This window comes from Aquarana catesbeiana, linkage group LG02 (genome assembly GCF_042186555.1).
Source record: "Aquarana catesbeiana isolate 2022-GZ linkage group LG02, ASM4218655v1, whole genome shotgun sequence".
Lineage (NCBI taxonomy): Eukaryota > Metazoa > Chordata > Amphibia > Anura > Ranidae > Aquarana > Aquarana catesbeiana.
The window spans coordinates 190601508-190668990 of NC_133325.1; the positions used below are offsets into that span (position 1 = coordinate 190601508).

Here is a 67483-nt window from a genome sequence, read left to right on the forward strand (position 1 = left end):
GTCTGACCAGTTGTTATGATGGTCAGAAATATAGCAACATAAGAATTGCTCCAAGGACTGATTGGCTCTTTCTGCGGCCCCATTAGACAGCAGGTGATACGCAGAGGAGAAAGCAAGCTGAATTCCCAACTGTGCACAAAAGGCTCGCCAGAACCGGGAGACAAACTGACTACCCCTGTCCGAGACAATCACCTTGGGTAGTCCATGTAAGCGCAAGATCTCCCGAGCAAAAATGGAAGCCAGTCCCTTAGAAGTGGGCAGCTTCTTAAGTGGAATACAATGACACATCTTTGAGAACTGGTCAACCACCATAAGGATAACAGTGTTGCCTTGGGAGTTGGGTAACTCCACAAAGAAATCCATAGACAGGTGGGTCCAGGGCCTCTCTCAATTGGGTATGGGTTGTAGGAGGCCCACTGGAAGGTGTCGTGGAGTCTTACTCTGAGCACACACGGAACAGGCAGCTATGAAGGCAGTTACATCAGCCCGTAGACTAGGCAACCAGAATTGTTGGGAAATGGCCCAAACGAGTTGATTCTTCCCAGGGTGGCCAGCTGCCTTGGGAGAATGGTAAGTCTGGAGCACGACAGTACGGAGACTCTCTGGGACAAAGCAGTGGTCACAAGGTTTCCCAGGAGGAGCATGGAACTGAGCAGCAAAAATTTTGTCACCCAAAGGAGAAGTAAGACTGGTGCCAGGATGGCAGAATACGATCAGGAGGAATCACAGGAACCAGAACTGACTCCAACTTGGAAGTGGAGGAAAACTGTCATGACAAGGCGTCAGCCCTTACATTCTTAGTACCGGGTAAGAATGAGACAATATAATTAAAACTCAACAAGAAAAGAGCCCATCGCGCCCTTCTGGGAGAGAGGCGCTTAGCCTCAGACAAGAATGTGAGATTGTTATGGTCAGTAAGAATGAGAACCGGCACAGTGGTACCTTCAAGGAGATATCTCCATTCTTTCAGGGCTAAAATGATCGCCAACAGCTATCTGTCACCAACCTCGTAATTGCACTCTGCAGGTGACGATTTCTTGGAAAAGTAGCCACACGGATGCATAGCGCTCTCAGAGTTAGGACGTTGAGACATAAGGGCGCCAACTCCAGTCTCAGAAGCATCAACTTCTAGGATAAAAGGCAACGTAGGATCAGGATGTGCCAACACAGGAGCAGAAACAAGGGCAGCCTTTCAAAGGCCTTAATGGACTCCGGAGACCAACTCTGTGGCTTACCATCCTTTCTGGTCATATCAGTCAGGGGCTTGACCAGAAACAAGAAGTTACGAATAAACTTCTGATAATAGTTGGCAAAGCCCAGGAAACGCTGCAGAGGACGTAAACCCACGGGTCGGTGCTACTGTAGGACTGCCGAAAGTTTCTCTGGGTCCATCAAAAAACCAGCAGTGGAAATGACAAAGCCCAGGAATTTAACCTGTTCACGATGGAACGTGCACTTCTCCAGTTTACAATAGAGATTGTTTTCTCTTAGTTTCTGAAGCACGTGACAGACATCTGTGTGGTGGCTCTCCAGGGACTTGGAAAATATGAGGATATCATCGAGATAAACCACCACACATAACTGCAACAAATCTTGGAGGCGTTACAAAGGCCAAAAGGCATTACAAGGTACTCATAATGGCCTGTTCTGGTATTAAACGCAGTTTTCCACTCGTCACCCTCCTTAATCTGCACGAGATTGTATGCCCCTCTCAAATCAAGGTATAAAAAGGGATACTGCGCTATAGAGTGTACAATGTGATGAGCTGCAACTATAAAGTGTTATACGACACTAAACAGATAAACAGAGCAAAAAGGCGCGCTAGATAGTGAAATAATAAATTGACATATGCTCCCAATAATAGGTGTCAAAAAGTCACACCAATGCCGCATAAACACGAGCGGATTTTACGGCAGACTTTGTCCGGCATACTTTGATGGACTTTACGAACGAACGGACTTGCCTACACACGATCAACCAAAGTCCGACGGATTAGTACGTGATGACGTACGACCGGAATAAGACAAGGAAGTTCATAGCCAGTAGCCAATAGCTGCCCTAGCATCGGTTTTGTCCATTGGACTAGCATACAGACGAGCAGACTTTTCGACCGGACTCGAGTCTGTCGGAAAAATTTGAAACGTTTCATTTCTAGGTCCGTCAAACTTTTGGGGAAAAAAAGTCCGCTGGAGCCCACACACGATCGATGGACTCCGGTCCGCCGAACCAAGTATGCCGTAAAGTACGGTCTTGTGTACGCGGCATAAGTAACACAAATTAACGTTAAAGAGACCCAAAACAAAAATGCAAAAATTAAGTGCATCAAACTATACTGTTGAACAAAATATATGGTGCATCGGACATATGAATGCAGATACGTGTATAACAAAAAATACAGATGAAATATAATAAAGGAATCTGATAATAAAAAATTGTCCAAAGACTTGATGAATGTGAAAAGACAAAAAAATCAATCCAAGTTGCAAAAAAGTGAACAAGGAAAACCATAAAAAAGTCCAATTATGATGTTAATCCAAAAGTGATGTGTCGTGAGGTCCCACACTAAAGTGACAAGTGAAAAAATATCCTCCACCACAGAAAGGACTGCCGCTTACCAGAAATCGGTGGTCCCTTATTACAGGGGACCACACTAGGCGAGTGGCTGTAACCCCAGCCCGGGATCTCACTGGCATGTACTGGGCTCCTCAGCGTCAGCGGGAATGGTCAGCGGATAGATCAGTTCTTTGATGTGACAGCCATTTTCTTACTTTCCTTTATTTTCACCTGGTGATCCTGCCAGTAAGTCTGTTGCTTTTCAACAGAACAAGCTCTCCTCCTTTAGCTGTATACAGCAGGTTTCTGTATCTGTGACATTTCATTTGCATTTTTTGTTATACACGTATCTGCATTCATAGGTCCGATGCACCATATATTTTGTTCAACATATAGTTTGATGCACTTAATTTTTGCACTTTTGTTTTGGGTCTCTTTAACTTTAATTTGTGTTACTTAGTGTGACTTTTTGACACCTATCTTTGGGAGCATATGTCAGTTTACTATTTCACTATCTGTCCCTCTCAAATCAAGCTTCATGAAAAACGTTGCTCCCTTGAGGCGGTCAAATAACTCTGTAATCAACTGAATCGGGTAGGCATTCTTAATCGTGAAATGATTGACACCCCTATAATCAATACAAGGTCTCAGTTCACCGCTCTTCTTCACAAAGAGGAAACCAGCACCAGCAGGAGACGAGGATTTGCGGATGAAACCTCGAGAAAGTGCGTCTGCAACATACTTCTCCATGGCCTTATCCTCCAAGACCGACAAAGGGTAAACCCAGCCACGAGGGGGTATGGCACCAGGTTGAAGGTCAATTGCACAATCATAAGGCCGTTGTGGAGACAAACTACAGGCTTGACCTTTGTCAAAGACATCCCTAAAATCGCGGTACTCCTCCGGCAGGGAGGAGAGTGAAGAGGTGCACAGGACCTTGGCTACCTTCTGGAAGCATGTCTCACTGAATTGTGGTGACCAGGAGAGAACCTCAGCACGGAGCCAATCAAAATAGGGGTTGTGCCTCTGTAACCAAGGATAACCAATAACCAGCAGAAAACTAGGTGAGGAAATAACTTGGAACCGGATTATCTCATGGTGAAGAGCCCCTATGGCCATGGACAACGGAACCGTCTGAGTCACATGGGCAGGCTGTAGAGGTTTCCCGTCAAGAGCCTCAATGTCAAGTGGAGTGTCACGCAGCTGCAGCGGAATCGAGTGCTGCGATACAAAGGCAGAATCAATGAACAGGCCTGCAGCCCCAGAGTCGATTAGAGCCTGTATCTTGATGGACGACTCAGCCCAAGAAAGGGTGACCGAAACCAGGGGTTTATCCTTCTGGATAACTGGGGACGAAACAACGCCCTCTAAGGTCTGTCCATGACAGGACCTCAAGGTTTGGGCGTTCCCTGGATGGGTAAGACAAGACTTCAAAAAGTGACCTGCCTGGCCACAATAAAACCACAATCTCTCCCTCCTCCTAAAGGCTCTCTCATCCGCAGAGAGACGCGTGAAACCCAAGTGCATAGGTTCATCTACACTAACCAACTACCAGGAGGCACGGGAGGTGAGGGAGGCACGGGTGGGACTGCAAAACTCGGAGGCAAACGTACAGGAGGCTTCCGCAAGCGCTCCTTAAAAGACAGTCTTTCTCTGAGTCTGGAGTCAATGAGGATGGCAAACATGATCAACCTCTCCAGCTCAGTGGGTATATCTTGGGCTACTATCTTATCCTTGATGGAATCCGAGAGACCATGAGAAAAAGCAGCCACGAGGGCCTCATTGTTCCAAGCAACCTGCTGCCAGAGTATGGAATTCAATGGCGTAGTCGGCAACAGTTCTCGTATTCTGTTTAATGGACATGAGGCACTTGGCAGCAGAAGCACAGCGTGCGGGAATGTCAAATACCCTTTTAAAGGAGGCCACAAAGTCAGGGTAACTCAAGACAATAGTTTTTTGTGTCTCCCATAGAGAGTTTGCCCAGGCCAAGGCTCTCTCAGAAAGCAAACACATCACGAAACCTACTTTGCTTCTGTCCGTGGGAAACGCCTGGGGCAGCATCTCAAAGTAAATCTCAACCTGGTTGAGAAATCCCCTGCATTGAACTGGATCGCTCCCAAATCGCTGGGGAAGCGGAGTGGAACCAGACATACCTCTTATAGAGGCAATACTCGAGGCGGGTGCCTGCACAGAGACTGGCACAGAAGCAGGGACAGCCTGCAACTCAGGTTGTACCGGAGCAGCCACAGTGGGAGTTTCCAGGTGAACCGTGTGACTCAGGAGCCTTTGTAACGCTATGGCAAACTGATCCATGCGGTGATCTTGCTCATCCCATCTGGAAAAAAATATTACCAACAAGTGGATTGACTGTATCTTCTGAATTCATGGCCTTCGCCTACTATCAGGAACCGTGAATCAGACCAAGAAAGAAGTAAAGTTAAATCACACTTGTTTAATAATAATAAGGTAAACAGATTAAGCATAGTCAAAACAAGCCAGAGTTCAGTAACCGGATCGGGTAGTCAGCCAAGCAAATGTCAGAGAGCCAGAGATAAACGTAGTAGTACAGCAAGCAGGATCAGGAGCCAGAAGGAACGTCATCCAAGCAAGTCTTCAACAGGAACGCAGGAGAAAATCTCTGTGATGTTGACAAAGGCGAAGGCAGAAATCAAGTGAGCTGGATGACTTTAAGTAGGCAGGACTGACGAGCAGAATCAACAACAGCTGGGTATCTGTGGAGAGAGATGGGATCTGGAAATTAGCCGACAGCTGAGCAGCCAGCTCAGAGAAGGAAGGGCTGAGACCAGCTCTGACATCCAGTCGGTAGACTGTCAGTAAAAATTAGGAAAAATGGTCTGGCATATACTTGACTTAGTTCCTTAAGTACCCTCGGGTGCAAGCTATCTGGTCCTGGTGATTTATTAATGTTAAGTTTATCAAGTCTAATTTGAATTTTGTCCTCTGTTAACCATGGAGGTGCTTCCTGTGATGTGTCATGAGGATAAACACTGCAGTTTTGTTTACTGAAGCCCCCCGATTCCCTCGCGAAGACTGAGGAGAAGAATAAATTCAATACTTTCGCCATCTCCCCATCCTTTGTAACCAGATGTCCTTCCTCATTCGTTATGGGGCCAATATGGTTTGTCCTCCCTTTTTTACTGTTTACATACTTAAAAAATTTCTTGGGATTTTTTTGCTCTCCTCCACTATGTGTCTTTCATGTTCTATCTTAGCCGCCCTTATTGCACCCTTACATTTCTTGTTGCATTCTTTATAAAGTCTGAATGCTGATGATGATCCCTCAACCTTGTATTTTTTGAAGGCCTTCTCCTTTGCTTTTACATGCATTTTTACATTGGATTTAAGCCATCCAGGACTTTTGATCACTCTTTTAAATGTATTACCGAATGGGATGCATTGGTTTATACCCTTATTTAATATGCTCTTAAAGCAAACCCATCTCTCCTCCGTGTTCTTTGTTCCTAAGATTTTATCCCAGTTTATGCCTTCTAGGAAGGCTCGTAGTTTAGGGAAGTTGGCTCTTTTTAAATTCAGTGTCTTTGTATCCCCCTTATGTTTCCTATTTGTGTGATTTATACTGAAGCCAATTGACCTGTGATCGCTGTTACCTAAATTGCCCCGTATTTCCACATCTGTGATCAGGTCTGTATTGTTGGTAATCAGTAGATCCAGTAACGCTTTATTTCTAGTTGGTGCGTCTACCATCTGACCCATACAATTGTCCTGCAAGACATTTAGGAACTGGCGAGCCTTAGATGAATGCGCAGTTCCCTCCGCCCAGTCTATGTCTGGATAGTTAAAATCCCCCATTATGATAACACTTCCCATCCTTGCTGCTAATCCAAATTGTGATAGGAGATCTGTCTCCCCCTCCTCCCTCAGGTTAGGGGTCCTATGGCACACTCCCAATATTGTTTTCCCCTTAGCTTCATCCCTTTGGAGCTCCATGCATAAGGATTCCACCTCCTCCCTAGCTCTCTTAGTGATGTCATCTCTCACATTCACTTGTACATTATGCTTGATATATAGGCATACCCCTCTCCCTTTTTTACCCTCTCTATCCTTGCGATAAAGGGTATAACCTTGAATGTTTGCCAGCCAATCATGAGAGATGTTGAACCAAGTCTCTGAAATTCCCTCAAAATCCAAATCCTCCTCGTACAACAGTATCTCTAGTTTACCCATTTTGTCCACAATGCTCCTGGCATTGGTGAACATGCCACGTAGTTTACACAGGTCGCATATTATCCTCTTATTGGGTGTTCCGAGAATGCAACTAGGACTTGCTACTATACTTACCTTGGGTTTATGTGCTTTGGTCAACCTACCACTAATGCCCTCAATACTACCCTCTGGAATACGTTTCTGGCTCTCCTTTAGTATGTGCATAAAAAACCTAAAAACCATGCGCTTACTCCAAAAAAATCATAACTGTAAGCAGCTAACACAACAAATAGAAAATTTGTAATAAATCATATGTAACCAGGTGTAGCGCTAAAAAATGAGAAAGAAAATATTGCTTTACCACATAAAATAGCAAAAAAATTGTGAAAGGTAGTGTTTTGTATATTTTGTGAACATTCATACATATAGAACACTTATATTATAAAGCCCTAGAGTCACCAAAAGTGACAGGATGTAATAATGGCAATAAAGTCCAAAACTGAATATGCAGGTACGATGGACATAAATGTTGCAATGGTGATAAATTCCAAAACATATACTCGTGAAAGATTTCTGAATGTAATCCAACATGTGCTGACAGACACTTGTGCGAAACCACCACCCGGAATGACTGGAGGCTTACCAGAAAGTTGGGACCCTCCTAGCATACGCTATCTGGCCCAGACGAAGTCTTGTATGACGAAACGCGTCGGGAGGACTCCACTGCCGCCATTTTTACTTGCAAGCGCTTTTTATTCTGAAATGTGTTTTTCCTTTTAATACATTTTTTATGGTTTACGGAATTACGCTATGAGCCCCTTCTTCATTACATGTGGGTAATGTCCGTTGGTGTCCGAGCTTCCATATGAAGAAGACCTCTTTGGGATAGCAATGTTACAACTTCACCATTCACCAGCCCTTGGTTCCCCACCTTCATTGCCAGTGAGCAATCCAAGCCTGTTTGACCCATATAGCGTATGCTAGGAGGGTCCCAACTTTCTGGTAAGCCTCCAGTCATTCCGGGTGGTGGTTTCGCACAAGTGTCTGTCACATAGTTGCCAACATTGGGAAAAAAAAATTAGGGACACTTTTTTTGGCTGTAGGCGGAGTCAGCCTATAATTAGGGGGCGGGGCATGCGTTAGTAGGCGTGACATATAAAAAAGGAAAAATGCGGCGCGCGAAGCGCGCCGCGCAAAAAAATGGGCGTGGTTTACGTGAAATAGTGGGCGTGGCTTACATGGGCGTGGCTAAATGGGGTGTGGTTAGAGTCTGAGGTGAATGAGGGATGCAGAGGGAAAGGGGGGTAGAGGGATGGAGGGAAAGCAGACCCAGACCCTACACCATAATAGCAATGTGTATTCCAGAGTTTAACAATCAGCAGATAAAGATACTCCAAACACCTGGTGTTAGCGCTTCAATCATCCCGGCACCATGGTTGTTATGGTGTCAGGATGATTGAAGCGCATTATTACTATTATTACATTGTAATATAAATAATGAAATCATTCAACTCACCATAATGCAGAATCAGTGGGACCCCTGAGCGTGTCACCTGCCACGTCGCCTGCCACCAGATGCCATCAGGTTCCCCCAGCAGAGTCTGTCCTTACATAAGGTGCCCCCAGCAGAGGGGGGAGAAGGGGGTGCAGGTATGTTGGTGACACAGGGGGGAGGGGGGAATCAGGTATGGTGGTGACACGGGGGGGAGAGGGGGGTGCAGGTATGTTGGTGACACAGGGGGGAGGGGGGGAATCAGGTATGGTGGTGACACAGGGGGGAGAGGGGGGTGCAGGTATGTTGGTGACACAGGGGGGAGGGGGGGAATCAGGTATGGTGGTGACACAGGGGGGGAGAGGGGGGTGCAGGTATGTTGGTGACACAGGGGGGAGGGGGGAATCAGGTATGGTGGTGACACAGGGGGGAGAGGGGGGTGCAGGTATGTTGATGACACAGGGGGGAGGGGGGAATCAGGTATGGTGGTGACACAGGGGGGAGAGGGGGGTGCAGGTATGTTGGTGACACAGGGGGGAGGGGGGGAATCAGGTATGGTGGTGACACAGGGGGGAGAGGGGGGTGCAGGTATGGTGGTGACACAGGGGGGGAGAGGGGGGTGCAGGTATGTTGGTGACACAGGGGGGAGGGGGGAATCAGGTATGGTGGTGACACAGGGGGGAGAGGGGGGTGCAGGTATGTTGGTGACACAGGGGGGAGGGGGGAATCAGGTATGGTGGTAACACAGGGGGGAGGGGGGGTGCAGGTATGTTGGTGACACAGGGGGGAGGGGGGAATCAGGTATGGTGGTGACACAGGGGGGAGAGGGGGGTGCAGGTATGTTGGTGACACAGGGGGGAGGGGGGGAATCAGGTATGGTGGTGACACAGGGGGGAGAGGGGGGTGCAGGTATGGTGGTGACACAGGGGGGGAGAGGGGGGTGCAGGTATGTTGGTGACACAGGGGGGAATCAGGTATGGTGGTGACACAGGGGGGAGAGGGGGGTGCAGGTATGTTGGTGACACAGGGGGGGAGAGGGGAATCAGGTATGGTGGTAACACAGGGGGGAGAGGGGGGTGCAGGTATGTTGGTGACACAGGGGGGGAGAGGGGGGTGCAGGTATGTTGGTGACACAGGGGGGAGGGGGGAATCAGGTATGGTGGTGACACAGGGGGGAGAGGGGGGTGCAGGTATGTTGGTGACACAGGGGGGAGGGGGGAATCAGGTATGGTGGTGACACGGGGGGGAGAGGGGGGTGCAGGTATGTTGGTGACACAGTGGGGAGGGGGGAATCAGGTATGGTGGTAACACAGGGGGGAGGGGGGGTGCAGGTATGTTGGTGACACAGGGGGGAGGGGGGAATCAGGTATGGTGGTGACACGGGGGGGAGAGGGGGGTGCAGGTATGTTGGTGACACAGGGGGGAGGGGGAATCAGGTATGGTGGTGACACGGGGGGGAGAGGGGTGCAGGTATGGTGGTGACATGGTGTGCAAGAGGGGAGCCAGGACCATCAATGTCCCCAGCCAGCGGAGCCCCAGTCCATCCATGCTGGACCTCAGCCTTTGAGAAGTGTACTGCAGGGAAAGCTCCAAGCCTCCCATACACTGAGTACACCCCCTCCCCCTATCTCTCCTCTCCCCCACTACACTGACAGGCCACTACTCACAGTGTCAGACAACTCCTGAACAGCCAGATGAAAGCCTCCCTTCTTCCCTCCCGTCACTCCCACTATTCCCTGAGCTCCGTTGGACACAGGGGGGGGGGGGGAAGGGTGATGGCAGTGGAGGCTGATCACGTCTTCCTTGTGTGCAGTGTAGAGCGGGGAGGGGTTGCCAATCCCTCCAACCAATAGGCTTCAGTGTACAATAGAATTTTCTATTTGTACACTGAAGAGAGAAGCGGATTGGCTGCCCCTCTCCCCTGCACTGAACACAAGGGGAACATTGTGACTGACTCGTGGAGGCAACGGCGGCCATTTTTGTGGAGCCGTTGCCGTTTTTTACAAAAACACTCACGATTTTCTCGGGACAAACCCCAAAAATTCGGGAAAACACCCGGGACAAAATTAAATCGGGACAAGGGTCCCAAAATCGGGATTGTCCCGGGAAAATCGGGACTGTTGGCAACTATGCTGTCAGCACATGTTGGATTACATTCAGAAATCTTTCACGAGTATATGTTTTGGAATTTATCACCATTGCAACATTTATGTCCATCGTACCTGCATATTCAGTTTTGGACTTTATTGCCATTATTACATCCTGTCATCACTTTTGGTGACTCTAGGGCTTTATAATATAAGTGTTCTATATGCATGAATGTTCACAAAATATACAAAACACTACCTTTCACAATTTATTTTGCTATTTTATGTGGTAAAGCAATATTTTCTTTCTCATTTTTTAGCGCTACACCTAGTTACATATCTCCTTTAGTATGGAGGGACTTCTCAGTGCTGACAGTTGCTTCCCCGGATTCAGAACCTGGGCTTCCAGCGAAACAATGCGCTTACATTTTGCACAGCAGTATTCACCCTAGATCGACCGCAAGATGTACGAGTCGCCTCTCCACACCCGCCGGGCATTGTTCCTATTAAATTTAATGAGGATTGGGGACTATACCCTGTCCAAATTTCCTAACTAGCTTCCTGACACTAATACTCAACAAGACACTACACAGGTACTTTTTAATAACTCCATCAGTATCACCAGCAAAGCAGCTTCATTATTATCCCATTAAAGAAGAATAGAATGTGCGCTGCATTTTGAGATTTCATAATTCGCCACGTCACGAATGTTAATTCTCCATTACGAACGCTAGTTTACAAGACCCACCGCTTCTGGATCGTCCTTGCTTTGAAGCATGCGTGTTTGTACTTTGGACTTTTGTCTGACGGTGTGTACACACTCGGACAATCCTTCAACAAATATTTGTCTGTGGAAAAATTTAAAACCTGCCATCCAACATTTGTCCGCGGAAAGTTGGCCAACAATTGTCTGATGGAGCATACAAACGGTCGGATTTTCCGCCAACAGCCTGTCATCACACAATTCCCTTTGGTAAAATCCCAATACATGCTGACACAATAGCCACCCATTGATAAGGGCTAATGATGACAATGCAATGTGTTCTTCGGTAAAGGAAACGCTGAACCATATCAGGTGACCATAGCCCCGCCCTCTCCATCTGGACGCTACAAAAAGAACCCCGCCCACGGCAAAATCCGCCGCTGCGTCTACGCCCCGCCCACCCGACGTGGGGACGGCGTATGACGCACGCTAGGTTTTTCGACGCCTTTCCGGTGTCCGTACGTGAACGTCCTCTCCCACCCAGACATGGCGCCTCCAGGCCGCTGGTATTTCACCCGGGAGCAGCTAGAACGCAGCCCGTCCCGCCGCGCCGGCGTGGATCCGGACAAGGAGCTCTCGTACCGGCAGCAGGCGGCCAACCTCATCCAAGACATGGGCCAGAGGCTCGGCGTGTATCCTTCCCTGGCCTGTAGCTGAGGCAGGCAGTGAGGCCTGGAGAGGCACATGAGGGGAGTGGGCCGCTGTGTTCTCTCTCTGAGGGGGAGATTCCGGCCTCTGTACACATCCGATGGCGGCTCTGCTGGTCACAGCTACCGGTACGGTGCGGGGGGCCCGGCTTCTTCAATAAACCTGGCTTGAGTTTGAAGGCATGACTGCTACATGGAGGCGGCAACCGGCAATTCTACCGGGCTGATCCCAGTGCGTGCTCTCCGTGTATGGGGGGGACACTGCGGGGTAGTCATGGCTTCAAACCAGCCGGACTCTGTCCTTTCCTGGCAGTCACTAATAAAGTAGATCAGTAAAATCAGCTTCAACGTGTTCATGGAAGTCCAAAAATGTTTTCATTCTTTTATAACCTGCGATGTACACAGAGGTGTGACGTGATGATGCAAGTAGGCCTGGTTTTCCTGCCACCAAATGCCTCCGATGTCCTCTATGGCCTTCACCTTCTACACCTTCTACTGTCTGCCATGTTCATGTATTTTAGCCATTGGAATACACTTGTGCAAAATATACTCATAAGCTCCTCTGAGCACAGCTTTAGTGTAGATTTTTTAAAAAAAATTTTAATACTTCTGATTCCTGGGTCACACTGATGCAGCGTGGGATTTGTAGCAGTTGCTATGCGTTTCCCACACCACAATCACATTTTGTTCATGCGAACTGCTGCAGGTTATCAATGTTGACAACACACCAAAAAACATTTGCAAAACGCAGTGCGATTGGCTGAACGTTTGCGTGCAGTGCAATTTGAGAAATACAAAATGAATGGGCTCAAATCGCACTGCAAAGGATCGCATTTGATATGAAAAGGAGTGCAGTGCGATTCCTGCACTGCATCAGTGTTTACCAGGACTAAACGCTGCTCTTAAAATACTGATCTGAATGTTTGATGTGCATGGCCATCTAGACCAGGGGTGTCCAAACTACGGTCCTCCAGCTGTTCAGGAACTACAATTCCCATCATGCCCAGTCATTTCTGTAGGTTAAAGTTTTGCAATGGCTCATGTAGTTCCGCAACAGCTGAAAGGGGCCGTAGTTTGGAGATCCCTGATTTAGACGAATATAGAACTGTGTTTACAGGCATAAAAATTACAATGCCAGATGTGTCTTAACAATGATCATGCCCATGTCATGAGGGCTTTAAGGGTTAATTCACCATTTATACTAAGATGTAGGGCCAGTGAACTGGCCCTAGTGCAGATCAACAGAAGGACATCTAAAATACAATTATTTCCAATGTGTCCTATTCACATCATAACGCTGCACATGCATAACGGATGTCAAAATAGATGTCAGCACGTGTTAAAATGCAACTGAAATGTACATGCATTTTCCATACATTTTAGCACAAGTCAGTGTGAATTAGCCCTAACTCACCATTATAATAAGATGAAAGACTCTTAAAGGGTCCGTACAGTGTTCAGAGCCTAGGTGTATGCTTTCTTGACACCCACAGCTTTTATTAGACATTTATTAGAAGATGTGGCTGTACACTAGTATATCCTGGGGTTGTGTAAAGCATAGACCTCTGCGTTCAGGGCTAGTTCAAACCAGCATGCAGTACTGGAAACCAATGTTCCAAGCACATTTCCCGTAGTGCGTTCAAAATGCAATGCAGTCGCAATCTGAGCGTGTGTCAATATTAGGTTAATGACACCCCAAACGCAGTGCGTTTGCCCGCACGGGATTGCATGGTACAGAAGTATCATGCAATGCTGTTGCAGTGAGTTTCCAAAAGTGGCGCGTGTGCTGCTTTTGGTGCGGTGCAATTTCACAATGAACGGTCTGATATCGCACTGCATGTGAATTGCACAGGAACACACAGTGCATTCCTGTGTGAGCCAGCCCTTAAGGAATATGTCCTTGCAGGTGTTTTACGCAAACCCGCAGTGTGTAGCCACGTATAAGCACAACTTCTAATAGATTTCTATGGGCTGCTTCTGGGAAAGTGTTTATGTAGGCCCTGCACACTTTATAGCTGTATGCATGTCCCAGTAGTTTCCATGTCGCTGTGCAGTGTAGATTAATTTAGCTTTGTTTAACTAAAACGCCTGGAAGCAAACTGTGGTGTGTAAGGAGTCCTCTTCATCCACAAATCGTCTGTATGTGTTTTCAACTTCCTAAATCCCAACCCCATTGAAATTTAGTTCGGGGAGATTTAAGGGGTAATTCCACTTTTCGTGAAAAAAAATCTAGCAAATAAAAATGATATAACCTTTCAGGGACAGAATCTGGGGGTTCTTTCCCCCTGTCATTTTTTTTTTAGTTTTGCATGTTTGTGCGCCAGAGTCACAAGATCTATGAATGGAGAGACAAGGGGGCTTGTGGTTCTCAGTGGAGATGTTGTCACCACAGTTGTAGTCCATTGATATTACCTCCAACCTGCTAACTGAAGGTCCCTACGTTGGTATGGACTTGTGGTAGGAATAGTCTACAGGAGGCTGAACAGTGCACTAAAAATAAATGCCTAATCTTGTTTTAATCAGTGTGGCTGAATTTACTTATTTTCAAAACGTGGACTATGTCTTTTCTGTCAGGTGTTAATTTGTCCTGGGGATTTTTCATCCCTTCCTGCCCTGTGATGTCCATGTAAGTTATGAGGGGGAGGTCTGTGGTAAATACTCAAGAGAAAAGCGGAGCCAGCAATAAAAAAATTGCCACAATTTTTTACTCCGTGGATAACATGTTTTGTCTTATCTCTGGCTTATGATAAAAGCTGCTCCAAACAAACTATTAGGCCTCATGTACACTGCTGATGGTAAACGGACGTTCAGAGGCAGTTGGCTGCTTTTTTCAGCTGTCCCTGAACTCATGTGTCTTATGTGTACATGTACACAGGTTCGTTAATGTCGTTTTTAGGCAGTTGAGTTTAGAGGCCTTTTTTGGAAAGCAAGAAAATGAGTTCAGATGCTGAGTTTAGAGGCATTTCAAGCGCTAAACACGGTAACTTGCGTTTAGCCACGTTTCGTTTACAGGCGTTTTTCATTTTTGGCTATTTTGAAAAAAAAAAAAACACTTCTAAATGCAAACGGAGCAAAACGGACGTTTTAAACTTGGGTTACTATCTCAGGAGAGGTTGTAAAATCGTCCCATGTACATTAAGCCTAACCTTCACAAACAGATGCAGTGGTTGGGAGCATTGTATAAACCGCATGTAGTCTTAGCTACATACAGTACACAGCGCTGTATTCTAGATGTGGGATGGGATCATCCATCTCCCAGAACAAAGTGGGTGTTCATCTCAGGTGTTCTTAGGTTTTTGTAGGTCATTTGTAAGTCAGTATTCACAGATTCTAAATGTCCATGTAACATTATTGCTTCTTCATCGGGTGAGCTATCACACAACCAATTCAGGAATATATCTGTTGGATGAATTCTTCTGTATGTAGCTGTTCAGTAATAACCTTTTCTAGTATGCTAAAATTAAAATTAACTGGAAAGGGAAGCGTGCTTCTGATATTGTAAACGTGAAATAGATTTGGTGCATAGTTGTTATTTGTGTTATGTAATTAAATCATTTTTAGATTTTCCTTAGTTTGACAATCTAGATCCCAACTGACTATCAACACAGCGATTGTGTATATGCATCGGTTCTATATGGTCCAGTCATTTACCAAATTCCATCGTAATGTAAGTTATATGCGATTGAAGCTCTTATTTCCACTTTTTTCTGTACTTTTATTGGTGATTGCAACTAAAACTAAATGCTCTGTATTGTAGAATTACCAAAAGCCTGTTCTTGAAACCTATTTAACAGGGTACTGACATACTGGTGGGTAGAACTTCACAAGTGGTACAGGCTGAGCTCTCTAAGGCTGTATTCACACTACAGCGTTTGGAATCGTGGGCAGATTTGCGTCGATGTGTGAATGACAAACCGCAAGACTCGCAATTCTCGGTGCGGGTCTGCCACGATAATTTGCGAGGCAATCTGAATCATGGGAAGCATGTCCCCCCAAAAAATGCAGGAGATACTTTGTGTCTATGCGACTTGCCATGCCAATTATCGCGTGACAATCGTGGCAGACCCGCACCACGATTTGAGGTGTCATTAAAATTAGTGGCATCTCAAATGCGAGTCCCGCGATTTGTCATTCACATATCGGCGCTGTCAAACCTGCTCGTGATTCAAAACGCTGTAGTGTGAACTAACCACTCTTGCTGGATATTTTTTCTTATCTTAAAGAAGCCCAACTATCTTTTTTCCAGGGGGAACGTAAGGTTAGCGTGATTGAGGGTCAAAAAGTGTTGATTGTTGCAGGACATTTCCATTTTTGGGATGTCTGACACTGGATAATTAGTATTTGGGGGCAGGATTCCATGTACTGCTGTACCCCAAGTTCTAGCACTGCTTATTGTTTGAATTGCACTTTAGGCCTCATGCACACTGGGCGTTTAGCCCCAGTGCATGAGGCTGCGGCTTGAGGACACAAGTGCACCGACCAGCATCGCTGCTGACAGGCTGTCAAACTCTGAGAGTCTGACAGCTGCTACGGCTGGGCATTGCACTTAGCGGTACTTCCACTTAGGGCAGTATACGCTCAGGGGTGAATGCCAGGAACACAAACTGTGTTCTGTGCATTCGGCTAGGTGCACTGTCCAGCTACAGCAGCTGTCAGATTCTCATAGAGTTTGATTGGCTGCCGGCAGTAGGGCTGGCCGGTGCGCCTGTGCCCTCCAGCCACGTCTAAACGCTGGAGCCTCATGCATCTGGGCTAAGCGCCCAGTGTGTATAAGGCCTTAAATGTAAGTTAGTAAACAGCTTAGCATTTTAAATGTAAATAAATTACATATGTATGTTTTCAAATATAGTTTTTATTGAATCCCAAAAAGGGCAAAACCATCCATAATGTGCAAACATTGAAACCATCAGTCATATAACTTATATGTTCAGCTAACAAACCATTTTCTGAAGTACATATGTCTCAAGTAAGTAACAATAAAGAGCATGTCAGACAGGTCTCTTCTTTTAGTTTGTTTGTCACACAATTTAACGGTTGAACTACTGAGTAAAGTATGGGGATGCCCAATTCCATTTTCCCTTTTCCAAAAACCAGAGTAGAAAAAGATAAATAGGTCAAGAGAAGAAAAGCAGAGAAGAGAAAAGATAATATAAAATAAAGAGGGGGGGGGGGGGGAGTTTGAGATAGCATTGGTTCAGGATAGCATAGGTAGTCGATCAATAGGGCTTGTTAGAGGGCTTATTATCCAAAAAGGGCCCTTCCCTCTTCAGAGAGGACAAACATACATATGTATGTTATCTAAATTGACCTCCTTATTTAGGGAAACCTGCTAAAATGACACTTATTTCAAGTTTTTTTTCACTGTACCTGTTATACTACCATGGTCCTGAAAAAAAGTCTGTTTTGTAGTTGCGTGTTTAGGTTGAATCAGAAAAAAGACATTTATCAAAAGATTGGTTAAAATATGCCACCTATTATTATGGGTTATCAAAATGCTTGTGTTTGTTCCAACAGACCATAGCACCAGCAGCTCTGTTTTTGGCAGCTAAGGTAGAAGAACAGCCCCGGAAGTTGGAACATGTGATCAAGGTTGTCCATGCTTGCCTTAACTCAAAGGAACCCATGCCGGACACCAATAGCGAGGTACATGTCAACTGCTATGTGTTGATTTTGTTGTTGTAGAAGTGAGGACAGTGAAAGAAGTCATCTGTGAGCTGATAGCAGATATTTGTTTTTAGGAGATAAAAAATTCATAAAGCTTTTAAGCCCTGGTTCACACTGAAAGCGGGAATGAAATCGTGCAAGTTCAGCTGAACTCGCACAATTTCATTCCCACATGTCAGTCCCAACTTCCGGGGTAATTTCAGAGGCATCTGTGCTGGTTGCTGCACAGATGTCAATGGAAATCGCACCCCAAAGTCGCCAACAGTAGTACAGAAACTTCTTTTGGAAATCGGTGCGGTGGCGCAAATGTGGCGTCGCACCGATTCGGAACGGTGCAATTGCCGCCAATTTGACATGTCAAATCTCTTGCCCAATCGCTCCAATGTGAACCAGGGCTTAGAGATACTGCCTTAAATGAAACCTATCATGAGAGAAATATAAAGGCTGTCATGTTGTTCCATTTTATTACTGTGTTTTGATTATCTGAATCAGAGCAATTATGCAAATGACTTTAGAATTTCTCTGAAATTTTTGATTTTCCTACTTGGTCTGGTTTACTGTCTCAAAATATTAAATTCAGTGGATCAGTTTAACAGCCAGGAAGCTGGTCATTGCTAAGGGGACTTTTTCTAATTATGTGGAAGAGCTTTTTTGTTTAAAATAGTAAAGCAGCTATTTGTCAATAAGGGTTGTAATCTAATAGGGTACTTTGATTCAATTCCTGTCTTGAATGTTTTCAAACACATTTATATTGTAGGTTGAACGAACTAGTTCATCTTCATTTCCAAAGACTTTCTGTGGAAATGTGGCCATACATATTAAATAAACCTTAGTTCTTTCTCCTCCATTAAGGGACACAGGAATTCAGAGACTATCAAGTTATACTGCCGCCTGCAGGAGGATTGGATGCTGACAAACCAAAAAATTGTGGGCCTGTGCAGTATAACCCCTCCTTCTCCCAGCATGCTTTAGTATTTTTGCTAGTGTCCTGTGAGATAGAAGTTGCAGAGAAAAGTCTAACCTTTTTTGCTAGCTACAGTATCTTTTTTTTTTTTTTTTATGCTTCTATCTGAATCAGCATTTCCTCAGCTTGATTTTGGACTTGTCTTGACTAGGACCTCTGAGCGTTATTTAAAATTCCCACTTTCTTTTGCTATTACTATGGTAAGTGGTAATACTGAGGGCTAATGTTATCTGCTGGGTGAATTATTGCACTCTCTTTCTTGAGATTCCGCATTGAGGAAGCACCTTCCTGCTTCTGCTTCTGAAAGTGACATGTGGAACTCTTAGTTTGTCTTTGCTGCCCACCCACAGGGACTTAGTCCCCTTTGGCTGCCTAACTCTCTCCTGCTACCCAGCAGCCAAGCCGGAGAATATTTGAAGTCTTGCATTGTACACCAAGCTATGCTGTCCTCACCTTGTGGTACAACATGTTGGATCCTGGACACAGAAACGGTCCTTCTGTCCTGGGTACCTCCAGCTTATACTCCAATAATGGTTCTGACGTTGCCTGCAGTGTGCTCCTTGAGATGCCTTAGACTGATGGCCTGGAATTTTGCCCTCTGCTTGAGTCTATGCCATCTTTAGAATCATTGCTGTCTTCGTTAAGCTGGCCTCCTTCTCGACTCTATCTGGGGGAATTTATTGGTAAATAGCATCAGTAAAGGTACCAAGCATGCTTCCACGCCTTTCCCTGTAGAATCCTCATTTGATCTGCCAATGGCATTAGTGGCATGTGAGCCTTTAGCTACCAGACTTGTTATTTCCTTCTCACACCTGAGGAGTTGCAGGCTTCTGCCATCAATCCCAGACTTGGAAACTCAGCTGTTATGGGCATCGTATGTACCACCTTAAATCTGGAGAATCAGCCTGCAGTATCTACAAGTGCTGCCCCCAGTCTAGGCTTCTTAGGGTTCCCAAGACTGCCAGGACTTTTCCAGTGAAACTGCTGTTCGCTGTTGTCCTTTTTGGAGACTGGGGGAACCCTGACAAGCTGTTTAAAAAATGCCTGGGGCATAGTCTGGGAAGGCTAACTTCTTAGAGGCCAAGAAGAGTTACTTTTGTTAGTCCCAGGCCTCAACCTCCAAAGCCAAGCCCAAGCCTTGCTCCACATCTGCTCGCAAGCCCTTGATTACCAAGTACCCCATACTCTCACACTAAATCTTCGGCATGAGGGGGCGACCCCACTTTCCAAAGTTGGGTAACATCTGTCAGCCCTTGCTTGGGTGAAGAAATTAGTTTCTAGGAGTTGTAAGCCCCCTCCCTTCATTTCTTACAACCCTCCTGTGTCGTCGCACAGGTTAGCAGATCTCCATGCAACCTTAGCAGGTCTTCTGGAGCAGGATGTCATTGTGGCAGACTAATTTTAATGATTCTTTTCTAATCTGCTAAGTTTCAAAACTAAAAATAAGGGCATTCAGCTCTTCTTGATTCTCAAGAATCTAAATGTCTTCATTTGGGTCCAAAAATTGTGCATGGAACCCACAGGTCTGTAATAGTCTCCCTTCTTCAGGGAGACTTTCAGGGCTCTGTAGACATTAAATGCGTACCTCCATGTCCCGTTTTTCCAGAACATCAGAATTTCCTTCTCTTTACTGTGGGTACTTTAGGTTAGCACTTTAGGTTTGTGGTATTGCTATTCAACCTATCTTCTGCACCTTGGGTATTCACTAAGGTAATGTTGAATCCTGTGCTAGCCATGAATGTGGGATATCTGGACAACCTCCTGTTGAGTAAATAGTTGACATGGGTTCTGACAACATAGCCTGCACTGTCTGGACCTTACAGAGGTTTGGCTGGGTCTGGAACCTCCAGAAGTCAGTGCTGGAACTGATTCATCACTTGGAATATGTGTTTCTTCTTTAAGAGAAACTACAAGCTTTTCACTTCCATACTCAGACTTTTAAGTCCAAGAACCACCTGATTCCTCGCTTATGCTTGAGAGTTCTGGGGCTGATGGTAGCCATCTTTGAGACATACTAATTACACTCCAAACCCCTACACACAGCATCCTGTCACCACAGGACAAATCAGTCCAGTTCTTGGGCAGAGTGATTTGCCCTACACCAAAGACCCTGTCCCTGGCTTGTTGGCTCAGGAATCCCGCTTTGTAGTTAGGGATGTCTTTTCTTTTGACATCTTGGGAGTTCCTTATTGCAGATGCCAGCTGGTCTGGCTGGGAATGGGTCCTGGTCACTTTGTTGGGACGCTGAAGCAAACTTTGTTTGGTCTGGCTGCTTTACTCATTTCTGCTCCTGAAACTCCTTCCTCATCTGCTTCGCAGGATCCAGATGGAGGTCATTTGTGGTTCTTCAAAGTTCTGGACTGGTGAAAGCGGATGTGGTACTCTGTTCTGATTAGACTTTCTGGCAGATGCGCCAAGGCTTTTTTCAGATCAGTATTGATTAAGGCCCTTAAAGCTGAAACGCATTAGTATCTCTGTCAGGCTGGTTTTTAGCCATCTATTACAATAAATCACATTGAGTGTCTTTACTGGATTTCCAGCTTGTCTTGCTTTGGAATATCTGGCTTCTTCCATATTGTCTGGACCTTCTGTCCTTAGGACCGGTTTACCCCTCCTGTTTCATGGTTGCTGGCTGTTGAAGCCAAAGTCCTGAAGAGATAGAAGCATCTTTGAATTGGTGATCCCCACAAAGCTTAAAGCCAGGAAGGCCACTTCCAGAAAAGTCTGTCACATGGAAGGCATACTTTATATGTTGTGAAGCAAGTAGCTTTCATCCCATTCTCAGTGGGACAAATCCTTGCCTTTTTGTAAATCAGCTGGAACCAGAATTTGTTCCTTAGTGCGCTATGAAGGATCAGATCTTGGTGCTTACACTCTTGTTCCAGAGATTGCTGCCCATTCTTTGATCACTTAGTTGATGGCCTTATTGTGTAAAAAAACCCTGTTTGGTCTTGCACAGGGACAAGGGGGTGTTGAGGCCCAGGCCCAGAACTTCTTCCCCTTTCCCAAGGTAGCTTTGGCTTTTCGCCTGAAAAAAGGAGATCTTTCTCTGTTATCTGGATGTAGTGTGTGTGTGTGTGTGTGTGTGTGTGTGTGTGTGTGTGTGTGTGTGTGTGTGGGGGGGGGGGGGGCAAGTTTACTTTACAGCTATTGTGTCCAGTTCTCCTGTAGGATACAGCATAACTTGACAGTCTCTGAATTCCTGTGTCCCTCAATGAACTCACAAGAAAAGGATTTTATGGTAAGTACTGAAATCCCATTTTAGTAGACTTTACATCTTGTAAGAGGTTTTTTTTCTCTGTAGGGCGGAAGGTTAGGAGGAAGACACAAATGCCTAGTTATCTCTGATAACGGAATGCATTGTTTTTCATTTAATATGTGCGAGTTGTCATTCATTTAGGATTATTTTATATCTTTAAATATGAATAAGTAATTTTCAGTTACCCTATTGCAGATTAGAGAAAGATCTATTAAGTTTGATGGAAATATCTGTGAACTTTAGTTTTTCTAATTACCATTTATTTGCACTGAAATATATGCTTTTTGGGCTACTGTCATTGAGTCCTGCTTGCTTCTCACCTACTGTGTATGGTGAATACATACCAGAGTGTAAAGCGTGAAATATCACTGGAGCAGGGGTTAGGTTTAATCAGCTACTAAGGCATATCACAAAATGTTTCTTAGATTGATTTGGGTTTGATAATGTTCCTAAGAAAAATGTCAATCTTTTTGACATATCATATGTAGTTATACTCCGTGTCTACAGACAGCAAAGTATTAATGTAGTCATATTTTGTATATACCAATTTTTAAATATTAATAAGCCCTTATTCTAGTTGTATAAGATAATTATTTATGTCCAAACTTCTCTGACAATTGTATGTAGTTTACTATGTTTTTGTAATTAGGACTTTAAGGGGATTTGTTTCATTGTATTCTGCATATTCATATCACAGCAGTCTAAACTACTGCAAACCAGCCAAGTGCCTGCAGTTGCTGGTGAAGCAAGAATTATTCTAATACAGTAGATATTTTGGGGGATTTGGCAGACATTGCCCTTGTCTTTTAAGCAGCTGGCATGCAGTTTTCCATAGCACATCAGGTTTTTAAGACATTTCGGGATATTCAGAGATGATTCTAATGTTAAAATAAATAAAATTTTACTTCACACATTAGTCATGTACAGAGTGTTTTGTATATTGCCTTGCACGTAATTAGATGTTTTAAATGCCCTTTGGCTAACTTTAGTAAATCAGGTACATGGATGCGTAAGTTGTGTCTGTGTATATTGTTTGAAAACAGAAGAGAGGGCAGATGGTTTATGTACTGGCTTTGATGTGGCAATGTCTTTCACTGGATCTTTGGACTCTGTTGTTTTGGGGTGCATATTTATCAGCTAGGCTCACCACCTGGTTTTAGTTCTGCTTGTCATGATCGATACATTTGTTTAGATCCTAGACATCACTTAAGACCCTGTAAATACCTTTTGTAGTTATCTGTGATGTAGAGCATGACCAGATGGTGACCTTGCCCTTATACCCTGGTTGTTTTGTACAGAGTGCATACCAGTGAGTAACTTGCCGTCCTCTCAATAACAGGCATATCTGCAGCAAGCCCAAGACCTGGTCATTCTAGAGAGCATTATACTGCAGACCCTGGGTAAGTCTTCCAGAATGGCTGAGAACGGGGAATCCTGGAAAGCCCTAGCAAAGGCCTGTCCGCTGCCATGGAGCAAACTGACCTGGCAGAAGAGTCTGCAGATTACTGGATACTAATCTTGCAATTGAAGACTTAAAGCATGGCAATATTACTGTGTAAAGCTTGTTAAACAAGAAGAGTTGTTTTACCTTTTAGTATTGTTTTTTTCCCTGAAAAAAAAAATAATGCCATACGTGAAATATTTTGATCTTGTGAACATGTTCATATATGTTTATAATTTTTTTTACATTATGTTAAATGCATGAAAAGAGCAGTACACTAGGAAACAGTTTGTGGTCTGTTAAGTGGAATGCTTACTGCAATGACAGCTTTGTAGCTTTGTTTCATGTTATTATACAGTTATCTTCTGTAGTATATTGTCATGTTTATTCTCTGCTGAACTGCATGCTAGACCTAAATTCCTCCAGGTGCTAACTGTACTTTATTTTTTTCAGGATTTGAGATAACTATTGATCATCCGCATACTCATGTAGTGAAGTGCACACAGCTTGTTAGAGGTAAGGCCAATGTTTGAGACCTATGATTTGTCATGTGCTTGAAGTGGGTGTCTGTGTGGTCACTTTTGTTTTGTCTCTTTTTAGCAAGCAAAGACTTGGCTCAGACATCTTACTTTATGGCAACCAACAGGTTAATATAAATATATATTGATCTTTGAAGTTATGAAGTAATGGGTGCTTTTTTTTTATATAAAGGAGCTGAATGTTTTCATGATGTGTGAGATCTAAGTCCATGTGTAATACTTTTATTATTTTGTAGTGTGTGCGAGAGAGGATGATTGGCAGTGGTGTGAGTATGATCACCTCTAATATTTAATTTGCTTTCCCTTAGCTTGCATTTAACTACATTCAGCCTCCAGTACACCCCTCCAGTAGTGGCCTGTGTCTGCATCCATTTGGCCTGTAAATGGTCAAACTGGGAGATCCCTGTATCTACAGACGGAAAACCGTGGTGGGAGTATGTGGATGCGACTGTAACGTTGAAACTTTTAGATGGTTTGTATTTGTTCTTGTGTGTGTGTGTGTTTTATACATGGTTGCTCAAAAAATGTGGATGGTAGCAAATGGATATATTTTCTGAGATGGTATTTGATTTAGGATTCTTAAGTGATTCTAAAGGCTGAAGGTTTTTTTTACCTTCAAGCATTCTATGCATGAAGGTAAAAAAAAAAAAAACTGTGTGCAGCTACCCCCCCCCCCACCCCCACCCCCCCACCCCCCAATAATTACCTAAACCTAATCTTGGTCCAGTGATGTGCACAAGAGCAGTGGCTCTCCCGGGTCTCTCCTTCCTCATTGCAGGTGTTAGAGTAACTGGATTCCAGAGGGATTTTTTTAAAGTTTAACCTAGAGACACTAATGGAAACATCTGGCTAGTTTTTCTAAGCCACAGCTGCAGTGTTTTTACCTCTCAGCTTGATAGCATCTCTGTTGGGGTGTTGATGCTACTCTCTTTATTAGAGTGCCAAGTAGATTAGCACACAGACTGAATAAATAGTACACATTTTTGCAAACAAAGCTTATTGGGAAAAGGAGGATAACTGTCTTGATATAACTCTTTTACTGCTGCCTTCGTAAATACAGTGGTGCAGCGACAAGAGGATGTAAACTAGCTCATAACCACAATAGCAGCTTGTTTTTTTATGTTAGCGCTGTGCTGTGTAATAGAAATGTAAAGCTGCCCATTCACATCTTCAGCTGACAAAAATGTGTCCCCCCCCAATTCACTCATTGGTTTCCAGACTCACCAGCTTTTCCAGGGAATTTGCAACCATAAAAACAAGTGTCAGGATGGCAAGCAAGAGCAGTTTAAGCAATCAACAGTCACCGATCTCCTGCCAGTCATTGTGACGCTGTTTTTTGTGGTCCCAGGTTATTTCTGCAAAGAGTAAACAACCTGTAATTCTCAGACATATTTTAGGCCCCCTGCAAATAATAATTAAACTTTGTCTTGCATCAAAATGGTTATTTTTACATGTATTTGTAGTTTACAGCCACTACTTTGGGGGCTTTCAGTAAGACCCCTTTCACACTGGGGCGGTTTGCAGGTGGTATTGCGCTAAAAATACCGCCTGCAAACCGCCCCTAAACAGCCTCCGCTGTTTGTTCAGTGTGAAAGCCCGAGGGCTTTCACACTGAAGCGGTGCGCAGGCAGGGCAGTGAAAAAAGTCCTGCAAACCGCTTTTTTGGAGCGGTGTATTCACTGCTCCTTCACCGCTTCTGCCCATTGAAATCAATGGGACAGCGCGGCTATACCGCGGCTATAGCCGCGCTGTACGAGGGATTTTAACCCTTTTTCGGCCGCCAGCGGGGGTTAAAACTGCACCGCTAGCGGCCAAATACCGCTGCAAGAACGACGGTACAGCAGCGCTAAAAATAGCGCTGTTGTACCGCCGACGCCCCCACAGCCCCAGTGTGAAAGGGGCCTAAGTAAAGCAGGCTGTCCACTGGTAGATTTTTCTTATGAAAAATCTTGTCAGTCCATTCGATAATACCATTAGAGACTTAACCAATGTAGTTTGAAAATGTCAAAATTTCATTTGCTTTTAACATTTGATTTTGAAATGAATGAATGGAATTTCCTGAATTAACCACTTCCATACCGGGCCTATTCTGGCACTCCTCTCCTACATGTAAAAATCATATTTTTTTTTTTTTGCTAGAAAATTACTCAGAACCCCCAAACATTAATTTTTTTATTATCAGACAACCTAGGGAATAAAATGGCGGTCATTGCAACTTTTTATCTTGCGCTGTATTTGCGCAACAAAATTTCAAACATGTTTTTTTTGGAAAAAAAACAGTTTCATCATTTAAAAAATAACAAAACAGTAAAGTTAGCCCAATTTTTTATATAATGTGAAAGATGATGTTACGCCGAGTAAATAGATACCCAACATGTCACGCTTTAAAATTGCGCACACTCATGGAATGACGCCAAACTTCAGTACTTAAAAATCTCCATAGGCGACACTTTAAAATGTTTTACAGGTTACATGTTTAGAGTTACAGAGGAGGTCTAGTGCTAGAATTGTTGCTTGCGCTCTAACGCACGCGGCGATACCTCACATGTGAGGTTTGAAAGGCGATTACATATGTGGGCGGGACTAACATGTGCGTTCGCTTCGGAGCGCGAGCTACCGGGGACAGGGGCGTTTTACATGATCTTATTTTTTATTTTACTTAATTTTTTTTATTTTTACTTTCTTTTGCAACATTTTTTTTGATCACTTTTATTTCTATTACAAGGAACGAATTGCAGTAAAATCGCACAAACAGAATCTTACATTTGCATTCCATAGATATCTGCTTAGTATACTTTCTTTTTCTTTCAGATTTAACACATGAATTTCTTCAGATACTAGAGAAAACTCCAAATCGTTTAAAGCGCATAAGGAACTGGAGAGTAAGTTAATTATTTTTATTATATATTGAAGAAATATCTGAATTTCTATAATATAAGCAGTAGTGGTGCACCGAAAATTATCGGCCATAAACTGTGTTTTTTGGCATTATGCTGATAATGGAGTGCCGAAAAGGGGGCTTGGTCCGCCCTGGGTGCCGCCCATTGCAGGGGTGCCATCCGTCCTCTCCTCGCAGAGCCTCGATCTCCGTGAGTCACGGAGCTGAATTGCCCGGGTGGCAACAGTTACAATGTCCCGCCTCCTGTGATAGTCGTCACACTGATCCAGTGGCGGGACATTGAATCAGTGTGACGTGATGACAGGAGGTGAGACATTGTTACTGCAGCTGGAAAGTTCAAATCAAGCTACATGACACAGCGGGAGATCGCCACTCTGATCTGGGCACAGGCAGGCTGCATCTGACATGCACTGGTGAGGCTGCATCTGACATGCACTGGTGAGGCTGATTCTGACATGCACTTGTGAGGCTGCATCTGACATGCACTTGTGAGGCTGCATCTGACATGCACTTGTGAGGCTGCATCTGACGACACTGGTGAGGCTGCATCTGACAGGCACTGGTGAGGCTGCATCTGACAGGCACTGGTGAGGCTGCATCTGACAGGCACTGGTGAGGCTGCATCTGACAGGCACTGGTGAGGCTGCATCTGACAGGCACTGGTGAGGCTGCATCTGACAGGCACTGGTGAGGCTGCATCTGACAGGCACTGGTGAGGCTGCATCTGACAGGCACTGGTGAGGCTGCATCTGACAGGCACTGGTGAGGCTGCATCTGACAGGTACTGGTGAGGCTGCATGTGACAGGTAGGCTGCTTGTGACAGGCACAGGTAGGCTGCATCTGACAGCCACTGGTGAGGCTGCATTGATCTCTAGTATCAAGTCTGCAGTCCCTGACCATCTCCTGTATCATGTCTGCTAGAGGTGCACCGAATGGAAATGTTGCTAATACTGTTAGCAGTGTGTTTAAGCAAGAGATTGCAGACATGATACAAGAGATGGTTAGAGACTGATGACATGATACAAGAGATGGTTAGAGACTGATGACATGATACAAGAGATGGTATGGCATAGATGCTATGAGTAAGGCTGCAATAGCCGAAACATGTCAACATTGATCCTGTGTATATGATGTAGCCAAATAAATTACAATATCAAGGAGTTATCAAGTTGCCGGCCTAATTTCTGCTTTGGATGTTCAAACAGGGGATTGGGGATCCTCCAGCCTGAGCACCGATCCTCCGCAAGTAATTTTCAATTGTGCGGTTGAGCTTGGGTATCATATGCTTGTATCTCCCTCCGCTCCCTGTCTCTGTCTATGGCTGGATATGTGCAGTAGAACTGGTGAGATCATGAAGGGCTGGAGTATACTTGCGGCCACCATCTTAGCTATTCCCATGTGTGTAGATTACACAGCCGGCACTCCACATGTGCAGGGGCAGCAAACACAGAAGGACTACAAGTCGCAGCAAGTATTCTCAGTGCTTACAGCACAGCTGGTTCTCAAGGGAGGTGGATCACTTGCACAGGAGGCAGGAGTTCTCTCTTGGCATACACTACCACATCTTAAGGGTGCTTGTGCTATTTACACTGCGTCGTTTTGGCTGTCTTTTGATTACTTTTGCTCCCCACAAACCCTGGAATTTGAAAGCATAATGGGCTAGCATGCATCCCATACTAGCCCATTATGTGACACTTACCTGCAAATGAATCCCGCGCTGTCCCCTGTGCAGGCCGCGTCCTTCTTCACCCCTCTTCCTTCCGGGGCAGTGGACTCTGGCTCTGTGACTGGCCGGAGCCACGTGACATCACTCCCGTGCATGCGCTGTCAGACACCGCACGCGATTTGGAAAAAACGGCACGGAGGTCTGTTTCTTCACAGCGCATGCGCAACTACAAGGGAAATATCTCCTAAACGGCACACGTTTAGGAGATATTTCCACTACCTATAGGTAAGCCTTATTCTAGGCTTACCTATAGGTAAAAGTCAGGAAGGAGGGTTTACAACCACTTTAAGTATGGGTCAAATTGTAATTGTCAGCAAAGGAGGGGATCATGGCATATATATTATATTATATTATATTATTTTAGCAAGCTGGAAGAAACCTGAATGTAGCTCCCTTTGCAATGTATTCTCTGGGGGTCAGTTGGTTATATGCAATTCTGACTCCCTCCACTTGTGTGGTCTTTTCACTGTCTTCAGGGCACCTTCCTCCTTTGTGCCAAGGGAGGATTGCTTTTCTGCTATTGCTGAGCTGCAACATCAACTCTCCGGAGTCCTTTCCAGTTTAGACTGGCTTGGTCATAGGAGGGAAACGGTCTTCTTCCCTTCCTCCCTTCTTGCTAATGGAGTAGGAGCCATCCGAGGAAGGGTTTGCAAATCTTCCAGAGGATGGAAATATTGAAGTTTTCTAACCTGAGTAATATACTCCTGAGGAAACCTAGGGTCTGGTTTTATCTTAGACCCAAAATGCTGTTGTAAATTTTCTCACAGAAGGAGACCAGGACTAATTTTCAATGACCACATCCTGCGTCCTTTGCCCCAAAACATTATAGGATTGGTATTGTGGCATCTGCCGGAGCTTCCCAAATCTTTCCCTATTTATGCTCATTTAAAGAATGTTATACACTGACTGGCCTGACTCTGAAAAAGTGTTCATTCTGCCAAAACCATTTGCTGAGCAGTATCCCATGAAAAAATGAGTTCACAAATAAATGGAGTATGCCTGCGGTGGATCTGACCATTTCCTATCACAATTAGACCCTTGTGGTTCCAGTGGACAAATGTCAAGAAGCCCAATTTAAAGACTCCCTTATTCTTATGGGGGCAGTCTTACAACCTGCCATTGTGGCTGTAGGAGTGTGTCAAAGCCTCAAGGTAGGCTTATTGGATGATGAAAAATAGAGACCCTGACCAAGGGGATACTGAGTTGGGCGGATACCTGGAGGATTTTCCCTGTGCCCTTAGCTTCTTGATGGATGCCTTAAGGGATTCCATCCAATTTTCTTGTCTGGGTGTCTTGTACAGGATATTATGGCTGAAGTGTTGGTCAATAGAGTTGTCTTGTAAGAAGCAGGTTAAATGCTTACCTTTTCACTGAGAATGTTTGGTTCTGCCCTGGATGATTACATTCAACGGGTAATAGTGGACAACAGTCTAACAGAAGACAAGAGTGGAAGGCACTCTAGCCTGGCCCAGGAAAACGTGGTACACTGACATTTTAAACTTGTCGGTGAGCGAGCTGTAGATCCTTCCAGAACGACCCGACCTCCTGTCGCAAGGTCCAATTTCCATCCTTATTAAGGCCCCTTTCACACTGGGGCGGTGGGGGCGTCGGCGGTACAACAGCGCTATTTTTAGCGCTGCTGTACCGTCGTTCTTGCAGCGGTATTCGGCCGCTAGCGGTGCGGTTTTAACCCCCGCTGGCGGCCGAAAAAGGGTTAAAATCCCTCATACAGCGCGGCTATAGCCACGCTGTCCCATTGATTTCAATTATCCAGGAGCGGTGAATACACCGCTCCTTCACCGCTCAAAAAAAGCGGTTTGCAGGACTTTTTTCACCGTCCTGCCTGCGCACCGCTTCAGTGTGAAAGCCCTTGGGCTTTCACACTGAACAAACAGCGGAGGCTGTTTAGGGGTGGTTTGCAGGCGGTATTTTTAGCGCAATACCGCCTGCAAACCGCCCCAGTGTGAAAGGGGTCTTACAGTCGCTGGCTTTAATGGCATGGCTGTTGAAGTCAGGATCTTGACAGACGGGGGTATCTGATTTGGTCATTCCTACCCTGCTGAAGACTAGGAAGGCAATTTCTAGTAATATTTACAATCAGACTTAGAAGTCTTATTTTGCCTGGTATGAGGCTTGATGACTTCATCTTCATAAGTGCGAATATGTGAGTAATCCCCCGCGCAATCAATTTTCACCCAATTTTGATTACCCTTTATATGTGCTACTTAATAAACCATATGGAACACTCCTCAATGTGTATTATTGATTAATGTGTTGCTGCTCACACTGACATGCGCTTCACGCACCCTTGAAGAAGTCTTGTGGGGCAGTGATTATTTAGGGGTTTATACTTAATTGATAAAGCACCATGAGAACTTTTTTATTTATTTTGAGCTGGAGAGTTTTCCTGGTGGATGCAGCGGCTTTGAGGTGGTTAAAGGAGATTTTTTTTTTTTTTATTATTGCATTTTAGTGTAAATATGAGCTCTGAGGTCTTTTTGACCCCAGAGCTCATATTTAAGAGGTCCTGTCATGCTTTTTTTCTATTACAAGGGATATTTACATTCCTTGTAATAGGAATAAAAGTAAACCAATTTTTTTTTAAAATAAGCAGGTCAAAATAAAAAATAAATAAGAAAATGTTTTAAAGCGCCCCGTCCCGCCGAGCTCGCACGCAGAAGCGAACGCATACGTGAGTAGCACCCGAGTATGAAAACGGTGTTCAAAACAACACATGTGAGGTATTGCCGCGATCGTTAGAGCAAGAGCAATAATTCTAGCCCTAGACCTCCTCTGAAACTCAAAACTGGTAACCTGTAGAAATTTTTAAATGTCACCTATGGAGATTTTTAAGGGTAAAGGTTTGTCGCCATCCAGGAGTGGGCGCAATTTTGAAGCGTGACATGTTGGGAATCAATTTACTTGGCGTAACATTATCTTTCACAATATAAAAAAAAAATTGGGCTAACTTTTGTCTTATTTTTTAATTAAAAAAAGTGTGTTTTTTCCAAAAAAAAGTGCGCTTGTAAGTCCGCTGCGCAAATAGAGTTTGACATAAAGTATTGCAACGACCGCCATTTTATTTTCTAGGGTGTTAGAAAAATATATATATATATATAATGTTTGGGGGTTCTAAGTAATTTTCTAGCAAAAAAAAAATTATTTTAAAGCGGAGTTTCGCCTAAAATAAAAAAATTTAAAGTCAGCAGCTACAAATACTGCAGCTGCTGACTTTTAAAATAAGGACACTTATCTGTCCAGGGCACCCGCAATGTCCTCACCCGAAGCTGACCCGTCCCTCGGCTCCGGGTGGAGGCGCCGGCATGGCTAGTAAGGGAATCAGGAAGTGTGAAGCCTTGCCGCTTCACAGCCTGGTTCCCTACTGCGCATGCACAAGTCACACTGCACATTCTGAGTGGTCCCTGCTGTCTTCTGGGACCTGTGTCTCTCCCGGACATGGCGTAGATCGCCACGGATTCTGGCAAAAGATCGCCGCAGTATCCATGGCGATCTTTTGCCAGAAGTGGAAGCAAATACCTGTATTAGACAGATGTCTGCTCTTGAAAGGTGCCAAATGTGACACCGGAGGGGGGCAGGAATCCTGACAGTGGAAGTTCTATTTTTGGGTGGAACTCCGCTTTAACTTGTAAACATTGAGTCTGAAAAATAGGCCTGGTCCTTAAGTGGTTAAACAAATGTACTCTTCTAGAGGAATGATTCTGTAACGTATATGGAGATCACACATTACTGCTCTGTGGTATTATGAACAAAATGGTATCTTTACTTGTTGTATTGTTTACGCTTATATTTACGTATTGTTTATTGTTTGGACATTTATGTGAACTTTTTTTTTTTTTTTTTGCTATATAGATATATCAAGCAAACCGAAAACCCAAAGATGATGATGATGGAGAAGATGAGGATGGTAATGACAGCCTTTCTGACCAGGCATTACTTAGGATGATCTCCCGAAGTGGACCCATGAGCAAATCCCCCTTTTCAGATTCTTCTTCCCAGCCTTTCCCAGTATCAAAACATGACTCTGGATTGTCTGGAGAATCATGGGGAGCACCGCAAAATAACCAGCGGGAGCACCAGAGGACTAGTGAGCTTATCGCTTGCACAGATCAGTCACAGCTGCCAGGAAATAAACCAACACTAGCAAAAGTCTCGCTGAAGGAATATCGTGCAAAGCATGCTGACGAATTAGCAGCACAAAAGCGTCAACTAGAAAATATGGGCGCTAGCTTAAAAGAACAGTATGCCTCTGCAGCACAAAACCTGCTTATACAGCAGCAGAAAGAACGTGAAAGGGAGAGTCATGCCTCACCTATCATTTTAAAGATTCCTTTGCATGAGGTAAGCCATGAGCGGACAGAAAAAAACCCAAGCCTAAAGCTGCGTCTTCCTGTGCCCACCCGTGAGAAACCTGAGGACACAAAGATCCGCGTAAAAGTGCCAAATGAGGAGAGTAGTAGCAGCGGCAAGGTCCGGGACAAACACCGAAGCGGTTCTTCATCATCACATCACCATCACCACCACAACAGTCAGTCCCATCGTCAGCACCATCATAACTCTTCCAGCTCGAGCAGTAAACGGTCGTCTTCTAGTGTGGGAGGATCATCGCACAAAACAGCAGATCCATCAAGAAAAAGACCTTTACCTGAAGATATCACTGGTCATGATCCAGTTTCTCTAAAAGTGAGCAGGACTTCAATACCTTCCAAAACTGAATCTCCAGTTGCACAGTCAGCACACAGAGCATGGAGCAGTCATAGCATTCATAGCAAAACAGATAGGGAAACCTCTGGTTCTGATGGGCACAGCCTACCAAAAGTAATTGATTACCAAGACACTGTAAGCATGATACATTCACTGCTAAGTGCACAGGGAATGCAACCCATACCACCCCCTCAGTATTTAAATCAATATGGGGAGTACCGTAAGCATAGGCCTAGCAGCACAGAAAAAAAAAGGCCTCCCCCCCTCCCTTCTGAGCCGCCTCCTCCTCTGCCACCACTTCCAAAATGATGGGAAAGTGATTGGGGGGTGTTTATGTAGCCACTTTTAAGCACTATTACACCAGCATTCTACTTTTTCTCAGCTGTCCTTTGTATTTTATTGATCAACTTTCATGTGGAAAGTAACTTTTTAAAACTGTTCTTTTTCTTGTGATTCTTGTGTTTCTTCCCTTTAAAAAAAAAAAAAAAAAAAAATCAAGGTGTGCCTGCTGTGATTTTTGGATAACTGGTCCATTGGTCACCTCACTTACCATTTTAGTCTCACGGCTTGGCCACATAGGTGATTTTTCAATAGTGGTTCAGTGTGCCCATAATTATTAAAAGAAAAAATGTGCATTCATTACATTTTTGCATTAAAGTCTGCAGAGCATTGCAACTGTGATCAGTGCATTACTGGTGCAATACACAGGCTCCTGCATTGTTTACAGCAATGTTTCTCAACTCCAGTCCTCAAGTACCAATAACAGGTCACGGCTGTTGTGCAAAATAATGGTAGGCCTGAAAACATGACCTGTTGGGGGTACTTAAGGACTGGTGTTGAGAAACCTTGGTTTACAGGATCCCAGCCCCAAGTCTGTATGGAAGTATTGACCTATTATTGATAGCTGGTAAAAGTAATCAGTAAACTACAAATGCAGTGACGTCACTGCATTTGTGCTCCATTGAGATCTGTGAGTCCACCTGCCATGATGGCAGATGGGACTAGTAGTCTTTCTATTCATAAACCCCTCTGACTGGATAACGCACCTATGCAGGCAGAGCACAGGATGCTCTGCGGAGCAGCACCTGGCGAATCAGGTAAGTTGGGGGAGGTGGGTTGGGGAATTTAACCATGTTTCATGTTACACCCTAAATATGGTGACAAAAATGGACTATGCCTTTCATTTCATATGTACTTTTTCTGAAGTTTAAACAGTGGCAGTTTGAAAAATCCCCTTGTAGCAGAGACCTTGTGTGTGTTGTCTGTCTTTCCATCACTGCTGTCCTCTTTTAAAACGGGTTAATGGTTTGCTAAATTTACAAAGAAACGTACAAGTTAATACTAAGATTAAGAAGCTATTTTAGCAAAAATATCTTAAGCAAAAATTAGAGGTACGGAGGTCTGCTTCACCATCATGTATTCATATATGTTTATTTTCTCATCTCAGGATTTCTGTATGAAAAGCTAGCTTGCATGTAAAATGGAGTCATATGGGTAAAATTTCACAAAATCTGCACCATGCCCTAGATGTCCTGTAGCATTTTTCCTTCTTGTATAGGAAAATGCAATTGTTAAACTACTAACTGCATTTACATAGAACTTTCCAGTTTTTGATACTTTTTTAAACTTTGTAATTCTAATAGATTCCCACTTATTTTAAAATGTGTGCATACAATCATGCCCTATATTGCTTTTTGTTTCCATTGCAGAAGAGTGGAGCTGCTGTTCTGTACACAGTAACAAAGTCCTTGTGCTCATGACTGACAGTCTGAGGGGTTCATTTAAGAATGGATGAAAATATTGTCTATATCTTTCCATTTCTTCAAAAGTTTTGACTAAAAGCCATGAGAACTAGGGTTCCATTACTCCATAGAATCAATGTTCCCTGCTATGCCTCTGCTTTTCTGCAGTTCTGAAGTCAGAATAAAGAAGAGATGGAAGAAACAAGGTTGTGCGCTCCCATAACCTTTGCTACAGTTTACAGTGGTAACTGAGGACACTTCTCCGACATATCAGTGACTTGAACATATCCAATGAAAATATTTTGAGAAACCCACACACCTTGAGTTTTTCGTTTGTCATATTAAATTATCCTTGTATATGGCAGTTGGACCCTCTCTGTTCTATTATCATTACTGTTGCGGTTCTGTTCTTGCATCTATAAATGTTTATATAGCACCAGTATCTTAACAGATAATCCCAGTTTTCATTGACAACCTGAAAGTCTAATTTTTAATGGAGTATGGTGGATATGTTCACCTGCTGGCCTCATGCCTTTGTGAGGTTAGCAATGAGATTTCTCCTCTGGAGCTGGAAACTATAGCAGGAAGATTTTACTGCTGAAGGCACCTTGGGTTCTTATGTCTCATGGAATTTCCAGCTGTGAAACCTCCCCATAGTTTCCAGTTCTACTTTTAAAGCAGTAGTAAAGTCTCCTTGTGAGAGTACAAAAAATGTGCCCCTCTGCAGGGTTAAATCATAACGTACCAGTCTGCACTGCAAACTAGTACATTATGTGAGACTTTCCTAAAAAACAGGGCCACATATATGTGGCCGCTCTTCATTAAGGCCCACCCATTGAGCGGCCGAATATATATGTGTGTGGCCAGCGCCAAGGGGTTAATATGGAGACAAAACTGCATAATCCCATTAAATCATATAAAATCAGGCAGGACGCTATACTACATAGTTGATGTTAGATCTAAAGGAGAAGGTATAGTGTATGGTCAGCATTAGAATATTATTCATGTGACCACACTGGTGTTTACATTCTTCCCTGGTGTAAATTAATAAGAAAGCCAACACTGAAATTAGGAATCCCTTTTAATTGCCCTAACTTTTGTCCAATCATAGAAACAGATGCACAGATGAGCTTAATCATTTTAACTGTCAATCAGTTATTGACAGAATCCTAGAGTTATTCTCTCCTAAAGAAGATCTCCAGGCTCCCCCAAAAAAGTAAGTCAGCAGCTACAAATACTGTGTAGCTGCTGACTTATAATATAAGGAGACTTACCTGTCCAGGAATCCAGCGATGTCCTCACCTGAGCCGAATCTTTATTCAGGTTCGGGTGCAGGTGCTGGGATCTTAAGTGAGGGAAACTGGCATTGAAGCCTTGCAGCTTCACAGACAGTTTCTTACTGCACGTGTACAAGTAGCACTGCGCTTTATGAATGGTCCTGCAGTCTTCTGAGAGTCTTCTGTGTCTCGAAAAGGAAGGGGCCTAACTTACGGTTTAGATGGCCACGCTGCATCTGACCGGAAGTGGGAGCGGTTACCTACTAAAACCAGGTACCAGCTCCCCCCCAAAAAGTGGCAGTGGAAGGGGGGGATGCAAACAGGCGGAACTTCTCCTTTTGGGTAAAGTTCCACTTTTGAGTAAAATGTGGGGGCTGACTTTTTCTGAATATTCTAGTTGCCTGACTTTAATGTCGACCTACTGTCTGCAGTGTTTTCTGAGTCCTTGACTAGAATATATATGCCAAGGGGTCTTGAATTAAAATTCACAGGTGTCCAGTTTGTAAAATTTTCTTATGGCAGAGGTCCGAATCTCATGTGTGTGCTAGAACACATCGCAGCCTCCTTTTACATCACTGTCCTTAGCCCCCCTTCATATCACAGCCCCCCCTTTACATCAAAGACCCCCTTCACATTACATTCCCCCCTTTAAAGCAATCCAACGGTGTCCTCCATTCTCTTTCACATCACAGCCCCCCTTCATCACTCAGCCTCCTCTGCACAGTCCTACCAGGGCAGAGGCACATAGCGCTAATATTGGGCATCCTCACAGCGGGTGGAGGCAGGATGTCCCGCATATCAGGACACAGGGCAGGAGCTGCCCAACTTATTACATTAACAAGTGGATGATTACCGGATCGTGCCCTCTGTCCCGATATCCAGCACTCACCTTCCTTGCCTGCTATGAGGATGATAGCGGCAGCAGGGCTGATAAGAGGCATGGCCGCGGTCCAGATAGGACTATCGCTCGGTCAGGTCCGCCATATAGTGAACCCTGATGTATGCAAATCAGGAAAGTCAGAAATCCTTATCTGCATTCTTATTCCAAATGGGGTATTCAAAGTAATGTAATAAGAGGCTGAACATGACAGCCAGGCAACTACTATTTTTGGGTGATGTCAGCAGTGGTAGCCTCCATTTTTTTCTCAGGGCAGGTTCCTGTCAGCTTGAAAAAAAAGATAGTTTTATTCTAACAGCAAAGTAATATGGGTGCATTCATGTTATAAGTGTCGCCAAGAAATAACCCTTTAGCTCAGGATGAATCCGTTAATCTTTAGTATAAAGAAATGCTTACTTTGGTCTAACCATCAACTTTTTTATAAGGCTCCACTGCGCAGGAGCAGCCAGGAGATAGTGGACTTATGGTGCAGTATGTAGAGGCTGTGGCCAATGGATCATGAAGTATGCATCTGTGGAGAGTGTGAGTGGGATAGGTTAGGTCACCTTAAAGGGGCAATCAGGATAAAGGCACTTTCTTTAAATAAAATAAGTATTTATACTTGCCTGCAATGGTATTGCACAGAGCAAGCCGATCCTCCTCTACTCGGGTCCCCTGCCAGCACTTCTCTTTAGCAAGTGTCCCTCATAGAACGTGGCTTTCTATGGGGCCACTTGTGCGGGTGCCCTGTCTGCGTTTATAGATACTGACAGGGTGGCTCGTTCCCGATCCCTTGCCACAGAATTTGATTGACTGCAGCAGGAGCCAATGGCTCACACTGCTATTTATTCGACCAGCGAGAAAGGAGAGAGCCACTGCTCTTGTGCACATCGCTGGAGCAAGATCAGGCTCAGGTAATTATAAGGGGGCTGGAGGGGGATCCTCTGGAGGTTTTTTTAGAATGCATTAAGGTAAAATACCTTCAGGCTTTAAACCACTTTAATCACATAACTAAAATTGCTAGAAATGAATAATTAGTAGTTGATTATTGCACATGGAGCAAACGGCTCACTGTGTTGTAAGCTATGCAAGTAGCATATAGTACTAATGAATTGCACAAAATTGTGCAGGGCTGAAAATATGTTAATTGCTACTACATGCTGTTTGTGTACCTAACATCATAGAACACTTGTTCCAAATCTGTAGTGATCAATTGCTAGTCTTAGTGATTATGATTGAGCTTCTAAAAATCATCAGTATGCTTCTTCCCTTAAAGAATATGTAAACCCAACATTTCATATTCCTGATATGTGCCTGCTATACCATGTACTTGTACGAAAAGGTATCCTGTTCTTTGTATTGCTTTTGTTTGTGTTCCTGCCAGTCCCTCTGCTTTCTTATTAAAAACTGACCACACTAAACAGGAGAGCACAGCGTGGTCAGTTATCTAGCTATGCTGGGAACTCAGCCTGCTCTCCTTATATGATCAGATTTGTCCCGACGCACCCCCTGCACAGCCATTCACTGGGAAGCTCAGTCTGCTGCTGTTTCTCCTCCCTGAGCTCCTTATGCAGCTGAGAACAGAGGGAATGTGATCACTTATAAAAAAAAGTGTGGGGGGGGGTGTTATAATGTTTTTTTATATGTGTACATTGATGTTTTGCCTTTCATTTCTATTTGAAACTGAGTTTTTTTTTTTTTTTTTTTATGTGGTGAGGGTTTACATTTACTTTAAGCATTTTTACTTTTAACAAAAATATTTTGTACAGCTTACACCAGAAAAATCATTGCTTGCTAGTTAGAGATGTAGCTGTCATTCATTAGTAGCCACCTACAAATGCTTTGTTTTTACACAATCAAAACCCTAAAGGTTTAATTTTGAAAGTGTAATTCCAGATTAAAAATAGTTCAAAGTGATTTGAAACCTGTGCTGATAAATGGCATTGGGTAAAGTGCGGTGTGTTGAACATCACACCAAGTTGTTGACACAAAAGACTCTGGGACTTCAGAATCTGATCTTTGGGCTTCCCATTCACGGTCTCATTTGCCATAGCCATTTCTATCAGACCTGGGTGTGTGCCATAAGCAGTAGTCTGAAGAATCTCTTACACAATTTGAGGGGGGTTTGAAACTAATTGTGATTTTAATTCAACCTGATGATAGCACAGCGGCTCCATTCTACAGTGTTATGGCAAGCACTTCCTAGATCAGGCTTTTCACAGCACTGAATTTCAGGTATGGTGGGAATCCATTTTTAAAGTGTAGCTGTATTTAAAGAAACAAAAGCGAGTAGTGTACATATGTATGAACTCGTGTTTGTGTAATGCATCATCTTTAGATTTTGTGTAAAAGTACTGATATATTTTAAGCTTACTGAAATTAGGTATTACTGTTACATAGATATTTTTTCCTGTATAGGAAATCATGACAACATTTTTACTCAGGTATATAATGTTTTAATGCGAAAGGCCACATTACTTCCTATTTTGTGACAGAACATGTTACTAGGATTGCAAGTTAAAAGAATACAAAAAGTTTGTGGCACTTCATTTGGGAGCAAGTGTGTTTTTGGCAAGTAGTCATCATGGAGGTTTTGTTAGTTTGTTTTTTACTTTGCTTTATACACACACAAAAAATGAGAGAGTGGGTGACATGAGGAACAAAATCTTTTATTTCATTTGTTTTGGCAGCATAATGCTTCATAAACCTCTGATGTATAGAAGCTTAGAATTACAGCGCATAGCTGTTTTTAACATTTAGGGGAACATCTTTAAATGAAAAGCAAGAATGTATGAAATGAAATAAGGGTCATCTGAACTTGAAATATCGTGGCATTTTCAAATACACTTTAAATCTGTAACAATTATGTATATTCTTTATAGATGTATTTATTATTGTTTATTAATGTTTTCCTCCTACGTTGCAATGTCATAAAAGGGAATATATGTAATCTATTAAATATTTGTATAATATATGCATTATAGAAAATGAGATTGAAGTATGAAGATTGTACAGTAAAAAAGCTATGTCATTTTTCTACCTATGCAAATTGAGAATGGCGCTTGTAGTAAAGTGACTGGATATCTATTTTGGCTTCGTGTCTTAAAATGCTTTGGCTATTATTAATTCTGTAGGACCAATTTAGGAAACCTGCAGCAAAGGTGAGGCTTTTGTCTGAAGCAGGTATTTATGTTTCAGATCTCAAACGAAACAAGCAGTCTAGATGCTATGGGCAACAGCTCTACTTTTGCTATAGGTTTTATGAATCAGGCCTGATGTTTTACTATAGAATAGGGCCTGTCATACATCAGAGAACATTTATGTTAATTGTATTCAGTTGATTTATCTGTTCAGAGACAATTGATAAACTAGTCCAATAAAAAATAGACAAACCGAGGCAGGCAGATGTTTCACCATAACAGTGAAATTTATGTAAATGAAAAAAATTGATTCACCACACTCTCGCCCCAAGTGAACTCAAAATAGCAGCGCTAAAATAAACCCTAATCATAAAGTGACATATAATAAAGAGTGATAAAACAAACAACCAGTGATATAATTATGTCATCACTCCTCTCTATTATTGCCTCTCTCTCTGAGAGGAGCTCTGTTTGTTTGGACTGAAAACAAAGTTTTCCTTTGATAATAAAGAAAAATCAGAAGATATCCATTACCATTTACCACCAAATGAAAGCCCAATTTGTCCTGAAAAAAATGAGGGATAATCCACCTGGATGCACAAAGTAGTTGTGATGAGCTCTTTGGCATCACACTCTGGATATGTAAAGGTGTACCATTGGAGATCATTCATTTCCCCTTGCTGTGTGGGATAAAAGCTTGGTGACCCTGACACGAGAGTGTGGGCAAAAGGAGCTGGTGAGTTTATTTACCTAAGGGGAGTGGATTCACAGTCACAGAGGTGCGGGGGAAGATTTAAGTGAAGATCTGCACTGTATCACGTCACGGAACAACAATTTTTTTTGGACTTTTTGTGGACACTTCTTTATATTTGTGGACTTATTCACATTGGTTTACACATTTACATATATTTTAATTATACATTTAATTTTTTGTGTGCACAGATATGTTATTCACATAATTGGTTTTGCGCACTTTATTTGTGGATTTTTGATCATATTATTTGATGCACAATAATAGGGAGGAGTGATGATATAATTATATCACTGGTTGATTGTTTGTTTTATCACTCTTTATTATATGTCACTTTATGATTAGGGTTTATTTTAGCGCTGCTATTTTGAGTTCACTTGGGGCGAGAGTGTGGTGAATCAATTTTTTTCATTTATGCTTGTTATTATTTAAGCAGCAGCTTAGATTTAGGTTTTATTTTCCATCAGCGCAGCGTTTTTGGGTGTATGAGTGGGCGGATTTTCTATATACCTGATCTTTGACATTAGTGAAATTTATGTGTACCTTCAAACCCACTTGTACCCACTTAAAGGATCAAAGTGGCTTATGCATGGTGAAGTGCTTTCTTTGTTAGTTTCAGTAAAAATAAGGAAGGACTGACCCAAACTTACGAAGATTTTTAATCAGAATTGTTCCCAGTGTAGTACTACATGGCACCAACTTTTTAAGATTTCCGCATCAGGGTATTGATAATTGCATTGGATGTAGTAGCCCAAGCCTACAGCCTGTTGCACACAACAAATCTCGGTGGCAAAGAGTATGTGATTGCGCTCATAAAACACAATAAGTGCTAAAATTACTATACTCATATAAAAAAACAGTTCACTAAATTCACCATACGTTATGCAATAAATTTATACATAATCAGAATAAATTTAATCCAAGACACGACAAATTCCTTGGGGACCCCCAGGTCACCAGAGCTAGTATCCCCATTGGAAGATTTTCCCCCTCTTACTTTTCTGGGGACAACCCAAAATTTGTGATTTTTCCTTTACTTTCACTTTTAATGATAATGGTAAACAGGACAAATAGGGTGAATCTCCCTAATGGGGGCACAGGGAGCAAGACAAATTGACAAGTGTTCTAATCCCTCTCCACTCTATCTAAAACGTAAAAAAAAAGTTTTGCTTTTTTTAGTTATACTTTAACGCATGACTTAAAGGGCCATTCAGAGAGAGGCTCCACCACTTCACCACCAGTTTAGAGTTCCTTTCCCTTTTTTCATTTTCGTCTGGGCTGTTCGTGATGGTTGGCACCATAAAATCCACGCATCTGTTTCTTTGGTTTTGCCAAAATAAATATATTCATGTATAATATACAGTGCCTTGAAAAAGTATTCATACCCCTTGAAATTTTCCACATTATGTCATGTTACAACTAAAAACGTTAAATGTATTTTATTGGGATTTTATGTGATAGACCTACACAAAGTGGCACATGATTGTGAAGTGGAAGGAAAATAATAAATGTTTTTCAAATTTTTTTACAAATAAATATTTAAAAAATGTGGCCTGCATTTGTATTCAGCCTGCTTTACTCTGATACCCCTAACTAAAATCTAGTGGAACCAATTGCGTTCAGAAGTCGCCTAAATTGTAAATAGAGCCCACCTGTGTCTAACCGGTTCCCGACCGCTCATGCAGATATACTGCGGCAGAATGGCTCTCCTGGGCGAAATACCGTATGGGTACGTCCTTCCCCTTTTCGGCCACCTGAGGGCGTGTGCCCCGCCGGAGGTGCGTCCACTCCACAGCTCCAATGCGCACGACCGGCGGTCCTGGGCACGAGCGCTAGCACGGTGATTTGTGTGTGCAAACACACAAATCCCTGTGCTGTCAGAAGAGAAGACGTCATTTATTCCTAGTAAGTAGGAACAGCGATAGGTCTCCTCTCCTACTCAGGCCTATCCCCATACAGTTAGAGCACACATTTAACCCCTTGATCACCCCCTAGTGTTAACCCCTTCCCTGCCAGTAACATTTAGACAGTAATCAGTGCATTTTTATAGCACTGATCGCTGTATAATTGTCAATTGTCCCACAAATGTGTCAAAAGTGTCTGATCTGTCCATCGCAATACCGCAAAAAAACGCAGATCACCGCCATTACTAAAAAAAAAAATTATAAAAATGCCATAAATCTTTCCCATAGTTTGTAGACGCTATAACTTTTGCGCAAACCAATCAATATACGCTTATTGCGTTTTTGTTTTTTTTTTACCAAAAATATGTAGAAGCATATATATGGGCCTAAACTGATGAAGATTTTTTTTTATTTATTTGGGGATATTTATTACAGCAAAAAGTAAAAAATATTGTTTTGTTTTTTCAAAATTGTTGCTCTTTTTTTGTTTATAGCGCAAAAAATAAAAACTGCAGAGGTGATCAAATACCACCAAAAGAAAGCTCTATTTGTGGGGAAAAAAGTACGTAAATTTCGTTTGGGTACAGCATTGCATAACCGCGCAATTGTCAGTTAAAGCAACGCAGTGCCAAATTGTAAAAAGTGCTCTGGTCAGGAAGGGGGTAAAATCTTCCTGGGATGAAGTGGTTAATCTCAGTATAAATACAGCTGTTCTGTGAAGCCCTCAGAGGTTCTTAGTGAACAAACGGCATCATGAAGGCCAAGGAGCACACCAGACAGGTCAGGGATGAAGTTGTGGAGAAGTTTAAAGCAAGGTTGGGTTATAAAAAAAAAAAAAAAAATCCCAAGCTTTGAACAATTCACGGAGCTCTGTTCAATCCATCATCCGAAAATGGAAAGAGTATGGCACAACTGCAAACCTACAAAGACATGGTTGTCCACCAAAACTGATAGGCTGGGCTAGGAGAGCATTAATCAGAGAAGCAGCCAAGAGGCCCATGGTAACTTTGGAGGAGCTGCAGAGACCCACAGCTCAGGTGAGAGAATCTGTCCACAGGACAACTATTAGTCGTGCACTCCACAAATCTGGCATTTATGGAAGAGTGGCAAGAAAAAACCTATTGTTGAAAGAAAGCCATAGGAAGTTCTGCTTGCAGTTTGTGAGAAGCCGGGTGGGAGGACACAGCAAATATGTGGGGGAAGGTGCTCTGGTCAGATGAGACCAAACTTGAACTTTTTGACCTAAAGGTAAAACACTGTGTGTGGCGGAAAACTAACACTGCACATCACCCTGAACACACCATCCCCACTGTGAAACACAGTGGTGACAGCATCATGTGGGGATGTTTTCCTTTAGCAGGGACAGGGAAGCTGGTCAGAGTTGATGGGAAGATGGATGGAGTCAAATACAGGGCAATCTTAGAAGAAACCAAGTGCACTCACCTAAGACAGATTCCAAAAGGTAAAAAGTGGCGCTAAAGTGCATGAAGTGAATTATATAACCGTATAATGAAAACCTATGACATAAATGAAAAAATACCCAGTGATAAGTAAAGAAAAAAGTCAATATAAGCATTAAAGTGCCAAAATTTGCCACAGGTGTAATTCCATGTTCATCCAATGAAAAAAAAAATCAAATCTTCACTCCACACCACATGTGTGCATGCCATTACTTCCCCATCAGGTTTGAACTCACTGGATCTATTTGCCTCACATAGTTACATAGTCAGGTTGAAAAAAGACACAAGTCCATCCAGCTCAACCATCAAAAAAAAATATACAATCCCATATACCCAATCCCACACCCACGCTGACCCAGAGGAAGGTGAAAAAAAAAATAGAAAAGCAGGATCCAATCCACCACAGCAGGGGAAAAAATTCCCTCCTGATCCCAGAGATGCAATCAGATCTTCCCTGGATCAACTTAGTACCCAGTTATATTATGTACACTTAGGAATGAATCCAGGCCTTAAAGCAATCTACTGAGCTGGCCAGAACCACCTCTGGAGGGAGTCTATTCCACATTTTCACAGATCTTACTGTGAAGAAACCTTTCCATATTTGGAGATGAAATCTCTTTTCCTCTAGACGTAAAGAGTGCCCCCTTGTCCTCAGTGTTGACCGTAAAGTGAATACCTCAACACCAAGTTCACTATATGGACCCCTTATATATTTATACATAGTGATCATATCCCCCCTTAACCCCTTCCCGACGAGCGTACGCAGATGTGTGTACTCGGGTTCTGGGGGTTATACCGGGATGATGCCTGCAGCTGCAGGCATCATCCCGGTACTGTTTTTAGAGCCGGCGATGCGATCGGCTTTCCTGGTATAACAACCGCCGCTCTTACCGGGCCTCCCGTTCCATCGGGAGGCCCGATGACCAGCCTCCTAATCGTAAACACGGAAGCACCGTCATGACGTCACTTCCCGTTTACTCAGTTTTAAAAAAATATACAGTATTCAGAATCACCATTTTCGGCGATTTGAATACTTTGAAGTGCAAAGGAGGGATCCATAAAGAGTATCTGTCACCACCTTTTACTGTCACAAGGGATGTTTACATTCCTTGTGACAGCGATAAAAGTGATCAAAATTTTTTTTTAAAAAAAAAACACAATTTATAAATATAAAAATTCATTTTTTTTAAATCGCCCCCGTCCCCGCGAGCTCGCGCAGCAAAGAAAACGTATACGGAAGTCGCACCTGCATATGTAAACGGTGTTCAAATCACACATGTGAGGTATCGCCGCGATCGTCAGAGTGAGAGCAATAATTCTAGCACTAGACTTCCTCTTTAACTCTAACCTGGTAACCATAAAAAAAATTTAAAGCGTCGCCTATGGAGATTTTTAGGTACTGTAGTTTGTCGCTGTGACAGACCTAGCCAGAACAGAGGCTGTTGGAGAGGACTGTATGCAAGCCTGTTGCCTTTTGATTATGGGCCCTGGATTTTCAATAGAACAATACTCTTTGTGATGTGAATGAGAAATCCAGGCTGAACTGTACTAATCGGACTCAGTCGTGTATATATATATATATATATTGTATGGGGACTCCTTACTGTAGATTTGTGTCCCTGAAGAGGGAGGGGGGATTCCTCCAGAAGCCCCCTGCTGATAAGACTGATTCATTCTGTTGGGACACATCCTGTGAGGAGATGCTGGTGTCATCAATTCCAACTACCTGTGTTTATGTTAATTGAATGAGCTGATCACATTGTCCTCTATACAATGTAGGAGACAGGACGACTCCTATTGGAGCTGCTATTGTGTTGATATAACTGTGTGAGGCTCGGTGACCACAAGTCTGGGCGAAAGGTCATGTCTCAGTCACCTAGGCTGTATAAAGGATTAGATAATTAGCTCATGTTAATTAGGTTACAGTTGTATTGTTAGAGGAGGTTCCAACGGCATATAAAGTCTTGTAATTTTGATTCTAAATAAAGTGAGTTCTTGGTGGCAACAAGCAAGTGTCGCCTTGTTTCTGCTCAGAGAGGTTGGGATATCTGTATACAGACTGGGAGGAAGTGGTATATGACAGAAGCACTCAAGCGGAGTGTGGGACGTTCCGTGACAGTCGCCATTCCATGTGTGCGTGCAATTATAAAGCGTGACATGTTTAGTATCTATTTACTCGGCGTAACATCATCTTTCACATTATACAAAAAAATTGGGCTAACTTTACTGTTTGTTTTTTTTTTAATTCATGAAAGTGTCCCTTTTACAAAAAAGTTGCGTTTAAAACACCGCTGCACAAATACCGTGTGACATAAGATATTGCAACAATCGCCATTTTATTCTCTAGAATCTCTGCTAAAAACATATATATAATGTTTGGGGGCTCTAAGTAATTTTCTAGCAAAAAATATGGATTTTAACTTGTAAACACCAAATTTCAAAAATAGGCTTAGTCATGAAAGGTTTAATCTCCTCTTCTCAAGAGTGAATACATTTAGTTTCTCTAATCTTTCCTCATAGCTGAGCTCCCCATGCCTCTTATCAGTTTGGTTGCCCTTCTCTGCACTTTCTCCAGTTCCCCAATTTCCTTTTAGAGAACTGGTGCCCAAAACTGAACTGCATACTGCAGATGAGGTCTTACTAATGATTTGTACAGGGGAAAAATGATATCTCTCTCTCTGGAGTCCATACCTCTCTTAATACAAGAAAGAACTTTGCTAACTTTGGAAACCGCAGGTTGGCATTGCATGCTATTAATGAGCTTATGATCTACCAAAACCCCCAGATCCTTCTTCACCATTGATCCCCCAGTTGTACTCCCCCTAGTATGTATGATGCATACATATGCTTAGCCCCCAAGTGCATAACTTTACATTTATCAACATTAATTCTCATCTGCCACATAGTTGCCCAATTAGACAGTGCATTGACATCGGCTTGTAAATTGCAGACATCCTGTAAGGACGTTATTCCACTGCATAGCATAGTGTCATCTGCAAAGACAGAAATGTTACTTTTAATTCCAGGCCCGATATCATTTATAAAGATATCAAAAAGTAAGGGTCCCAGCACTGAACCTTGGGGTACACCACTATAACCTTAGACCATTCAGAGTAAGAATCATTAACCACTACTCTCTGAATTCTGTCTTTTAGCCAGTTTTCTATCCATTTACAAACTGATATTTCCAAGCCTGTAGACTTTACCTTACACATGAGCCGTGTGTGGGGAACTGTGTCAAACGCTTTTGCAAAATCCAAGTATACCACGTCCACCACCACCCCTCTGTCCAAGGTTTTACTTACCTCCTCATAAAAAGAAATCAGGTTTGTTTGACAACTTCTGTCTTTCATGAATCCATGCTGTCTGTTGCTTAAAATATTTTTTTCCTGGAAGAACTCGTCTGTGTGGTCTTTTATTAAACTCTCCAGTATCTTTCCGACTATAGAAGTTAAACTAACAGGTCTATAGTTACTTGGTAAAGACTTTGTTCTTCTTTTGCTCAGAGAAGTAAGGGGTGAGCCCAGTCCTGACAATTTTCTGCTTGTGTGATTGGCTTACTGATTTTCCCAGAAGTCTGCACTAAGGTACAAGTCAGATTTTTGTCATCCCCTGCAACAAAAATGTAATTTTTGATATGATACTCCCAATAGGAAATCACATCTAAAGTCATGCACACTCCGCAATTTTCCTTTGTGGGTCGTTTAAACCCTTTTTGTCCACTAGCGGGGATTAAAAGCGCCCCGCTAGCGGCCGAAAACCTCTGCAAAAATTACTAAAAATAGCTGTATTTTACCGTCAACGCCCGCCCGCTCCAGTGTGGGAGCAGCCTTAGTGAAACTGCATCTGTGTTTTTGGTGCTTTGAATAAAGCTGACTATACATACACTACACAATCTGATTTAACAACATGGTAAGTTTAGTTTGAATGGTACAAAAGTGAAAATCCATTACAAGCAAAACTATAAATAAATAGAATGAAGTTTGGCTGGGCTTCTCCTATGGATCACAGGAGTGTAATTCGTTTTGCACTCCTGTGACCCGTTTTCAGCAGAGAGCAGGCTAAAGTCCACTCTCTGCTGACGTAACAGAAATCGATCCAGGTACCGCGTCATCACGACAAAGTCTGGATCCGCCCAGTGCCTGGACTGATACCCGTCCAATAGCCTCTTAGTGAGACACTGAGAGCCTGAGATGGCCGCTTCCTCCCCCTCCACAGCTCCGCGCTCCAGTGAGCGCAAGGGGGCAGAGCGGAGAGCTGCTGACTGACAATCAGCAGCTCTCTGCTCGGGGAGCTGAGAGAACCGAGCCATCAGAGGTGTTCGATCGCTCGGTTCTCAGTGCAGAGGTGCCGGGGGACAGATGCAGCATCGGCCCGATGCTGCATCCACCTAGGTTAGTATGATTCTGGGAGAAAAAAAAAAAACACTTCTCTTTTAGAGCCGGTTCACACTGGGACGACTTGTCAGGCGACTTAGCCGCCTGACAAGTCGCGTTCCGTTCTGTACAATGGAACCATTCTAATAGGAGCAACTCAAGTCGCTCCGACTTATAAAAAGGTTCCTGTACTACTTTGGGGGCGACTTGCATTGACTTCTATATAGAAGTCGTTTTGCAAGTCGCTGCTGTTGTGTGCAGGTCGCCTGAGGCAGTCACGCTACCTCAGTGTGAACCGGCTGTTAATGAAAGATTTATATCTTTCAAAAGTGTCACCTAAAAAGTGATTTTATCACTGCACAGTTGTTTTAATTTTTTAGGAATATATTCAATCCTATAGACAAACCCAGTCAAATTGTAAAGGATTGATACTTTTTCTTGCATTAAACAATCTTTTTATTGTTACATGTATAGCAAGATTTGGATATGTGGCCAATTTACTTGGATGACAGTTATGTTAGATAAAGTATATGTAGGACAATGTTAAATATTTATATATATATATATATATATATATATATATATATATATATATATACTTTTTTTATAAGTATCATGTACTTTGCCAATAAGAGAGGTTCAGAGTACATATCTTAGAGGCCTGCTAGGCCTTATGTGGCCCTTGCACCCAGTTTTGCAGCCCGAACGTGGTGGAGCTTCATTCTGCTACCTCCACTCCCCACTGTTACTTGTAAATTTTAAAATAATAGGGGGGAGTTTGAGACTTTAACTGCTTCAGCCCCGGAAGATTTTACCCCCTTCCTGACCAGAGCACTTCTTGTGATTCGGCACTGCGTCGCTTTAACTGACAATTGTGCGGTCGGGCGACGTTGCACCCAAACAAAATTGACGTCCTTTTTTTCCCACAAATAGAGCTTTCTTTTGGTGGTATTTGATTACCTCTGCAATTTTTATTTATTGCGCTATAAACAAAAAAGAGCGACAATTTAGAAAAAACGCAATATTTTTTACTTTTTGCTATAATAAATTTCCCCCAAAAATATATAAAAATGTTTTTTTTCCTCAGTTTAGGCCAATATGTATTCTTCTACGTATTGTTGGTAAAAAAAATCGCAATAAGCGTATATTGATTGGTTTGCGCAAAAGTTATAGTGTCTACAAAATAGAGGATAGTTTAATGGCATTTTTATTATTAATTTTTTTTACTAGTAATGGCGAATTGCGATTTTTATCGGGACTGCGACATTATGGCGGACACATCAGGCAATTTTGACACATTTTTGGGACCATTGGCATTTATACAGCGATCAGTGCTATAAAAATGCATTACTGTATGGATTACTGTAAAAATGTCACTGGCAGTGAAGGGGTTAACACTAGTGGGCAATCAAGGGGTTAATTGTGTTCCCTAGTGTGTGTTTTACCTGAAGGGGGGAGGGGACTGTGCAGGGGAGATGACAGATTGCTGTTCATACTCTGTATGAACATACGATCTGTCTGTTCTCCCCTCAGAGAACCGGAAACTGTGTGTTTACACACACACATCCCTGTTCTCTGTGTGCCCTGAGCGATCACGGGAGCACGGCGGTGATCGCAACCGGGCGCTCGCATCGGCTCCGTGGGTGAGCAGGGGGCGGCGTGTGCACCCCTAGTGGCCACAGAGCGAAGTGACGTTACCATCCCTGGTTCAGGTATGAGAAAAAGGAAGCTGGAACTTTAAATGAGGCTATTGATTTTTGGGGGTGAGATAATTAAAAAGTATATTTAATTGGCATATTGATTCTGACAATACATAACAATGATGCACATAGTAAAAAAGGTTTAATAACACACACATACATGGACCTCATGAATACATTACATATACATATCAAAGGGACGGCATATAAAATTGACAAGAGATTTAGTACGGATAAAATGAATTATTGCAGATTCATATATGTACACATCATCTTAATGGCACTATGCTGTGTAATCAATGGTAAGAAACACAGTATGATCATTTGGTTGTAGATAATGAGTCTAAGTAGGTTCCTATCAGTAGGCATGAGAATGTATCCTAAAATCCCGACACGTTTCGTGGATAATACCACTCTTCAGGGGCAGATGCATGCGACTCTATAAAAAACATCAAAACATGAGGAGACCAGTATGATCAAACATTATACCCCTCAAGTGAGGATGTGTACAAGAGAAAAGGGAGAGAATTACTCATCCTCTGAGTACTTACATCATGATAAATCTGGAAAATGTGGGACGATGAATCAGAGGCTGTCCCAATTGTCTGTACCGGGAGTGAAACACAGTGGTGACAGCACCTTTCCTTTTCAATCTGCAGCTCCGTAATTTTCTGTGGAGGTGTTCTGTACACAGAATGTGTACAGAACACCCCGCCCCATCATCATTTCTGTCAGAAACCATGAATCAGACTGAGACAGATGTACAGTTAAATCTTGTTTAATAATAATAATAAAAAAAGGTAAACGGAATAAAGGTAGTCAAAACATATATCATAAGAAAAAAAGCTGCGCTGTGTAATATTGGTGATCAAAAAATTGAAATGACTTATGAAAAATTAAATCACATCTAAACGAATAGAGATAAAAAACTCCATACAATATACTATCACATGAACATTTAAATGCGATCACCAGTGATATGTGCAAAGTGTAATGAAAAATAAAATATAAAGCAGGATAAATTAACAACAGAGTCAAGTCCACTCCAATAGGCTATTATAAAGAAGCCCACTAGTAGAATGATCTTCCAAATGATGATTTTGCAATTTTCAAGATAGTGATAATGTGCAACTGCAACACCATGGGAGATGTGATGGGGTGCAACAGAGAGGTACCTCCACCCACAAAAATACTGCCGCTTACCAGCTCATTAGATCTTTTATTTAGGGAGATCATGCGTGCCTGTGGCTCTTAACCCCAGCCTCGGGTCTTTCAAACATAGATGGCTCCTCAGATTCTCCGCACAGGGTTTCCTCTGTATGGCAGATGTGCACTCATTCCCCATAGAAGGACATAAAAACTTTTTCCTAATCGATATACAGCTGTCACATGACCCAGATCTTTCCCAGCCTGTCTGTTCCCAAGCTGGCACTCACACACTCACAGGAAGGCAGGACGAAGAAGGGCAGCCATTACCATGTGCGTGTGTCAGTGCCAGCTTGGGAACAGACAGGCTGGGAAAGATCTGGGTCATGTGACAGCTGTATATCGATTAGGCGGAGAGTCTGAGGAGCCATCTATGTTTGAAAGACCCGAGGCTGGGGTTAAGAGCCACAGGCACGCATGATCTCCCTAAATAAGAGATCTAATGAGCTGGTAAGCGGCAGTATTTTTGTGGGTGGAGGTACCTCTCTGTTGCACACCATCACATCTCCCATGGTGTTGCAGTTGCACGTTATCACTATCTTGAAGATTGCAAAATCATCATTTGGAAGATCATTCTACTAGTGGCCTTCTTTCTAATAGCCTATCGGAGTGGACTTGATTCTGTTAATTTATCCTGCTTTATATTTTATTTTTCATTACTCTTTGCACATATCACTGGTGATCGCATTTAAATGTTCATGTGATAGAATATTGTATGGAGGTTTTTTATCTCTATTCGTTTAGATGTGATTTAATTTTTCATAAGTCATTTCAATTTTTTGATCACCAATATTACACAGCGCAGCTTTTTTCTTATGATATATGTAGCGTGTGTGTCTCACATTTTAGTTGCAGCTTTTTTTCACTGTATATATGGTTTATTCCTTGATATATGACTCATTGGGATAGTGCAGTAAAATATATTTTCTAATCAAAACATAGCCAGAGTTCATGAACCGGAACGGATAATCAGACAAGCCAAAACGTCAGGGAGCCATAGCAAGCAGGATCCGGAGCTAGAAGGAATGTCAGCCAAGCAAGTCTTTAACAGACTTTAGGGTTTTAGGATGCATTCTCATGCCTACTGATAGGAACCTACTTAGACTCATTATCTACAACCAAATGATCATACTGTGTTTCTTACCATTTTTTACACTGCATAGTGCCATTTAGATGACGTGTACATATATGAATCTGCAATAATTCATTTTATCCATGTTAAATCTCTTGTCAATTTTATATGCTGTCCCTTTGATATGTACTTGTATTGTATTCATGAGGTCAATACCATGTATGTGTGTGTATATATATTAAACCTTTTTTACTATGTGCATCATTGTTATGTATTGTCAGACTCAATATGCCAATTAAATATATTTTTTCATTATCTCACCCCCACAAATCAATAGCCTCATTTAAAGTCCCACCTTCCTTTTTCTCATACTTGTAAATTTAAAAGCCTTCTGTGTTTACAAGGGACAGCTTTGCTCTCAGTGGCTCCCGGATCGAACAGATTCCTGTATGCTTTCACAGTGGGGACAGGGGAATCTGAGAGACAGAACGATCTCCCTTAAAGGCGAGGCTCAGCCGCCTACACAGGGAGGTACTAGATCTAAATTTACGGTGATAGTAGAGTCGCCTACACAGGGAGGTACTAGAGCCGAATACACTGGTAGTAAAAATGCCTACATTGGGCGGTACTAGAGCTGAATACACAGGTTGCAGAGCAGCCTACACAGGGAGGTACTAGAGCTGGGCCAGCTAGGAGAGAGCAAAGATGCCAGCAAGCTTTGGGTGGAGGGGTTGGGGTTGCAAAAAAAAGACAAAGGAGGGTGCAAACGCCTAGTACATTACCTCCAACACCATTTCCAATTTATTAAAAAGCCAAAAACATACAAACATGAGAAGATCAAAAATACATCAAATCACAACTACAGCATGGTGAATGCCCAAATATCTGTTGTTGGAAAGATGATGTATTTCAGGAGACAAGCCCCCTTCCTCAGAGTTTGTACATAGTGCACCCCTAAACCCTGCACTCTGTACACAGGGTGCACCCCTGAACTCTGTACATAGCGCACTCCTGAACTGTTTACGTAGTGCACTTCTGAACTCTGTACGTAGCACACTCCTGAACTCTGCACTCTGTAATTAGCACACTCCTGAACTCTGCACTCTATATGTAGCACACTCCTGAACTCTGTATGTAGTGCACTCCTGAACTCTGCACTCTGTATGTAGCGCACTCATGAACTCTGTCCATTATGTGCTCCTGAACTCTGTACGTAGTGCACTCATGAACTTTGTACGTAGAGCACTCCTGAACTCTGTACATAGAGCACTCATGAACTTTCTATGTAGCGCACTCCTGAACTGTGCACATAGCGCACTCATTAACTCTAAACGTATCGCACTCATGAACTCTGCACGTAGCACAATTCTAAACTCTGCAAGTAGCGCACTCCTTAACTCTGCACATAGCGTACTCCTTAACTCTGCACGTAGCGTACTCCTTAACTCTGCACATAGCGCACTCCTTAACTCTGCATGTAGCGCACCCCTTAACTCTGCACGTATTGCACTCCTTAACTCTGTACGTAGCGCACTCCTGAGGTACAGCACATTCCACAAATTCACGAAAGGGGGCAGGGTCTACCAGCTGAAAAGGCAGATGTTTTTAGATGCTGAGCATATGGATGGCTGGAACCAAATTTCTTTTTACGGTTCAGCAACTGGGGTAGGGAAATTTGCCTGCTAAATCAATTGGTGGTGTACGGCTAGCAGATTGGCTGCAAGTACTTGGGACACCTATTGCTATACCTTCACTCCTAACGCACTCCTGAACTCTGCACTCGGTGCGTAGCGCACCCATGAACTCTGCACTCTGTATGTAGAGCATTCATGAACGCTGCAATCTGTATGTAGCGCACTCCTGAACTCTACACTCTGTACGTAGTGCACTGCTGAACTCTGCACTCTGTACGTAGCACACTCTGGAACTCTGCACTCTGTATGTAGCGCACTCCCGAATTATGTCTGTAATGTACTCCTGATCTCTGTACGTAGCCCACTCATGAACTTTGTACGTAGAACACTCCTGAAATCTGCATGTAGCACACTCCTGAACTCTGCACTTAGCGCACTCCTGAACTCTGCACGTAGAGCACTCCTAAGCTCTGAACTCTGTACGTAGCGTACTCTGGAACTCTGCACTCGCTACAAACAGCACTCCTGAACTCTGCAAGTAGCGCATGCAAAAATTCAGCACGTAGCGCACTCCTGAACTCTGGACGTAGCGCACTCCTTTACTCTGCTCAAAGAGCACTCCTTACAGCACATTCCACAAATTCACGAAAGGGGGCAGGGTCTACCAGCTGAAAAGGCAGATGCTTTTAGATGCTGAGCATATGGATGGCTGGAACCGAATTTCTTTTTACGGTTCAGCAACTGAGGTAGGGAAATTTGCCTGCTAAATCAATTGGTGGTGTACCGCTAGCAGATTGGCTGCAAGTACTTGGGACACCTATTGCTATACCTTCACTCCTAACGCACTCCTGAACTCTGCACTCGGTGCGTAGCGCACCCATGAACTCTGCACTCTGTATGTAGAGCATTCATGAACGCTGCAATCTGTATGTAGCGCACTCCTGAACTCTACACTCTGTACGTAGTGCACTGCTGAACTCTGCACTCTGTACGTAGCACACTCTGGAACTCTGCACTCTGTATGTAGAGCACTCCCAAATTCTGTCTGTAATGTACTCCTGATCTCTGTACGTAGCCCACTCATGAACTTTGTACGTAGAACACTTCTGAAATCTGCATGTAGCACACTCCTGAACTCTGCACTTAGCGCACTCCTGAACTCTGCACGTAGAGCACTCCTAAGCTCTGAACTCTGTACGTAGCATACTCTGGAACTCTGCACTCGCTACAAACAGCACTCCTGAACTCTGCAAGTAGCGCATGCAAAAATTCTGCACGTAGCGCACCCCTGAACTCTGGACGTAGCGCACTCCTTTACTCTGCTCAAAGAGCACTCCTTAACTCTAAGTAGCGAACTCCGGAACTCTGTAGGTAGCGCACTCCTAAACTCTGCAGGTAGTCCATGCCTGAACTCTGCACTCTGTACATAGCACACTCCTGAACACTGCACACTGTACATAGCGCACTCCTGAACTATGCACTCTGTACATAGTGCACCCATGAGCCCTGCACTCTGTATGTAGAGCACTCATGAACGCTGCAGTCTATGTAGCACACTCATGAACTCTGTCTGTAACGTACTCCTGAACTCTGCACGTAGCGCACTCCTGAACTCTGCACTTGGTACGTAGCGCACTCCTGAACTCTATACTCGGTACCTATCGCACTCCTGAACTCTGGACTCAGTATGTAGCACACTCCTGAACTCTTCACTCTGTACGTAGCGCACTCCTGATCTCTGCACTCTGTACGTAGCACACTCCAAAACACTGCACTCTGTACGTAGCGCACCCATGAATACTGCACTCTGTACGTAGCGCACTCCTGAACTCTGCACTCTGTACCTAGCACACTCATGAACTCTATCCATAACGTACTCCTGAACTCTGTATGTACCACACTCCTGAACTCTGCACATAGCGCACACCTGCACTCTGCACGTAGCGCACTCCTGAACCTTATACACCTTTTCCCGCAGATCCTTTGACAATTCTTTTGCTTCCCCTATGACTCAGAATCCAGAAACATCAGTGCAGCACTGGATGAAAGATGCAAGGGAAAGATGCAAACGGATCATAGGTGAAGATGGTTATCTTTAATAGCCATTCAAACCCCTTTGTGTCAACTTGTGTGCATGTTATCAGGCCAAAATCACCAGTGTATGTAATCTTTTTGATCAGGGTCATTTGGGTAGTTTCTGTTGCCATTATGATTTAAAAAGAGTAAACAGTGAAAGAAATGTTTTTGTGTTATCATTTATATTTTCTGAAAAATGGCCAAGAAATCATAAATTTTGTCAGGGTATGTAAACTTATGAGCACAACTGTAGCACACTCCTGAACTCTGCACTCTGTACATAGTGCACTCTGTCTGTAACATACTCCTGAACTCTGTACGTAGCGTACTCATGAACTTTGTACATAGAGCACCCCTAAACCCTGCACTCTGTACACAGGGTGCACCCCTGAACTCTGTAAGTAGTGCACTCCTGAACTCTGCACATAGGGCACTCCTGCACTCTGCACGTAGCGCACTCCTGAACTCTGCACTCACGAACTCTGCATGCAGCGCACTCACAAACTCTGCATGTAGCGCACTCCTGCACTCTGCACATAGCTCACTCCGTAACTCTGCACGTAGCGCACTCTGTAACTCTGTACGTAGCGCACTCCTTAACTCTGTACGTAGCGCACTCCGGAACGCTGCACTCTGTACGTAGCGCACTCCGAAACTCTGCACTCTGTACGTAGTGCACTCCGGAACTCTGCACCTGGTTCGTAGTGCACTCCGGAACTCTGCAGTCGGTACGTAGCACACTCCAAAACCCTGCACTCTGTATGTAACATACTCCTGATCTCTGTATGTAGCCCACTCATGAACTTTGTACATAGAGCACTCCTGAACTCTGCACATAGCGCACTACTGAACTCTGCACGTAGCGCACTCCTGCACTCTGCACATAGCTCACTCCTGCACTCTGCACGTAGCGCAGTCTTGAACTCTGCACATAGCGCACTGCTGAAGTCTGCACGTAGCGCACTCCTGAACTCTGCACATAGCGCACTCCTGCACTCTGCATGCAGCGCACTCCGGCACTCTGCACGTAGCGCACTCTGGCACTCTGCACGTAGCGCACTCCTGCACTCTGCACGTAGCGCATTCCTGCACTCTGCATGCAGCGCACTCCTGCACTCTGCACGTAGCGCACTCCTGAACTCTGCACGTAGCGCACTCCTGAACTCTGCACGTAGCACACTCCTGAACTCTGCACATAGCACACTCCTGCACTCTGCATGCAGCGCACTCCTGCACTCTGCACATAGAGCTCTCCTGCACTCTGCGCGTAGCACACTCCTTAATTCTGTACGTATCGCAATCTTGAACTCTGCACTCTTTACGTAGCGCACTCCGGAACTCTGCACTCTGTACATAGTGCACTCCAGAACTCTGCCCTTGGTACGTAGCACACTCGGGAACTCTGCACTCTGTATGTAGTGCACTCCTGAATTCTGTCTGTAACGTACTCCTGATCTCTGTACATAGCCTACTCATTAACTTTGTACGTACAACACTCCTGAACTCTGTATGAGGCACACTCCTGAACTCTGCATGTAGCACACTCCTGAACTCTGCACGTAGTGCCCTCCTGAACTCTGCACGTAGCGCACTCCTTAACTATGCACTCTGTAGGTAGCGTACTGCGGAACTCTGCACTCGGTACAAAGAGCACTCCTGAACCCTGCATGTAGCGCACTCCTGAACTCTGCAGGTAGCGCACTCACGAACTCTGCGTGCAGCGCACTCCTGAAATCTACATGTAGCGCACTCACAAGCTCTGCATGTAGTGCACTCCTACACTGTGCACGTAGCGCAATCCTGCACTCTGCACGTAGCGCAATCCTGCACTCTGCACGTAGCGCAATCCTGCTCTCTGCACGTAGCGCACTCTGCAACTCTGCACGTAGCGCACTCTGCAACTCTGCACATAGCGCATCCCGTAACTCTGTACATTGTGCACTCCTGAACTCTGCACTCTGTACGTAGCATACTCCTGAACTCTGCACTCAGTACGTAGCGCACTCCTGAACTCTGCACTCTGTACGTAGTGCACTCCTGAACACTGAACTTTGTACGTAGCACACCCATGAACACTGCATTCTGTACGTAGTGCACCCATGAACTCTCCACTCTGCAGCACTCATGAGTACTCTATATACCGAGTGCATAATTCATGGGTGCGCTATGTACAGAGTGCATTGTTTATTGGTGTGCTACGTACAGAGTACAATGTTCAGTAGTGCTCTATGTACAGAGTCCAGAATTCAGGAGTGCGCTACGTACCAATTGCAGAGTTCAGGAGTGCACTACCTATAGAGTACAGAGTTCGGGAGTGCGCTATGTACAGAGTTCTGGAGTGCGCTACGTGCAGAATTCATGAGTACGCTACCTGTAGAGTTCATGAGTGCGCTATGTGCAGAGTTCATGAGTGCACTATGTACAGAGTACATGAGTGCACTATGTGCAGAGATCAGGAGTGCACCATGTACAGAGTGCAGAAATCAGGAGTTCATAGGTGCGCTACGTATAGAGTGCAGTGTTAATGGGTGCGCTACGTACAGAGTGCAATGTTCAGGAGTGCTCTTTGTACAGATTGCAGAGTTCAGGAGTGCGCTACATATCCCGAGTGCAGAGTTCGGGAGTGCGCTACCTATAGAGTTCTGGAGTGCACTACGTGCAGAGTTCATGAGTACGCTACCTGTAGAGTTCATGAGTGCGCTACGTACAGAGTACATGAGTGCGCTATGTGCAGAGATCAGGAGTGCTCTACGTACAAAGTTCATGCGTGCGCTACGTACAGAGTTAAGGATTACATTATGGACAGAGTTCATGAGTGCGCCGAGTACAGAGTGCAGATATCAGGAGTGCAGTGTTCATGGGTGCGCTACGTACAGAGTGCAGTGTTCAGGAGTGCTCTACATACAGAGTGCAGAAGAGTTCAGGAGTGCACTACGTACAGAGTGTAGAGTTCAGGAGTGCGCTACGTACAGATTGCAGCGTTCATGAATGCTCTACATACAGAGTGCAGAGTTCATGGGTGCGCTACGTACCGAGTGCAGAGTTCAGAAGTGCGATATGTACCGAGAGCAGAGTTCAGGAGTGTGCTACGCACCGAGTGCAGAGTTCAGGAGTGTATTAGGAGTGAAGGTATAGCAATAGGTGATAGGTGTACCAAGTTCTTGCAGCCAATCTGCTAGCAGTACACCACCAAATGATTTAGCAGGCAAATTTCCCTACCCCAGTTGCTGAACCATAAAAAGAAATTCGGTCCCAGCCATCCACATGCTCAGCATCTAAATTCTAGCTTGGCCAAATTGCTAGCACTGCAACTGCTGCTTTTTCAGCTGGTAGACTCTGCCCCCTTTTGTGAATTTGTGGAATGTGCTGTACCTCAGTGGCAGGTTGCAAAACACCATTTCTTTTCACGGAAGGCCATTCTGGCTCTCTACCGGCATGTGGAAGGCAATGTTTTGGCCTCGTTGGACAGGGCGGTCAGCAGTAAGTTCATATAACCGCTGACTCATGGTCCAGCAGGCATGGGCAGGAACGTTGCCCCCTCTCCCCTCCACCCCCTCCTCTTCTTCTTCCTCTATGGCCTCTTCTGCAGATTTGTCCTCTGAACCAGCAGTGCTCTGTAAGCGTTCAAGGGGCTATGCAAGCAGTTAGGCTAAAAGATGCCATGCGGTGCTTGAGTTGGTCTGCCTAGGGGACAGGAGCCACACTGGGGCAGAGATTCTGTCAGCTTTGCAGGGGCAGTCTCAGAGGTGGTTGACGCCATGCCAGCTTCATCCAGGAATGGTTGAATGCGACAATAACACCAACCTTCTCTCCGCCCTCCGACAGGGACACTTGACCCATGTTCCATGTTTGGCACACATCCTCAATTTGGTGGTGCAGCAGATCTTGACCAGGTACCCAGGCTTACAAGATCTCCTGAGGCTGGAAAGAAAAGTCTGTGGTCATTTCCGCTGGTCATACAATGCCAGTGCTCGGGTGGCTGACATTCAAAGGGAATGCAACCTGTCCACCAACCGCCTCATTTGTGACATGCCTACCAGGTGGAACTCAATGTTGGCAATGCTGCAGCAGCTGCACACACAGCAGAGGGCCATCAATGATTCCCTGTGCAAGTATGGCACCAGGACAGGGTCAGGGGAGTTTGACTTCTTTTCGCCACGCCAGTGGCTACTGATCAAGGATGCATGCACTGTCCTATCACCATTTGAGGAAGCCACAAGGATGGTGAGCAGCGACAATGCATGCATCAGTGACACTGTCCCTCTAGTCTTCTTGCTGGAGCACACGCTTCATGGAATCATGGACAGGGCACTTGAGGCAGAACAGTGGGAAGGAAGAGGAGGACTACCTTTCCTCTCAAGGCCACCTTTATCCAGATAGAATTCCTGCGGGCCCGCCAAACACACAGGAAGAAGAGGAGGAGGATTGTGTCAGCATGTATGTAGAGGATAACACTCAGCTTCAGTCTTCAAGGGATGGTTTTCAGTCCCCAGAAACCCAAGGAGTTGTACGTGGCTGGGAGGAGGTGGTTACGGATAATGTGATCCTTAGAGACCCAGAGAACTCAGAATCTAATGCCTCTGCAAACTTACGCTGCATGACCTCCCTGATTCTGCAAAGCCTGCAAAAGGACTCTAGGATTCGTGGTATCAAGGAGAGGGATCATTACTTGCTGGCAACCCTTCTTGATCCACGTTACAAGGGTAAAGTTGCAGAACTCATCCTGCTTTTGCAGAGGGAGCAGAGGATGAAATCTTCAGGAGGCCTTGAAGATGGGTTTGTGTAATTTCCAGACCCTGGGAGGTTACTATTTCCTGGTGCTGGACAACGTGTTGCTGAGGCTTCGTTCAGTCAGAGGAAGAGCAGTGGAGAAAGTGGCCGGCTGACCGATGTCTTTAAACGATTTTTCTGTCCTCAGCGCCAAGGTCTGATCGGTTCATGCAACCATCATCTGCATTATATGGTGCAGGAATATCTAGGGGCAAGAACAGACTTGGAGACCTTTCTAATAGAGCATCCACTGGGTTGCTGGTTCTTGAAGATGGACCACTGGCCAGAACTTGCTCAATATGCAATCGAGCTACTGGACTGTCCTGCATCCAGTGTGCTTTCTGAATGCACATTCAGTGCTGCTGGAGTGTTTGTAACGGATCAAAGAGTACTCCTGTCCATAGACTTTCTTGATAGGCTCACATTCATAAAAATGAATCAGTCTTGAATCAGCAGCTATCAAACCCCTGATGCTGATGTAACTGATTGAATTTGCTATGGATCTGGGATCCCTTGAAGACTGCCTATGCTGACTATCCTAGTCCTCCTCAATCATGATGATGCTAGCTTCCCACAAAATTTTTTGTTTAGGGCACCACCACCACCACCCAAGGCCCCTTTTTTTCTGCCCCTGTTTAACAGGGGCATGTAATTAAATTTTTGATATAATATTTCACAGCAGGACCCGTTCCTGTTCCCAACAAGAGTAACTGTGAGGGCTTACAGTGTTCTGGCACCACCAAAACCAAAGGCCCATTTTTTCTGCCCCTGGTTAACAGTTACAATTTTTTAAATAATAGTTAAGCAGGGCCTGTTCCTGCGCCCAACAAGAATATCTGTGAGGGGTTACAGTGTTGTGGCACCACCACCATCCAAGGCCCAATTTTTCTGCCCCTGGTTAACAGGGGCATGTAATTACAATTTTTGATATAATATTTCAAAGCAGGGCCAGTTACTGCGCCCAACAAGTGTAACTGTGAGGGGTTACAGTGTTCTGGCACCACCAACACCTAAGGCCTAATTTTATTGCAGAGTATCTAGGGCAGACCGTATAGTATATATACTGCTGTTCAGAATATATAGTTCCCCTTAATATCCATACCAGACCTGAAGGGCCTGATATGGATTTTGGGGGGGACATCCACAACATTTTTATTTTGTATTTTTGGTGCGGGGTTCCCCTTAATATTCATACAAGACCCAAAGGGCCTGGTAATGGCCTGGGGGGGGGGACCAACGCCATTTTTTTCAATGATTTTTATCTATATTGCCGGGATCAGACAATACATTACAGCCGTGAGCAGTTTTAGATGACATTTTTTCCTTTAGAAATGTCATTTTGCTGTGGTACCATTATAAACATGGGAAAGATACGCTACTGTACAGGCAGACAATAAAGACCCCCCAGCACGATATTTAAAGGAATATTTAATTTTTATTGTTCCACTTTAAGCATTATTAAAATCATTGCTCCCGAAAAAACTTCCGTTTTTAAAACTTTTTTTTTAATTGATACATGTACCCTGGGGCAATAACTTGCATATAAGCCTTTAAAATGAGCACTTTTGATTTTTCATGTTCGTGTTCCATAGACTTTAACAGTGTTTGTGTGTTCGCACAAATTTTTTGACTGTTCGCAAGTTCTGGTGCAAGCCGAACGGGGGGGGTGTTCGGCTCATCCCTAATTCCATACTTTGAGATGCTCGTCTATAGCAAGCATGCAGCAGATGAAGTCAGATCTCCTAAAGTAATAAGGCCAGCAGCTCCTCATAACAGCCTTTCAGCCTGGGTTCACGTTATATGCGCAGACATGTACTGGCCATCAGGACTACCGGGAGTTTCCTGGTGGGCCGATTTCAGTGACAGCCAGTGGCGTCGCTAGGGGGTGGCTTTTGGGGCTATAGCCCTGAATCTGCGGACATAGCACCAAAAAGCCTCTCAGGGGTCCCCAACCACAGGGCTGCGGCCCTCTACCGCCCACTACCGAGCCTCTCTGCAGCTGTGCAGCAGGCAGCACGGGAGAGCCGGAGAGTGGGCAGGCAGCACGGGAGAACCAGGTGGGTGAAAGAGCAGAGAGATGACATCATCTCTCACCGCCTACCCTGCATCACTGCTGTTCCGCCCTCACTGTGCAGCTGCAGGCAGCAGAGAGATTACATTGTCTCTCACTGCCCGCCCTCTCTCTGGTGACCCTGATGTAAGGAGCAGCTCTCTGAGGTAAGATTGGCTCTCTGGGGAACCTGCTGTAAGGGGGGCTCTCTGGGGAACCTGATGTAATTGGGGGCTCTCTGGGGACCCTGATGTAAGGGGGAGGCTCTCTGGGGACCCTGAAGTAAGGGGGGCTCTCTGGGGACCCTGATGTAAGGGGGGCTCTCTGGGGAACCTGATGTAAGGCAGAGGCTCTCTGATGTAAGGAGGGGCTTTCTGGAGACCCTGATGTAAGGGGAGGCTCTCTGGGGACCCTGATGTAAGGAGGTGCTCTCTGGGGACCTTGAGGTAAGGAGGGGCTCTCTGGGGATCCTGATGTAAGGAGGGGCTCTCTGGGGACCCTGATGTAAGGGGGGCTCTCTAGGGACTCTGATGTAAGGGGGAGGCTTTTTTGAGCAATTGCATATAGTTTACTACCTGTTTTTGTGCATGTTTGCAAAATTAAAGTGGGCCGGTCTGGATGAAGTCCAGGGCCGAATTTTTTTCCCAGTCCAGCCCTGCATATGCGAACACAGACATCCCATGTGATTCGCACCCGCATTGATGTGCCGATCACAGTTGTATGGGTGAACTTGCATTGGATTTGCACAAAAAAGGTGCAGGAACCTTATTTTCCCGCACTGGAATCGGATTGCATGGGTGTTCACACTCATGTGATCTGATTCCTGTCCAAATTCGCAGTTCGCACTGCGATCTGTGAACCGATCTGGGGGTGTCATTAACTTTGTATTGACACCCGCAGTGGTTTGCAGAGAGCAGTGTGAACTGCCTGCGGGGGAGATGCGAAGCAGGAACCCGCACTGGTTCCCGCATCGCATATGTGTTAACACAGGCTTAAGGTGAACCTTCACCCTCCCCACCAACTTCCCTTTGCTTCACTCCTACCCCCTCCCCCTTCTCTCACAATCAAAATTTTCTTTTAACAGAAAAAGGCAAGTAAGTATTGCAAATAGTCTTGGGTTTTAACCACTTCCCAACCTTAGACTGTATATATGTGGCCTCAGGAGCAAGATCCTGGTGTTGTTTTTTAGAACTGGAAATCAGCATTCAGGTAAAAGTGATCCAAGTGGCTCTGCAATCGCCTGATCTACAGGGCTTGGAAGGGCCCCCTCCTGTTTCCGGGCTTTCCTGTCGCCCCGGGGAGACTGGGACTGCTGTAAACAGTTGGTCTGGCTGCCCACAAAAGAGAAGGAGGAATATCCGTTTCCTCATTTCCTCTGTGATGAATGAAGATGGAAGCGAGAAGGATTTTACCACTTCTGCTATCTGTGCTGTGTTTTCCTGGCTGGTATTGCCAGGGAAGCAGCCAGTCAAACAGATCTTTATTTTGGCTGTCTTTGAGGGTAGAGGAGGGATCAGGGGTCTAATAGACTCCTGATATCTTCATAGAGCGTACCTGTCACTGCCCAAAGATATCACAAAGGTTGGCTTTCATCCTCTGTTATTTGACCTGGTTACATTTATCACCAAAAGTGGGGAAAAAACCCACATTATGGGTTGTCACCAAAACAGGCAGTAAATGGAAATCTCCCTCATGGGACACAGATGGAAAAAAAAAACAAAAGGGGATTTTTATCCTCCCTTACTCCAAAACAGAAAAAAAATGTTTATCTTTATTTCTACACTCGATTAAAGTTATGATTTCATTTTTGTTGTCGGTTTTGTTAAAGTGATACTAAACCTTCAATTTTTTTTTTTATTATAAAAGTAGCAAACATGCCTATACTTACCTGCTCTGTGCAATGATTTTGCAGAGCAGCCCTGATCCTTTTCTCTATTCCCCCACTGGCGCTTCAGACCCCTCCTCTTCATTGGGTGCCCCCAGAGAAAGCTGTTTTCCCTGGGGGCACCTGTGCGAGCTCGCTCCCGAGTCCCGCTGCTACGTCCATTCACAGACAGCGGAACTTGGCCCCTATCCCTGCTTCACAGCATTTGATTGACAGCAATGGGAGCAAATGGCTCCTGCTGCTATCAGTCTGTCCAATGAGGAGAGAGACAGAGGCTGGAGCCGCTGCGCTCATGCACATCGCTGGATCGGGCTCAGGTAAGAAAAAGGGGGGACAGCTGCAGCACAGAAGGTTTTTCACCTTAATGCATAGAATGCACTAAGGTGAAAAACCTTAGCTGCATGCATCACCCCGGTTTTTAGAGCTGGCAGTTGGCTTTCTTGGGATAACAACCAATGCAGCTAAGATGCCGCTCGGCTGTTATCTCAAGCAGTGGGAGGGGACATCCTCCCTCCTGCTGCCTTCCGTAGCTCGCCCGGATCTCCTGTCCCAGGGGGAGGCCCAAGCGACCAGCTGACACGTCAGCCGGCTGGCAAAAGACCCGAACTAAGCTGGAATTGGCTTTGATCAGGTCTCGGATCTAGTAACCGGAAGCAATGTCATGACATCCCTTCCGGTTTACAGAAGACTTAAAGGCACCAAATTTAAAAAAAACACAGCATTCAAAACAGTCAAACTTGGTGTTTTAAATGCTTTCAGGCAGGGTTCACACTAAAGATCGCAACGGCTCACAGCAGGAGTCCGGAGCGTCTCCATTCACCATTTTAGCTTGAATATTTGGCTGAATACGGACCTGAAACAGAACAAAAGACGCACAGGACTCCTGTGCAAACCGCACTGGAACAGCTGCTGAGATATGGGTACCGGCTCCATAGAGAGCCGGTCACAATCTCCTGCTATGCGACGTGGATGCGGGGAAACCTGCATCCAACTTGCAATAGTGTGAACCCAGCCTTAAGTGCAAAGGAGGGATTTGGGGTCTTATAGACCCCAGGTGCCTCCATAAAGAGTACCTGTCACTTGGCCTATTACTGTCACAAGGGATGTTTACATTCCTTCTGACAGCAATACAAGTGATCAGAATTATTTTTTATAAAGGGACAGTGTAAAAATAAAATAAAACAAATAAGAAAAAAATAAATCATTTAAAGTGTCCCATCCCTCTGTGCTCCCTCCTTGCACGCAGAAGCGAACCCATACGTAAGTAGCGACCGCAAATGTAAACCGTGTTCAATTCACACATGTGAGGTATCGCTGCGATCGTTAAAGCAAGAACAATAATTCTAGCACAAGACCTTCCCTGTAGCTCTAAACTGGTAACCTGTGGAAATTTTTAAAGCATCGCCTTTGGATATTTTTAAGTACCATAGTGTGCCACCATTCCATGAGTGTGCGCAGTTTTAAAGCATGACCTGTTAGGTATCTATTCACTCGGTGTAACATCATCTTTCACAGTATACAAAAAATTGGGCTAACTTTACTGTTTAGTTTTTTTTTAATTCGTGAAAGTGCATTTCTTCCAAACAAATTGCATTTGAAAGAGTGCAGCACAAATACCGTGCGAGATAAAATATTGCAACAATCTCCATTTTATTCTCTAGGGTCTCTGCTAAAAAATATAAATGTTTGAGGTTCTAAGTAATTTTCTAGCAAAAAAATACAGATTTTAAGACCCCTTTCACACTGAGGCAGTTTTCAGGCGTTTTAGCACTAGAAATAGCCTCTGAAAAGCGCCTCCCATACATTTGCATGAGTGCTTTCACACTGGGGTGGTGCGCTTGAGAGACAGTAGAAAAAATCCTGCAGGCAGCATCTTAGGGGCAGTTTTGGAGTGCTGTAAAAAGTGCTCCAAAAACGCCCCTGCCCATTAAAATGAATATGCAGTGTTTCCGAAGCGCCTATAGACCCCTTTCACACTGGAGCATTTTGCAGGTGCTATAGCGTTAAAAATAGCACCTGCAAACCGCCCTAAAACAGCTACTCCATTCACTCCAGTGTGAAAGCCCGAGGGCTTTCACACTGGAGCGGTGCGCTGGCAGAGCATCAGAAAAAGTCCTGCCAGCAGCTTCTTTGGAGCGGTGAAGGAGCGCTGAACTCACCGCTGCTCCACCACTGCTCCCCATTGAAATCAATGGGACAGCGTTGCGATACCGACGGAAAACGCCACTCCTGCGGCGTTTTTAACCCCTTTTCGGCCGCTAAAGGTGGATTAAAACCGCCCTGCTAGTGGCCGAATAGCGCCGGTAAAACGTCGGTAAAGCGGCGCTAAAAATAGCGGCGCTTTACCTCTGACGCCAGTGGTGGCACAGTGTGAAAGGGGTTTAAAAGCGCTTTGAGAGCATTGCAAAACTGGTGTTTTTTGGAAGGTCATGTGACCTTAAAAAAAACGCACCGTTAGCACCGCAAACACGACCGCAGCTTTAGCGGCACTTCAGTGTGAAAGGGGTCTAACTTGTAAACAACAAATGTCAGAAAAAGGCCTAGGCATGAAGGGATTAAGGCTTTATAACCATTTTAAAGTGGTTTTAAACCCTTTACAACCACTTTTGACTACAGGTAAG

General features: G+C 44.2%; 1 protein-coding gene across 4 annotated transcripts; it reads left to right on the forward strand.

The window, feature by feature from the left end:
• Positions 1–11498: 11498 nt before the first annotated feature.
• On the forward strand, positions 11499–42280 carry CCNT1 (cyclin T1). Of its 4 annotated transcripts, none has more exons than XM_073614080.1 (10): positions 11500–11712; positions 15313–15394; positions 17242–17370; positions 22954–23014; positions 23509–23571; positions 23656–23701; positions 23903–24066; positions 26406–26476; positions 32091–32921; positions 34652–42280. In XM_073614080.1, exons 1-10 carry the CDS (start codon positions 11567–11569, stop codon positions 34700–34702), a joined length of 1644 nt encoding a protein of 547 aa, XP_073470181.1. In that variant the 5' UTR covers positions 11500–11566; the 3' UTR covers positions 34703–42280. The 4 variants fall into 4 exon arrangements, with proteins under 4 accessions (XP_073470180.1, XP_073470181.1, XP_073470182.1 ...); XM_073614081.1 differs by having other exon boundaries at positions 34853–42280; XM_073614079.1 differs by lacking the exon at positions 34652–42280 and having other exon boundaries at positions 11499–11712; positions 32091–34645.
• Positions 42281–67483: the final 25203 nt, after the last annotated feature.

Coding starts and splice junctions, on each gene's coding strand:
- CCNT1 (XM_073614079.1), top strand. CDS start 11,567: ATGGCGCCTCCAGGCCGCTGGTATTTCACCCGGGAGCAGCTAGAACGC. Junction 23,015..23,508: donor CATTATACTGCAGACCCTGG/GTAAGTCTTCCA, acceptor TATTTTTTTCAG/GATTTGAGATAACTATTGAT. Junction 26,477..32,090: donor AGCGCATAAGGAACTGGAGA/GTAAGTTAATTA, acceptor TTTGCTATATAG/ATATATCAAGCAAACCGAAA.